General features: G+C 43.7%; 10 protein-coding genes across 11 annotated transcripts in view; 7 read left to right on the forward strand and 3 right to left on the reverse strand.

Annotated features, from left to right (window-relative positions):
* Nucleotides 1-25613: 25613 nt before the first annotated feature.
* Nucleotides 25614-27213, forward strand: LOC112343676 (pentatricopeptide repeat-containing protein At4g02750-like). The gene is made up of 2 exons (XM_024667537.1): nt 25614-26418; nt 26510-27213. The coding sequence occupies exons 1-2, from the start codon at nt 25614-25616 to the stop codon at nt 27211-27213; spliced, it is 1509 nt and encodes a 502-aa protein (XP_024523305.1).
* A 1354-nt stretch (nt 27214-28567) lies between these two features.
* Nucleotides 28568-33880, reverse strand: LOC9636602 (pentatricopeptide repeat-containing protein At4g02750). Its single transcript, XM_024667538.1, has 4 exons — nt 32362-33880; nt 32042-32175; nt 30244-30536; nt 28568-28808 (listed from the first exon to the last, which is right to left on the reverse strand). The coding sequence occupies exons 1-4, from the start codon at nt 33878-33880 to the stop codon at nt 28568-28570; spliced, it is 2187 nt and encodes a 728-aa protein (XP_024523306.1).
* A 5845-nt stretch (nt 33881-39725) lies between these two features.
* LOC9636597 lies at nt 39726-40628 on the reverse strand. Its single transcript, XM_024667536.1, has 3 exons — nt 40434-40628; nt 39941-40382; nt 39726-39883 (listed from the first exon to the last, which is right to left on the reverse strand). The coding sequence occupies exons 1-3, from the start codon at nt 40610-40612 to the stop codon at nt 39761-39763; spliced, it is 744 nt and encodes a 247-aa protein (XP_024523304.1). The 5' UTR covers nt 40613-40628; the 3' UTR covers nt 39726-39760.
* Nucleotides 40629-52293: 11665 nt separating this feature from the next.
* On the reverse strand, nt 52294-53361 carry LOC9636599 (U3 small nucleolar ribonucleoprotein protein IMP3). Its single transcript, XM_002993933.2, has 5 exons — nt 53196-53361; nt 53032-53139; nt 52903-52977; nt 52760-52839; nt 52294-52694 (listed from the first exon to the last, which is right to left on the reverse strand). The coding sequence occupies exons 1-5, from the start codon at nt 53327-53329 to the stop codon at nt 52543-52545; spliced, it is 549 nt and encodes a 182-aa protein (XP_002993979.1). The 5' UTR covers nt 53330-53361; the 3' UTR covers nt 52294-52542.
* Nucleotides 53356-55224, forward strand: LOC9636600 (5-methylcytosine rRNA methyltransferase NSUN4). Its single transcript, XM_002993924.2, has 5 exons — nt 53356-54104; nt 54179-54274; nt 54339-54548; nt 54615-54935; nt 54996-55224. The coding sequence occupies exons 1-4, from the start codon at nt 53400-53402 to the stop codon at nt 54855-54857; spliced, it is 1254 nt and encodes a 417-aa protein (XP_002993970.2). The 5' UTR covers nt 53356-53399; the 3' UTR covers nt 54858-54935; nt 54996-55224.
* On the forward strand, nt 55031-58832 carry LOC9636591 (phosphatidylinositol 4-phosphate 5-kinase 9). Its single transcript, XM_002993925.2, has 10 exons — nt 55031-55182; nt 55249-55751; nt 55904-57211; nt 57274-57441; nt 57499-57664; nt 57718-57828; nt 57882-58069; nt 58131-58255; nt 58302-58461; nt 58524-58832. Exons 3-10 carry the CDS (start codon nt 55956-55958, stop codon nt 58813-58815), a joined length of 2466 nt encoding a protein of 821 aa, XP_002993971.1. The 5' UTR covers nt 55031-55182; nt 55249-55751; nt 55904-55955; the 3' UTR covers nt 58816-58832.
* Nucleotides 58833-58844: 12 nt separating this feature from the next.
* Nucleotides 58845-62013, forward strand: LOC112343672. Its single transcript, XM_024667533.1, has 7 exons — nt 58845-58906; nt 59540-60030; nt 60104-60173; nt 60271-60377; nt 60452-61232; nt 61295-61621; nt 61690-62013. Exons 2-7 carry the CDS (start codon nt 59916-59918, stop codon nt 61763-61765), a joined length of 1476 nt encoding a protein of 491 aa, XP_024523301.1. The 5' UTR covers nt 58845-58906; nt 59540-59915; the 3' UTR covers nt 61766-62013.
* Nucleotides 62014-62024: 11 nt separating this feature from the next.
* On the forward strand, nt 62025-63932 carry LOC9636592. Its single transcript, XM_002993926.2, has 13 exons — nt 62025-62167; nt 62222-62289; nt 62344-62406; nt 62467-62592; nt 62638-62718; nt 62794-62847; nt 62900-62990; nt 63064-63134; nt 63226-63295; nt 63386-63438; nt 63497-63590; nt 63649-63746; nt 63808-63932. Exons 1-13 carry the CDS (start codon nt 62080-62082, stop codon nt 63904-63906), a joined length of 1056 nt encoding a protein of 351 aa, XP_002993972.2. The 5' UTR covers nt 62025-62079; the 3' UTR covers nt 63907-63932.
* Nucleotides 63933-63986: 54 nt separating this feature from the next.
* Nucleotides 63987-64812, forward strand: LOC9636593 (TLC domain-containing protein At5g14285). The gene has a single exon (XM_002993927.2). It carries the CDS (start codon nt 64009-64011, stop codon nt 64810-64812), a length of 804 nt encoding a protein of 267 aa, XP_002993973.2. The 5' UTR covers nt 63987-64008.
* A 2212-nt stretch (nt 64813-67024) lies between these two features.
* The window catches only part of LOC9636594 (bark storage protein A), a 1357-nt gene continuing 686 nt past the window's right edge, over nt 67025-67695 (forward strand). For both annotated transcript variants that reach the window (XM_002993928.2, XM_024667541.1), the window contains exons 1-4: nt 67025-67259; nt 67316-67383; nt 67442-67597; nt 67661-67695. The exon at nt 67661-67695 is cut by the window's right edge and continues 214 nt beyond it. In XM_002993928.2, coding sequence (XP_002993974.1) covers nt 67037-67259; nt 67316-67383; nt 67442-67597; nt 67661-67695 — 482 coding nt within the window. In that variant the 5' untranslated portion in view covers nt 67025-67036. The remainder of the gene's footprint in view (nt 67260-67315; nt 67384-67441; nt 67598-67660) is intronic.

The following is a 67695-nucleotide window of genomic DNA, read 5'->3' on the forward strand; positions in this document are numbered from 1 at the left end:
CATAGATGTCACACACAACTTTGTTTCAAAGTTGTTTTCTTTTGGGAACACCCTTCCCACGACTTTAGCATGGCACATTTTGCCATCGATGAGATACCCTCTGTTCTCATCCTTGGATCCTATGATCCCCCCCATCCTTCGTGGGGTACCACACACCTCAGTCCAAATGCTTCCATCAATCCTTTAGGATTATTCCTTGACTCTATTGGAGTCATCCAGCTTTTTGGACTTTGTCATCCGACGACCCATGAGGTCTTACCTTTGAGGTGCCAGCTCACTAGAATACAACTTCTTGTATTCAGGTCCTACTCACAAGGACCATCTTTGCAAGTGTTACTCCAACACTTGATTTGTTCTCTTGGGGCAACCTTTTGCCTCTTAGGACCACTTGTCCATGTGATGAGAATACCAACTCATCCTCTAAGTACATCCCCAACTCCTTGGGTTGTTCCAGCATTTATCAAGGGTAACCTTAGCTACTATTTCGAGAACTTGTGTCCTCTCCTATATTTGACCTCCCATGGTCATCAATTCCGGTCTCAAAGTTATGAGCACTGGCCTCAACTATATGAGGGTAATCTTGTGACTCCTTTATTATTTTGGAGTCTACATCTTTCCCGTGATCCCAATTATAGTTGTTTACCACAACTACGTTAGCCCGTTTGCTGCATCAAACACTCATCTGGATCACATCCTCAGCTCTCTGAGGAAACCTTATACTGTTCCCAAGATCCCAAAGTCGTTCTATTATTGGCCCTTTTCTATCCACCACATCTTGCCCAAGTTCACGCATGAACTTGAGTGGAGAGCCATGTCCTCTCGACATGCTACTCCTCAAGGATAGGCCCACTCCTAGGACCTTCCAATGCCAACATCAATGGTGATATACTTGAGCACCAATAAAAGTCGGACTAAGGAACAGCTTCGATACCAGTTGTAAGCGACTAAATTTTCCATTCTACTTTAGTCACTTAACCACACCTCCGACCACTTGGAGGAGTCTCATTCACAACCTCCATCAGTCCAATTCAGGACTTGGGACTTGCTAGCCCCAAGAATGGCATCCATGCCACTCAACACGTGCACCTGGTCCAGGTGCTCCACGTGTCCGGTCCCAAGACCGACACCCAAAGGTGCCACTAACATCTCAGCCCGTTACGCTAAGGCCATGCACATTCAGCTTTGCTGCACTAGTGGTCCAATACCACTTGCATCACCATCCCGTCTCTCCAAGACTGGGCCATCTGTCCACGAGTGGTCATCCTAGATCCACATCTTAGCATCCTTAGGATGCTCACAGACCTGGGGAATCGCGTTCCCCAAAGTCCCTTTGTTAGTTCCTACCAAGTCCCTTCCTGCCCCTGGCCGTGTTTGCTAACACTGCCACTGGATCGAGGCCCACAGGCCCGACCACTAAGTCCCACGGTCCTCTGGGACTTCCTCACCACACGATGGTGTCCTTGGTCACTACCCCAGGGGACTGCTCCTCTTCCTTTCCACAGTCTGGGCCTTTGGGACAACATTTCGGAACACCGTGGCCTTACGCGAGCCACCTGGGTACTCTCCCCGCCTTTCACCTTTAGGTGCTCTAGCCATGGGCTTAGAGCGAGGTTCCGTTGAGCCACGCCTAGTATCCAAGTAGGTAGTGCCACCCACACTTGGACTGGGAGCATCGGCCAGTCGATCTCCCGGGGGAACTAGAGCCGGCTCTTGAACACTTCACCAAGCTACCCCGCTTGTCGGTCCGTATTCACTCTAGTCTTGGACTTCCCAGTGGTCAGTTCATCACCCAACACTGGGTCTAGCCTTCCTGGGCCAAACTGGCCTTTCCTGGCCAAACTGGCTCCACTGCAGTCCTCCCCCTTACTATACTTTTGGAGCTCACCAAACCCCCCAGGGTTTGGGAGATGAACGCTTTGGGCTTTCACCCTCTCAGACTCAAACTCGGACTCGAACTCGGACTTGGACTCGGGCTCGGGCTCGGTCTCAGCCTTGGCCTCGGTCTCGGTCTCGATCCCGGTCTTGGTCCCGGTCTCGGTCTTGGTCCCGGTCTCGGTCCCGGTCTCGGTCTCGACCTCGGACTCCATCTCGGGTCCTTCTCGGACTCCATCTCGGACTCCATCTCGGTCCATCTCGGACTCCATCTCGGACTCCATCTCGGACTCCGTCTCGGTCCATCTCGGACTCCATCTCGGGTCCATCTCGGACTCCGTCTCGGTCCATCTCGGACTCCATCTCGGGTCCATCTCGGACTCTGTCTCGGTCCACCTCGGACTCCACCTCGGACTCCATCTCGGGTCCATCTCGGACTCCATATCGGACTCCATCTCGGACTCCACTTCGGACTCCATATTAGACTCCACTTCGGGTCCATCTCGGACTCCAACTAGGGTCTGTCTTGGACTCCATCTCGGACACTTCCACATGTCATGTGTTGGTCCTTTTTGGGTCCCTTTTTGGAGCCTTGCTTATTGCTCGCTTTGTGCTCGCTCCTTGAGCACTTTATTGGGAGTTCCACTCCCGCTCTCGACCTTTCAAGTCGAAGCTTTTAGTCCAAACGTGTTACACTCGTTTGGCTTTCACTTCGGCCACTACCACGTGGCACCCTTTCCAGCTCCACTTTGGGGCCTAGGGATTTTGTGTCTCACAATCCTCTCATAGACACTAAGTTCAAGTATGAGTCTTTAACTTTACATTGCCCTACCTTTAAATCTTAGGCTTCCACCCTAGATCATTCTCCTCAAGCATTTGCCAATATCACTAGGTTTCTACCTTGTTTATGCAAGGCTACTACAAACTGGTTGAATTAATCCATCCTAAAGATCACGTCAAATCTCGCCATATCTAAAACAGTGAGATCCATGTTCACTTTCTATATCCCTACTTTGACTCTTGCTTGTTGAAGTACCTATTAGTGATTTATCTACCTTGAACAAACTCTATAGTCCTTGGTTCTTGCAACCACTACACTGTTAGTTTAACTTTTCAGACTATGTTTGTAGTCACAAATTATCTAAAGCATCCGTGTCAATAAGGATCTTAACAATGCTACTTCCGAGATTCCCTCATAAGGTTAATAAATGTCGCAAACGACTCTCTACCAAAGTTTCTCATATAATGAATAACTTTGAGCTAAGGACTAGATCACATATATCAATTTGAACTTCACCCAACTTAATGGCTATATTGACTTTAGCTTTCTTTGGATAGAGGCATTCTCTTGAGAAGTGTCCTACTTCATTACAATTGAAATATATATTATTCCTCATGCTGCTAGTAAACTTGGTTTTCTTAATGTTGCATTTGTCTCTTTTCGTTTGACTCCCCTACGTATTTACTCTCTAGCCACCGAATCTAACTTTCTAAAATCCTAAAGACCCATTCTTAAAAAAATTCTTCATGAATTTTCCTTTTCCATATGTCCCTTTTGGTTTGGATCCCTTGCTAAACATAGACCCAAACTCATTTTTGTTCCCTTTTGCAAGTTATAATTGAAATGCATTTTAACAGCCACATCCAATTTTTTCTTATAGTTGGTTGGGTTCTAGTGCATCACCTTGCCCCAATCCTAAGTCTACAATTCTATGTGAATGTGTTCATGACCAAGAGGATCCTTATCACTGATATGGGTGATATGGATGCATTCAATGCATTTATCTACTCTTGAATGGCTTTTGTCTACTTTAACCTATTCAGCTCATCCTTTAGGTGTAAAGTAACATTTGGGGTAACATAAGTTACACGGATTCTCACCTTCATCACTTCCTAAGTGGTCACCAATCCTTTCCTTAGTTTCTATCATTTTCCACCAAGATTTAACATTATTTGCTAAGTATGGTTTGGCATATAAAACCTTTTCCAAGCTTGGTAATTGCAACATTTGGAAGTAATCTTCTATATCATAAAACCAATCCTTTACCACTTTATAATCATTCACTCCCTTGAAGATTAGTGGGGCTTTTGGTTTATATTTGGGAACTACTTGGGGGATTCACTCCACTTTGGTTTGCTTGACCTTATCTAGTCCTGTCTTAATGCCCGCACACTGGGAAGTTTAGATTCAAGAGTTTACATTTGATATCAAAGTGGTCTCGGGTTTGACTCTGTTAATTGAATAAAAGAATTATACCACATGTTAAAATTAACATTTGGCATGTCTAGTTTGTCTCCAGTTGAACTCAATTTAAGGGGTAGGGTGTCAAAAGAGTGGAGCTCTCGAGAAAGCTATGCCTCTCAGCTTTCGTTTACGAGGGTGTGAACTTTTTAAAAAGTGTGATGGATTGTAAACAACCAAAAAGAACAACTTAAAAAATGATCTATAAAGGTTTAAATATAGAGGAAAAAAGCTTATAAATAGAAAAGCATCTCTTTTTCTAATTGGTTAAGTGTCTTGGGATACTTAAGGTAAGTGTCCTTAGGTTTGAATAGTGTTAAATTGGATAACCTCTCAAGAAGTCTAAATTTCTAAGTTTAAGTTTACACTATATTAAAGCTCTATTTCGTTAAAGTGGGATTTATTCAGTAAAATGGGACTAGGTACAAATTTTCAAGTATTTGAAAATGACGTGAAATTATATGTTTTTTGTCCAGGGGCTAGACATATCTGGGGCATGGTGACTAACGCGGTGACTTTGTGTCCAAACTGAGTCCATCTGGTTGTATAATAAATCTCATTGTCAAGGTGAACAAGCCGAATCTGAAGCTAAAGAAGAGCGATGGCATGCGCGCACACACTATTTGTTTGTTCATTGAGCGTGTGGTGAGCTTTCCAAGATGAACGTCATTCCTATTAGCCAGACATATAACTTAATGGTGAGAACATTTAGATATTATTCAATGTTATCTTTTTCTAACGAATCTAATTGTGAAGGTGTAGCAAGAGGCATTGCTAGTCTGGAGAAGTCATTTAACTCATTTGACCCTTAGTGTATTTTCATGAAACTAAATAACATTCATATTATTAAGGAATTTCTCTAGTACCTTTTTTTTACGACATAGAGGCTTGCATTTCTTTCAAAGGTGATTTAGTAAAAGGCCTGAGGGCACATGCCATTCTATTTCTCAGACCAGTATTAAGATATACTAGTGCAAAGGGCCACATGCCATCACGCCTCCTCTGATTCAGATTCGGATTGTTCACCTTGAAATAAAATACATTAGAAACTTAGTAAAGGAATATTAAATCTCACCTTGAACCCGGGTTATGAATGCTCTTGCTGCATCTCTTGCATGGTCTGGCAAGGTGATGGTGGCACTCTGCTTCCGCATCCAACCATGCACAACATTATCCACCGATATGCTCATGCTGGGATCCCTTGGATTCAGCACCCATCTCTTTTCTAGGCAATCCTTCGTATATCCGGAACTTGGCTTGAACCACTCCACAGTTACATTGAAGGAGTTAGTTTCCGCGTCCTCCTTTGCATCAGTGATGCAGCGCCCCACCCATATCATTTGTTTTTTATTACTGGGTCTAACAAGCACGACCATTCCTTTGCAGACTTGTACTGGATTGAATGCTGAATCCGGCTTCTTGTTCCTCGGCCCACAATAGTGATCCTCAACATCGTTATCTGTCACTGCATTTCCAGAGGACATTGTTTCGCTACTATCTGGTGCTCTGGGTTCTGGCCAAAAGGACTCTTCCAATTCTTCATATACAACCGGCCCATTTTGGATAGCAGATATAATCTTCTCCCAGTATTCGAGCAAAGGCTTGCACCTCTTAAAATAGGATTCTCCACCAAACACCAACCCCCTCTTCCAGAAGGCAATATGCTGTCTAATCCCGGCCACTATACTTTCCTGGTCTTTGAGTCCATCCGGGTGCATTGGCCGTGGGGAACCCTGAGGAATCATAGGTTCCCCAGTTATGGGATCTCTCTTGAAGAGTTCAATGCCGTCCACTGGCAGCCACACTGTGTCCCATTCTCTCATCTTGTACCTCATCACTGGAGCACCGTCACACATGCTGAAATGAAACTGAAGAGGCTTGGAGTGGCCAATCAGCGTTTCGGATCCGTCCCTGATGTAGCCTCTTACAAACCCCTTAAAGTCTGGAACCTCTGTCATAAGTGCAGCTTCAACAGTGCCTTTGATGCAATTTTGGAATTCATCGTAGAGTTGTGGGAGGGTGAGGACATTGGATCGCCGGAGGGACTCTGCCAGGTGACTGAACATGGCATCGACGTCTTCATGAGTGTGCCCAACCATGAGAAAGCCAAGTGTAACAGTTTCAAATATGCCTTTGGCAACAAGCATCGCCAAGTACGCGAAGACGTACATGTTTTTGTTCTCACTGCCAGCATTGTCTGTTTGGAGCAGAAGATGGGGTGGAAGGCCACATCGGCCGCAAGAACTTCCTTGAGATTCTGCTTCGTTTGGATGAGGCTGTCCATTCACCGGGCGACCAGCCTCGTCGGAATGGCATGAGGCCTCACGTGATAACCCTACAATCTGACGGCCAACATATTCACTGGGATGGCATGGGGCCCCACGCGATACTGCAAGCCTTTGCTCCTCCTCCAGCTGAACCCTGTATGGGGTTCGATCGACAAGGGCCTTATGCAAGGGTTGGCCGTTCAGCTCAGTCTGCGCACTTTGCAGAGACCTTAAGTGTTTTGCTAGGGACGCAATCATCATGTTTGCACCCCCGCCACCCCATAGAGGTACAAAGAAGTTCCCATAGTTCTGGGCACCATGCCCATGAGCGATTATGCCAAACAGAGACACAGGCAGCTGCATGGATGAAGAGATTGCCTTGGGGGCAGGATTGAGTCCAGGTAAGCACGTCTTTTTCTGGTCCATTTTGTCGTGGATGATGCAGAGGTAAGAGTCAGGTCTCTCCATGGAAAGAATCCTGTTATGATAATATGCAGTCCTGCAGCTTCTCTGCTCGATGTTGTGGTCGAGCCGCCTTCTAACCAACGTCTCTCGCTCTTGAGCACTGCAAGAATTCTTCGACAAAGCCATTTTGATAGCAGTGCACTTGTCACACTTTGAAAAGCTGGAGTACTTTCCTATACTCACATCCCTGAACCTGTTGCTCCACAATCTACTAAATCTAGATTGGCTCAGCTTCCTGTAGCCATTACTCTGGAGTTCCCAATTCACATCTTCCAATATGGCCCCCTTGGTATACATGGAAGGGAGAACTCGTTGGGTGTCTCGTGTTCCATCTTCCAAGAGGCGGGTTTTATGTGGTTGCTGCTCGCTATATGTCTCGACAAACCTCTTGAAGATTGCCTCTCCATATACAACATGACCCCTGGTTTTGTGCGTACCGTCGTTCCCATGGACTGCCTGTTGAACCCTTTGTTCCTCGAACTCAGTTTTGATTCTGTAGAATGTGGTTCGAGGGACTCCATAAATGATTCTCCATGCCTTCATGCAGACCAAACCCCTCTGGAAGACCATGCCCCCCACCTGATGTTCTGAAGCATCAACAGATGACCGTAATGCCTCATACACAAAATTGCGAGCTGCCTTCCAGGACAATGTCTTGTATCTTGCTCTCTCCTCTTCAATAGCATCCCAATCAGCATGTTGACAGCACCTCCTCTTGCAACAAGCAACTGTCGAGACCATTCGAACCTCCATCGCCATTTTCTGCCTTTTCGGTTCGTTGCTCAGATCCCTTTGGCTGCGCTGTAGGAAGGTGTACTTTCTTTTCCCATGAAGAGATGTTCTGTCATCAGTTGTAGTGGTGTTTGATTGTGAATCCTTCACATTCTCAAACACTAAATGCCTCAATTTCCACCGCACAATGCTTCCAATAGTCAGACTGTTTTCTTCTGTGTCAACAACCTCTAAAATTGCAACTCCAATATCATCCCAGCCCAATTCTTGATTAGCAACCGCATCTCTTGGATCGACAACTGTGGCTAAGCCCTCAGCTACCACCTCCCTCTCGGGGTTGTTTAGAAACACCTTTGCCTGAATCCATGTAGCACGGTTCTTAAGATCCACGGAGGGAACATGCGTCGCACTTGTGCTGTCCCCAACATCTGCTTTCTTCTGCAGATTTTTCAAGGCAACAACAACATTTACCCCGACGACCATCTCTCCTCGTTCAATAGCGACCACATTCCCATCGAAGACAGTCTCTACTGATACAGCAGCATTGCCTTCCCCAAGCCTTTGACAGTGTATAACAAAGTTCCGATCCATAGACACAAGGGTCCCTTTTGCAACTCTCTTCCCACCATTCAAAATGTAAACCTTTTCCCCAACCCTGAAGGCCATTCTGAAAGTGCAGAAAAGAAGTTAAGACCATACAAAAAATGATTGGAGAATGGCCTAAATCATAACATACCAAATAGCATGAGGCCACATGCCATTATTCAAACATGCTATTGACACCCACGTGAAATTTCGCATTCACAAAATTGGCATGAGGCCTCATGCCATCTTGATATACACACAGCTGCAGGCAAGTAAAAACATACATGACAATACGCTAGCCATGAAATTGCAAGGGCCCAAGATGGCATGTGGCCTCATGCCATTTGTAAATGTGGTCCTAAACCATTCCATGGTGAACATACCAGGAAGCACAAGTGCCGAATATCAAGAGGAAGCGGTAGCCACACCAAAGACAGTGCCGCTCGCAACACCGCAACTACTCGTAGCGCCGCTCGCAACACCGCAACTGCTCGTAGTGCCGCTCGCACAAACTGCCACTCGCATAAACTGCCGCTCGCAATGGCGCTCGCAATGCCGCAACCGCTTGTAGACGCATAAACCACAGCTCACAACGCCGCTTACACAAGCAGCGCTCACTACGCTCAGCGGAACCAAGAACACGGCGCACAAAAATGATAGACCTAGGAATGAGTTCGAGAATTCAAAAATAACACACGCTTGAACGTCACATCAAATCTTCTGACAAACCAGATCTTATGATTCCTCTGACAAATTTCAAACTGAGTAGCTTCTAGACTTTGCTGTCGGAGGTTGAACTTTGTCACATCATGTCCTTGCCTCGATCCAGCTGTGCCATGTCAGTGATTCGAACTTTGCCATGCCATGTCAGCGATCCGCGCCAAGATTATTCGCCGTGTAAAGGAATAATTATGCTGTGTGTGTACGTCCATTTATGGCAATATAAGGCCACATGCCATTCAAAGAATAATGCTAGTCGAGCATCTTTTGGTGCATTTTTGGGTTCAAAATTGCATGAGCCCACACGCTATAAAGTTTACCTGTACCAAAAATAGAAACAGCTTTATTTACTTGGGAATTTATATGGCTGAGGCATTTTTAAATTTACAAACACATGCCCTACTTACATTCCTTTGGTTGCTTAAAATTCAAAAATATTATAAACCTTTCTTTTTGCATTTTCAATGTTTTCAATTATGGTTTTTGATTTTCGCAGGACCAGCCTAGTAATCTATTTGCATCCCGTCATGTTTATAGCTAGCTTTCGTTTGTCCCCTTCGCTAGTCTGAGATACATCTGCTCGGCATCTGCCTCTTACAGCATTTGCCCAGAAAGGGCATCTTTCTTCACGCAGCATTTGCCACATGTTTAGGGTTAGGGTTTAGGGTTTAGGGTTTAGCAATTCAGTAGCTTGATAAACATGCAAATACAAAACTTGATGCAAAATCCTTTGATATGTCACAATGCCCCTAGGACCATAAATACATTTCAATAGAGAGGGTCCTTTCATTTCATAACTCCTTACGTAGATCTTGGTGAAACCAGAGTTAGTGAAGTTGGTTTCTTGTGATCCCGCATCTAATTGTGATGTCCCTTTGCAGTGTCGATGGAAAGGTCAATGCACACCAAACTGTAGAATCTTGGAGCAAAATAACGGTCGGATCTATGGCAAATGCCCCTGAAACATTGTAAGGCTCGTGTGGTCTCATGTGGTGTCCGATCGAGATGCTTCTTTGCAGGGTCATCAAGAAGGACATTGTATACCATTCTGTAAAATCTGGTTGCGATCTAACGGTTGGATCTCCAGGAAACTCAAAACAATCTCGCGCGTGTCAGAATATTCTAGGAATATACTCCTATGTGCTCCAAGATTATTCGCCGTGTAAAGGAATAATTATGCTGTGTCATTTATGGCAATATAAGGCCACACGCCATTCAAAGAATAATGCTAGTCGAGCATTTTTTGGTGCATTTTTGGGTTCAAAATTGCATGAGCCCACACGCTATAAAGTTTACCTGTACCAAAAATAGAAACAGCTTTATTTACTTGGGAATTTAAGTGGTTGAGGCATTTTTAAACTTACAAACACATGCCCTACTTACATTCCTTTGGTTGCTTACATTCCTTTGGTTGCTAGCTTTCGTTTGTCCCCTTCACTAGCCTGAGATACATCTGCTCGGCATCTGCCTCTTACAGCATTTGCCCAGAAAGGGCATCTTTCTTCACGCAGCATTTGCCACATGTTTAGGGTTTAGGGTTTAGGGTTTAGCAATTCAGTAGCTTGATAAACATGCAAATACAGAACTTGATGCAAAATCCTTGGATATGTCACAATGCCCCTAGGACCATAAACACATTTCAATAGAGAGGGTCCTTTCATTTCATAACTCCTTACGTAGATCTTGGTGAAACCAGAGTTAGTGAAGTTGGTTTCTTGTGATCCCGCATCTGATTGTGATGTCCCTTTGCAGTGTCGATGGAAAGGTCAATGCACACCAAACTGTAGAATCTTGGAGCAAAATAACGGTCGGATCTATGGCAAATGCCCCTGAAACATTGTAAGGCTCGTATGGTCTCATGTGGTGTCTGATCGAGATGCTTCTTTGCACGGTCATCAAGAAGGACATTGTATACCATTCTGTAAAATCTGGTTGCGATCTAACGGTTGGATCTCCAGAAAACACAAAACAATCTCGCGCATGTCAGAATATTCTAGGAATATACTCCTATGTGCTCCTGAAAATGGCATGCGGCCCCACGCCATTCAAGAGATAACGCCAGATGACGCCGAGCATTTTTTGGTGCATTTTTTGGGATCAAAATTGCATGAGCCCACATGCTTGAACGTCAAAACTACTCCTTTGACAATTTATTTAGCTGAATATCTGGCATTTTTGGAAATACAAGATGCTTTGGAATATCCAATCATGCATGGTATAAATATAGCGAGGGTATTAAATGATATCCCAATCATGATCTTTCTTTTGGATTTCGCGTGCATGCAGTCCGAGGAATGATGACGTTGCGGATTTCTTTTGGATTTCACGCATGCGCGCGCCGATCCAGAAATTAATGGTGGCGCCCAAGTCCGAGAAATGATGACATGGCGGGATTACCAACCGTCGTGACATTTCACGCGTGTGAGGTTAGGTTTTGCATTTTGCTTCGTACTCGCGCTCGCACACTCGCGCTCGCATCGCGCTCCCACTCGCGCTCGCATCGCGCTCCCACTCGCGCTCGCATCGCACTCCCACTCGCGCTCCCACTTCTCTACAGGTTTCTTGTGTGCATCGGCGTCCACTCGCGCTTGCATCACACTCGCGCTCGCATCACGCTCGCATCGCGCTCGTGTGCATCGGCGTTTACTTCAAGACACACCCAGTTTGTAACTTTGCCGCCAACTCCGCCGCCCACTCCGCCACCCACACGCAGCCCACTTGGCGTCCCGGGAGATTTCAGCGCCACTCTCCAACTGTAAGTGGCAGAGTAGCCTTGCTGCTACGATCCGCTGCACACATAGTGCACATTCGCCAGCGAGTCCGGTTGTCACGCCTCCATTCGGCTTCAAATGGTAAGTCTTTTAGGCCAAGTAGAAAATGGCATGAGGCCACATGCCATTCAGTAGCAACATTGGCATGCACCGATTGGGCTCTCGAGTGCAGTCCGGTTACAGATGGCGTGTAGCCTCACGCCATCTTAGGATGCAGCCTCAAGACATCTGATGCAGTGGTGAATGGCGTGTGGCCTCACGTTATTTCCAGCTACTAGCTTTTCATCTGTCAGCTCTAATTGTTGTGCATTTCTGAACAGGCGAGGAATTGCGTTCTTCTTCCAGCCACTGTCAATGTGGATGCAGAGAAGGGGGAGGAGCTCACCAGTTGGACTTTCGGGATGGAAGGCAAGGATCTGAGGCTGTACAACACAGATGGTGGGAGAAAAGAATGCATGGGGATCCTCATCCAAGTGACAGACACTCCATGCAGTTCCATGCAAGAATATGGACTGGCACTTGTGGTAGAGACAGTGTCTGCCTTCAAGATCCACCTTGCACATCCTAGCGGCTTCCCGGAGGGGGGCAGTGGCTATGAGGAATTCCTAGAGGGAGCTAGGGAGAGGTTGTCCAGGAGGCCCACAATTTCAAAGACGCTGCGGGTCTATGAAGATCACATGGAATCCACGGACCTCACCTACGGCGATGTTCAAAAACTATATTCCAACATTGAGCCGTTGAGAGTGACTCCAGTTCGCAAAGCAAAGGGGAAGGGGGTTGATCTGGAAACTACCTCGAAGCAGAAAAGGGTGGTCAAGCTCAAGCCGACGTCCGACTCTCCTGCTCCAAAAAAGAAGCTACTCAGTGATGCCATTGCCTCGGGTTCGAACACTACACCCACCAAAAAGAAGAGCCGCAAAGAGCAGAAAGAGCAAGAAGAGGCAGCAAAAATCGTCGCAGATAATAGTACTTGTTACTATTCCAACAAAGTATATACAATCGACGTGAGCCGTATCGACATCCAAAGCAAATACAACCACAGGCTAGTATCTGATGAGTGGGTGGAGAAATTGAAGCAGAAGATGCTGGCAAGTCCAGTAACACCCGACATCGCAGACGTGATCCCCTACTACCAAAAAATGAAGGGCGAGATGAGGTTTCCAGACTTGATCAATAGGAAGGTGTTGGACGATCAGAACATCCGGTTCTATGCCGTCTCCGGGCAGCATTCTAGCTTGGCGATGCAAGAGATAGTTGTGGATATTATGGTGGGCGAGGAGGTGAAGAAAGTCTTCAAGACAAGAGTTGTCCGCCTGATAAAAGGCAACTCGCCCCTCCGATCTATCATATACATCTCCCACGCGCAGAATGTCAAGCAAGAAACGTGCTACAAATCGGGTCTGCACGAGACATTGGCACGAACACGGAAGCTCTGGGTTCAACTGAAGAAGCCACAAAAACCAGGACAAGGACGTGCACTAGCAACTAGCGCCTGGCAGGTTGTCCGATCGAGATGCTTCTTTGCAGGGTCATCAAGAAGGACATTATATACCATTCTGTAAAATCTGGTTGCGATCTAACGGTTGGATCTCCAGGAAACTCAAAACAATCTCGCGCGTGTCAGAATATTCTAGGAATATACTCCTATGTGCTCCAAGATTATTCGCCGTGTAAAGGAATAATTATGCTGTGTCATTTATGGAAATATAAGGCCACACGCCATTCAAAGAATAATGCTAGTCGTGCATTTTTTGGTGCATTTTTGGGTTCAAAATTACATGAGCCCACACGCTATAAAGTTTACCTGTACCAAAAATAGAAACAGCTTTATTTATTTGGGAATTTAAGTGGTTGAGGCATTTTTAAACTTACAAACACATGCCCTACTTACATTCCTTTGGTTGCTTACATTCCTTTGGTTGCTAGCTTTCGTTTGTCCCCTTCACTAGCCTGAGATACATCTGCTCGGCATCTGCCTCTTACAGCATTTGCCCAGAAAGGGCATCTTTCTTCACGCAGCATTTGCCACATGTTTAGGGTTTAGGGTTTAGGGTTTAGCAATTCAATAGCTTGATAAACATGCAAATACAGAACTTGATGCAAAATCCTTGGATATGTCACAATGCCCCTAGGACCATAAACACATTTCAATAGAGAGGGTCCTTTCATTTCATAACTCCTTACGTAGATCTTGGTGAAACCAGAGTTAGTGAAGTTGGTTTCTTGTGATCCCGCATCTGATTGTGATGTCCCTTTGCAGTGTCGATGGAAAGGTCAATGCACACCAAACTGTAGAATCTTGGAGCAAAATAACGGTCGGATCTATGGCAAATGCCCCTGAAACATTGTAAGGCTCGTGTGGTCGCATGTGGTGTCCGATCGAGATGCTTCTTTGCAGGGTCATCAAGAAGGACATTGTATACCATTCTGTAAAATCTAGTTGCGATCTAACGGTTGGATCTCCAGAAAACTCAAAACAATCTCGCGCGTGTCAGAATATTCTAGGAATATACTCCTATGTGCTCCTGAAAATGGCATGCGGCCCCACGCCATTCAAGAGATAACGCCAAATGACGCCGAGCATTTTTTGGTGCATTTTTTGGGATCAAAATTGCATGAGCCCACATGCTTGAACGTCATCCTCTGACAATTTATTTAGCTGAACATCTGGCATTTTTGGAAATATAAGATGCTTTGGAATATCCAATCATGCATGGTATAAATATAGCGAGGGTATTAAATGATATCCCAATCATGATCTTTCTTTTGGATTTCGCGTGCATGCAGTCCGAGGAATGATGACGTTGCGGATTTCTTTTGGATTTCACGCATGCGCGCGCTGATCCAGAAATTAATGGTGGCGCCCAAGTCCGAGAAATGATGACGTGGCGGGATTACCAACCGTCGTGACATTTCGCGCGTGTGAGGTTAGGTTTTGCATTTTGCTTCGTACTCGCGCTCGCACACTCGCGCTCGCATCGCGCTCCCACTCGCGCTCCCACTTCTCTACAGGTTTCTCGTGTGCATCGGCGTCCACTCGCGCTTGCATCACACTCGCGCTCGCATCGCGCTCGTGTGCATCGGCGTCCACTTCAAGACACACCCAGTTTGTAACTTCGCCGCCAACTCCGCCGCCAACTCCGCCGCCCACTCCGCCACCCACACGCAGCCCACTTGGCGTCTCGGGAGATTTCAGCGCCACTCTCCAACTGTAAGTGGCAGAGTAGCCTTGCTGCTACGATCCGCTGCACACACAGTGCACATTCGCCAGCGAGTCCGGTTGTCACGCCTCCATTCGGCTTCAAATGGTAAGTCTTTTAGGCCAAGTAGAAAATGGCATGAGGCCACATGCCATTCAGTAGCAACATTGGCATGCACCGATTGGGCTCTCGAGTGCAGTCCGGTTACAGATGGCGTGTAGCCTCACGCCATCTTAGGATGCAGCCTCAAGACATCTGATGCAGTGGTGAATGGCGTGTGGCCTCACGTTATTTCCAGCTACTAGCTTTTCATCTGTCAGCTCTAATTGTTGTGCATTTCTGAACAGGCGAGGAATTGCGTTCTTCTTCCAGCCACTGTCAATGTGGATGCAGAGAAGGGGGAGGAGCTCACCAGTTGGACTTTCGGGATGGAAGGCGAGGATCTGAGGCTATACAACACAGATGGTGGGAGAAAAGAATGCATGGGGATCCTCATCCAAGTGACAGACACTCCATGCAGTTCCATGCAAGAATATGGACTGGCACTTGTGGTAGAGACAGCGTCTGCCTTCAAGATCCACCTTGCACATCCTAGCGGCTTCCCGGAGGGGGGCAGCGGCTATGAGGAATTCCTAGAGGGAGCTAGGGAGAGGTTGTCCAGGAGGCCCACAATTTCAAAGACGCTGCGGGTCTATGAAGATCACATGGAATCCACGGACCTCACCTACGGCGATGTTCAAAAACTATATTCCAACATTGAGCCGTTGAGAGTGACTCCAGTTCGCGAAGCAAAGGGGAAGGGGTCAATCTGGAAACTACCTCGAAGCAGAAAAGGGTGGTCAAGCTCAAGCCGACGTCTGACTCTCCTGCTCCAAAAAAGAAGCTACTCAGTGATGCCATTACCTCGGGTTCGAACACTACACCCACCAAAAAGAAGAACCGCAAAGAGCAGAAAGAGCAAGAAGAGGCAGCAAAAATCGTCGCAGATAATAGTACTTGTTACTATTCCAACAAAGTATATACAATCGACGTGAGCCGTATCGACATCCAAAGCAAATACAACCACAGGCTAGTATCTGATGAGTGGGTGGAGAAATTGAAGCAGAAGATGCTGGCAAGTCCAGTAACACCCGACATCGCAGACGTGATCCCCTACTACCAAAAAATGAAGGGCGAGATGAGGTTTCCAGACTTGATCAATAGGAAGGTGTTGGACGATCAGAACATCCGGTTCTATGCCGTCTCCGGGCAGCATTCTAGCTTGGCGATGCAAGAGATAGTTGTGGATATTATGGTGGGCGAGGAGGTGAAGAAAGTCTTCAAGACAAGAGTTGTCCGCCTGATAAAAGGCAACTCGCCCCTCCGATCTATCATATACATCTCCCACGCGCAGAATGTCAAGCAAGAAACGTGCTACAAATCGGGTCTGCACGAGACATTGGCACGAACACGGAAGCTCTGGGTTCAACTGAAGAAGCCACAAAAACCAGGACAAGGACGTGCACTAGCAACTAGCGCCTGGCAGGTAAGCCTCGTTGTATGTGGCATAGCATGTGGCCTCACGCCATTTCCATTGCAGGAATTCTCGAGTCTTCTCTCGAAACCACTGGGGGTCAATGACACACTCAGCATCCATAACATTCTACTCGCGACAAAAGTTGTTTTTGACAAATGGGTAGATGTGCTGAGGAGGTACCATGACGGGGAGTTGCCAAACTCAATGGGTGTGGAGGACGGCCGGAAGCCCAATGATTTGAAGCTCAACGCCTTGCGTTTCTCGTGGTCTCTAGACGACGACGACCTTCTGACAGTGGCTAATGCTCTTCTACGTGGTGAGGTTGTCTTCAACAAGACCAAAATGACTCCCGGCCATATTGTGACATACGAGGACTTGTGCACGACTCTGAGAGCTCGTGCGCTATTGAAGGATTGGATCTTCGAGCAAGTGGCCGTGGAGAGGGTGAGCATCGACACCACGCAAGAGATGATGGAAGCGCTGGAGTTGTCAAATGAAGACATCGACGAGTACGTGAAGGGGGCCCCCAAGTTCATCGATCTGCTGCGGGATGCCATGAAAAGTAAAGCTGAGAAGTTGGATCAGTATCCAAATTTCATTAAGATTGATGTCGACCGCCGGCTTCAGAAACAGCTCGACCCCACAGCAGAGGCCTATCGAGAACCTTACCGGGTATACTTGAATTCGGATGAGGATCAAAGGTGGAGGAGCATCGTTTCCCGCGGAGATGAGCAGGTCAAGAACATCTTTTGTGTGATGGACTTCACAAACGAGGAGATCACTCATGCAGACGAAGTCAGCTCCATCATTGACTTAATGGTGGGACTTGCGGAGGTGGAATCTTCAGTCCACTATATGATCTACGACTCCGAATCCTATCACAAGTTCTGGAAGGCCTTGAATGAGGTGAAGGCTCGGTTGAAAGGCAAGGAGATGCGGGAGATCCATGGGATAATGGCTAAGAAGAAGATACCGACGAATGTCCGCATCTTCACACTCGCCCTTGTTATTGGTCCTGCAGCAGAGTGGGACTGGAGTGACTTCCCAGCTTCGTTCGACAAGGCCAATCGAATTGATCTGAGGGAGGTCAATTTACCCGTGCCTGAGGAACTGAAGACGGCTATGGAGCTTTCGAATCCAAAGAAAGCTCCAGGTGCAGCATGGGAAATGCTCAGCTAGGTCTTCAACGCAATAGCGGGTGGGTCACCTGCTTCCGACTCCAAGGGCAAATGCGTTGTCGAGTACAACTGCGGCGGACTATTCTTTCGAGCCGCACTACTCAAGGGTGTCCCGTGTGTTGCGGTGACAAACTCCATTGAAGAGGTGACTTCAATGGAGCATATAATTACAGTTGCCAAAGAAAAATAGTATCTTCTCTGCGAACCTGGTGAGTACGCACTTTAAGTTTAAATGTTATCTCACAAGCTCTGTATGCAGGAGCGTGGCCACCCCCAGATGCTGAAACGGCGTTAACAGCTACTGTTGAAGATACCCATGTTGGGCCGAGCTCACAACCTGCACAAGGTAAGGTCACGTGAGGCCTCACGCCATTTTGATTATAGATCGTTGTGAATATTCAGACACGAGGACTGAAAAGCGCACTGGTGGCGCATCGAAGAAGGACAAACAGAAAAGCAATAGGAAAAAAGGAGGTACAAATTATATTTGCAATGGCGTGTGGTCTCATGCCATTCCTTGCAGGAGAAACTTCTTCAAAGGCAAAACAAGCAAGCACCAGCCAAGCTCAAACTGACAGTGGTCATAAAAAGCGAAAGCACGTTGGACAGTCGTCGAGATCAGAGGCGTTTGATTCGAAAAGGAAGAAGGGCAACGAAAAGATGATAGGTAATGCCTCGCGGTTATGGCGTGTGTGCTCATGCCATTCATTGCAGATCAAGGGCTGAGTGAAAGCAGGCAATCACCACCTCATGACTCAGATTCCTATGGCGGACTCCCCTTCCCCAATCTCAATGGAGAGGTACAATGGATGAGGGAAGCTTTTCAAGGCAGGGCCACGTTTTTCTCATCTCGTCGTCTTCGAAGGGTGCAAGAACGTGCAGAAACCATGTTAAGACAGTCGGGTGAGGATACGGTCCTAGGTCACGCACTAAAACAGGCTATGGATGTCTTGTATTTTGAGATGGAGACTCGGCCAGATGATTTTCCCAAGATGGTCCTGGAAGAACAAGCCATCCAGCCTGAGCAGCCTATGGAAGAAATGCAGGAGGGGGATGAGGAGCCAGAGAAAGATAATGAGCAGGAAGAGCAGAAGGACGAAGAGGAGGACAAAGAAGAGGAGGACGAAGAAGAGGAGGACGAAGAGGACTTGGATGGTCCTCACAATGGTGACGATCACAATAACGACGACGACGATGATGACGACGATGGCCAGCCTGAGGTGGCCAAAGAGCGGCGGAGGAAGGTCATACAAGACAAACCATCAGGTAAATAATAATACATCCATTCCTAACCTTTTACCATATCTAACATTGTCCATGTAGGTCGCAGAGCAAATGGTAAGTAGAGATTATTCAGTTGAATTTACAAACTCTAGCCTTTAGTGTCGAGGAAGGATAGTGCCAAGCAAGGGTCGAAACGTATGTCCAATCCTTCAGAATCAACAGTGCGCTCAAGTGATATCGGTCCTAGTTCCTCAATAGCAGTTGATGGTAAATACAGTATAGTCGATTCAATGTGCTAATGAGTTTGTTTTTAGTAGCACGGGAGGATACCATCTCAATCGAAGGGAGATATTTGGACATGCATATGGATCCGCCAGTGGACTCTACTTGGCTGCAAGAGTCATCAGAGCTGGTGGAGGCTACTATCCATATCAACGCCAAGCAAGCTGACCACGCTCCACTTGATGCTGCCCATACCACTGAGTCAATCTTGTCCACGTATCCAACTGACGGTGACCAAGCGCCATTGGACCCACATGAGGCCGCCCCAGCCGCCAAGCCGGTCGTATCCTCATTTCCAACGGACTCAATGTGTGCCCAATCGTCTGACTACGCGCCGTTGGAACCTCCCTACACCGCCCCTGCTGCCTGTTCGGTCATGTCCACTTTGGCAACGGAGGCACCAGCTGAAATGGCGTGTGATCACACGCCATCGGAACCACCCCATGCCACTGTTGAGCCAGTTGTACCAGAGTCTACAGCTGAAATGGCATGTGCCCACACGCCATCGGATGCGATTGACCCCACATTGCAGAGGAGAGTATTTCCGCCCTTCACGTTTCCTCGACCAAAACCCTCTCAACGACCATCGGGAGCAACATTCGCTAATATTGTAGATGGTAAAATTGACTTGTACCATTTTTTATGCTGACGCATTTCATTTCAGAGTCACGGCGAAGGTACTGTATCGTTTTTGATCTGAACGGTGTCCTTTTCTCCCATGAGCGTGGCTCGTCCTCGAATGTCATTGCACCCTCCAAAGCCTGCGGTCGCAAGTTGGTCAAAAGAGACAGATTCACATTAATCACATGGGAGAAACTGCGGGATCTAATAATGACCATGCGACACTTAAAACAGAGGGCCGGGTTCAATTTGCAATTGGGAGTTTGGACATCCATGATGCGCCACAATGCATTAACGTTGCTACAGATGATGCACGATCAGACGCGAGTAATATTACCATTTGACTTTCTCCTAACGCAGGAGGATTGCTTGACTATGGTCCATGTGAGGGGTAGCAAGCCCATCTTCGTCAAGCCAGAGGCTGTAGTGATGAACCGGACTGCTAGCTCAAGTGAAATCCTCATCATCGATGACTCGCCGATTAAAACTGCAGCGAACACGCACACATATGCAGTGCACCCCATCTCTTGCAGTATGGAAACTAGGGAGAAGAAACCGTATGTTCTGGGGGACCTTGCAAAACGGCTTGGAGCGATGGTGATAGAGAACCGGCCAGTCCAGGAGGTGGCTGCAGAAATCAACCAAATGGCAGATGGAACGGTATATCAGAAGCCATTTGATCGGACAGACACCAGTCATCATTTATGGCATGTATATTGTCTAGCCAAGCACTATCCGCATCTCCATAATCTGCTCAATCGGATGGGTTCTTCGACCACTGAACATGAGCGTGGACGTATTAGAGAAGAGATGGCATTACTATTGGGTTTAAATCCTGATAGTGTGGAGAGTGATGAAATTCCAAGATTATTGTATAGGCGTTGGAGGCAAAAAATAACAGTCTGAGATGGCATGTATTTATTTAAAAATGTAACTTATTATGGCATGGGGTTCCATGCCATTGTCTAATATTAAAAGACAATTCTTTGAGAGGATTTGCATTATACTAGAAGTGTTACAGCATGTTATGGAAGTCTACGAAGTTGTTTTATTAATAATGGGAAAGTAAAGATTGAATGGGGACTTGGGCTCCACCTAGACTCGGAGCAACTGAGCCAATATTAAAAGGATGGAAAGAAATTGGACGACGATGACAAGGAGAAGAGAGAGGTGAAGCAGTGGCAGAGGGAGGAGAAGTGATTGAGTAGACATTTCCTTGTTTAAAATAAAATGGCATGTGCCTCAATGCAGTTGAATTTTGTTATATTTATATACTATATAAAGGTTTGGAAACCTTATTTTACAAGTGGGATAATGACAATTCCCACTTTAACGAAATAGAGCTTATTAGCATTCAAATAAATTGAGTGGCAAGTTGAGTTAGTTGTATTTGAGATGAAATTTTTTAATAGGGCTTGAGTTTTAGTTATTTCTTGAAAAGTGACTTTGTCATAGACTATACTAGCTTTGCAAAAGGAAAAATTAGTGATTAATTGGATTTGTTGAATCTTTAGGGTTTGAATTGAGGTATAATAATCATTAATGATTTTTATTACTCTTGCTATAAAGTGAGTTATGTCTTGCTATGGATAAGGGGATTTAAAAAAGATTTTTTGATAATCACTTGTTAGGCATAGTTTCATTATGCTTAATTTTTGGATTAATGTAAACATACTTTTCATTAGCTTTTGCATTATAAAATTTAGCATATAGATGTATTAAAAAGGATATTGTGGGTTGTACCATGATTTCTTCTATAGCATTAAAGTTAATTTATGTGAGATTTGTGATCATTATTATGTGAGACTTGGTTATATGATTCTTCAAGCTTTTGGTTCTTTAAATTCTTATGCTCATTGTTTCATTTACTAGGAGTTGTTAGAAAGGCATTTTGGCTTATTAGATTTGATATTAGAGTTAATGTTTGCATCTAGCAATCATTAGTAATGATTGATGTGGATTATATATTTGATGATGATTATGCATCTCTTTATTGATGAGATGATTAATGATCTTTAATGATGGTTAGATATTTTTTTAATGGTTTTTGGCTTTCTGCATTACTATAGAGAAAATCTTTGGATGAAATCACCTAAAATCACCATCCAAAAAATATCACCAATTGATAGATTAGGATGTTATTTCTTTCAGGTGATATATTTGTCAACATTTTACTTATTTATCAATTATACTTTATATTCTTTTAGTTTTTTTTCATAAGTTTGGCATACCATCTACAATCTTTGATAGTTAAGTTTTATCATTAAGTGTTCTTGATGGTACACTTGCTATTGAATTTTTTTGGATGGTTAATCATATGTCTTCTAATTATGATGATCTTGGTGGTTCCTCTACTATATTAGTTTATCAGATAATAACTTGATTGGAATACTCTTGTGTTTAAGATATCATTATCTATGACTTTGATATTGTTTATCTCTTGATCTTTAGGTTTGGGCTAGTAAAGGCAGACTAGCTTTAGTACTTCATGTGCATTGTGAAATTTCTAATCATGGGATACATATAACCCACCTCTCTTTTGATGTTCCTTATTTTGTTAAAAGGGTGTGATTGTGTAAACAAGCCTAACTATCTACTTATAATAATCTATCTAAACCTTATCAACAGGTTTAGTTTGTTCTCTCAGAAGGGTTGGGGCCTCTAAATTTTCTCTCTATATCCCCTATAGGCAACTGGGTGACACCCAAAGTAGCAAAGATGGCTAACTCCATTTGTTATTTCGTTGTCAATGACAATCGAAACATGTCTAAGTTGTAGCACATTTTCATTTGAAAGAAAGGTTGCCCCTAACTCATTTAAATTGGTGCATTTTTCACAAATTGTGAACACTATAAAATTTTTCTAAAGTTGTTTCCTTGACAATAATCTAGACTAGAGTATGCATTGACAAAGACATTAATCTTCCCTAAGGAGGGGAGAGTGTTATGAATGTAATTGCAAGTATCAAAAGTTACATGTCAATGAGTCCTTTCAGATATTTTTTCTTTATTATTACAATGGCAAGAGATCAGTATTGCTAGACCCTTTATTAGTCTCGACCTAAATTAATTAAGAAACTAATAATCACATATGCACTTAGACCAAAAAGGTACTAAAGGAGGAAATCCTAAGTTGTTATTTAGTCAAACATATTTGACATGGATAGGTAAGTAACCAAAGGAAACAACTCAAAGAGACAATTTATAAAATTTAAATATAAAGGGAAAGGGCTTATGAATAAAAATACAACCTCTTTTTCAATTGATTAAAGGTCTTAGGATATTTGGAGTTAAGTGTCTTTGAGTTTGAGTAGTACCCAAGAAGTCTAGATTTAAAAACTTATAGCTTATACCATATGTAATCATGGGATGAGATTTGGACTTTAAAGGATAAATGGGGAAATGGGGATAAAATTGCCACTAAAAACTCTCTCATCAAGCAATTTCCCATTTTCCAGTTGGCTTAAAAGGAGAGAGATAAAGTGTGTTACATATGATATTGAAATAAATAGTACAAATTTGATTCTCATTGATTACTGGCTATCTAAAATATAATACATTCTTAAGTAAGGTATATTCCTTAAAATTGAAATCATATATATTAGGCATTCATGAGTATTTTTATGTATTTTTTGTTCCCCTTAGTTTAGTAAGGGTTGTTAATTAATTGTTAACAAGGACATTAAAATCTCTAGATAGGGGGCAGGGGGGGGGGAGGGGGTGGGCGGGAGGCAATGAGTATAATACATGTAATCATGGGATGATATTTCAATATATTGTTATCGTGAATCCTTGGAGGGGTGAGTGTAACACATATATAATCATATTACCATAGATCTGTAGAACTTTGGGGGATAAATGAAAATAAAATAGCTATTAATGGCTCTCTTTTCTAATTGACTTAAGAGGAAAGAAATAGAATGCAATACAATGATGATGAAAAATTTATATTATTGACTTGTACTTCTTAGTGTTAGGAACCTTTGTGATATTAAGTTTAGTCCCTCAATACTTGCCATATAGTAACTTACTATATTCACCAAAACACTCTAGTTATTATACCCTATATGTTAGTTCCTTTTAGCCCCTCTTGCTATTTTTGGATAGTGTTTAGATATGCTAGTGAGGCATATCTATGGAATGTAAAAATTATCTTAAATATAATGGTGTTATTCTTGCATCAAATTCTTGCATCAAAATTCATAATTTAACAACATCTAACACCATTCCATATTTAATAAGTTTTTATAGTTGTCCTAGAGACTAACTCTAAAGACTAGAGTGAAAGCCCAAAGGATTTGTGTTTTTTTAGGGGGGGGAGGGGGGGGGGCAATTGTGTAGGGGTTCCAAATGTATAGTAGGGATAGTGGGTTGGCTATGGTAAACCAATTTTAGGTATAGTTTAACTTTTGTTTGCATGCTTATCCTTCTTTTATATTCAGCTTGGGTATAAACCCCAAACTCCATATTATGTTAGCTAGTGGAGTATTCATATCCTCACATTACGCCATTGGTATATTGAAATTGTACCAAACTTCATTTGGCTCTATTTTGTATATTGGTTTTGGCATTGGAATGCTAAATGCTTTAAAATTATTCTAATATCATTTTATGCTCTTGTCCCTTTGCTTCTTGGGTTATATGCTTGAGAGTTGCTCTATACTCTTATCTCTTTGCTCCTTAGCTTTAGATTTATGAGTCACTCTGTGTTCCTATCCCTTTACTCTTTAGGGTATACACTCAAAAATTGTACTATGTTTTGCTTCTTTTACTCCTTGGCTATATGCTTAGGAGTTTAACTCTATCCTTTTGTTGTGGCCCAAAGACCTTAAAACTCAAGTTCTACTCTATTACATTTTGACACATGGCTAAAGGTTTGGGTTTTGCTTCATGGTTATCTTATAGTAAATTATTATAGAGTAAAGGGTGAAAATTATGTGTGCTACATCAACTTATGCATATATTTAATGAGTTGACAATAATTTGACATATAAATCTTTATTTTAACTATAGCTGTAACTTCAAGAGACAACTCTCTATGAAATTCCATCTTCTATATTGCAATTTGACATACTCTCAAAGGCTGCCCTTGGCTAGTTGAATTTTAATTAATGCTGCTATATGATTTAAAGAATTTTTCGTGACTAACACAAAAGCCATAATTTTGGCGCATATGATTATAAAATGAAATTTAGATTTATTGTCACTGTGAATTCTTAAAACATCAAGGGATAAATAGCTACTAACAACCCTCTCATCAAACAATTGATTTTCAAGTTGGTTTAAAATAGTCTGTAAGCTTTAGATCAAATGGATTTATTCACTTTTGTAAATGTCTCCAACTTGAAAAACCTTTATACAATTACAATGCCATTAAAAGGATCTTTCTCTTTCTACCTTCAACTACTCAATCTTAATTGGCACTTGGTGGCAAATTTCCTGCATAATCCTAGGGGTTGTTCTTTTTTGCCAGGGACAAGCTTCAAGGTTGCAGGTGTTGGGGATTCCAGCTTCAGAGAGCAAAGCATGATCCATGAAGACAGTAAATGTGAACCAAGAGAGAATACTGACAACTGCAATAGAATCAAAGATGAACTTCGCAGAGTTAAAGATACCTGTCTTGGGCAATAGCCGAGAGCATGATATTCCTGGATATGAGTGTGTCTATCCAGTCTGGTCAAGAAGGCCGAAGCAGTTATCCTTCACGCCCATGGGTTCTCAGGATCGAGGCATGCATGTCGCTGTATCTAGCTCGAGAGATCGATCATGGCGTGCGGCGCGCAATCGCAATCAGGCACGGTGGCGATGAATCTTCCTCCCACTCAACAAGCTGATCGAGATGTTTGGCAATCCGGCAGCCCACAGCTCGCAAGAGAGGTGTTTGACACGGCGATGCGGGACTCTTTCTCCATGCCAGCAAAGAACCCACCAATGCATTCATGGATAGCTGGCTTGACCGCATTCGCTCTTGCAAAAATCTCTGCGATGCCCGGAGGATTCACGCGGAGATCGCTCTAGATCGAAACCAGGAACACGGAGTCTATCTCTCCAACAAGCTAATCGAAATGTATGGCAAGTGTGGAAGCGCAAGGGACGCCAAGGGGATTTTCGACGCCATTCCTGCCGGGGATAGAGATTCTTTCTCTGCTGTCCTGATGCTCTCGGCTTTCTGCAAGAACGGGCGGATTGACGAGGCTACGAAGCTATTTAATGAGCTCGTCGGTAACCACCGCGTCCTCATCGCATGGAATACTATGCTCTCTTCATATGCCCATGTTGGGCATATGGAAGAAGCAAAGAGACTGTTTGATGAGATGCCGCAGAGAAGCTTGGTTTCCTGGAACGCTATGCTGACTGCTTATGCACAAAATGGTTACTTGGATAAAGCCCAAGAGATGTTCCATTCCATGCCCGAACTAAGTCTTCTTGCCTGGACAGCAATGCTTTCGGCTTTTACCGCGAAAGGGCATTTTGCTTCTGCTAAGAAAACGTTTGACTCGATGCCAGAGAGAAGCTTTGTGAGTTACAATGCAATGTTGGCATCGTTTGTAAAATTTCGAAAATACGATTCAGCTTTAAATTTGTTTCAAGTGATGCCGGAGAGGAACTTAATATCTTCGACGACTATTCTTACAGCATTAGCTAATGGCAAGCATTTGGAAAAGGCAAAGGAAGTGTTTGATGGAATGGAGGAGCGTGACATTGTGTCATGGAACGCAATGCTAACCGCGTACGCCCTGTGCAGTGGGCTTGAGGAAGGAAGGATTTTGTTTGATGGAATGCCAAAGAGAAACCTGATATCCTGGAACGCTATGCTGACTGCATATGCTCAAAGCGGGCATCTTGAAGAGTCAAAATTTCTTTTTGACACCATGGCCTTTCCAAGACTTGGTAGCTTCGAACACAATGCTGGCTGCGTATGCCGATAATGGAGAGCTTGAGAAGGCTAAATCCATATTTGATGACATCCAGAGTGGAGATAAATTTTCATGGACAACCCTCTTGGTCGCTAACGTTAACAGAGGCGAGCTAGAGCAAGCAAATGCGATCTTTGTAATGACACCAGAGCATGATATTGTTTCGTGGACTACAATGCTTGGTGCTTATGCAAACCTGGGAAGGTTTCAAGAGGCCATCGAGATCTTTAGCATGATCAAGTTGGTCGATTCACCGGACGCTCCATGCTTCTTGCTTGTGCTTCTAGTGTGTAGCCACGCCGGGAAAGCAAGCATTGGTCGAGGCTACTTCTTTTCAATGAGAGTCGACTATGGCATCAAGTCGACCAAGGAGCACTTCAGCTGCATGGTCGATCTTCTCGGCCGAGGTGGAAGCTTGGGTGACGCTCGAGATCTCATCTCTAGCATGCCTTATGTTCCTGAGAGCCTTGACTATAGAAGCTTTCTGAGGAGCCAGAGGGATGGAACAACCACACCAATTCAAAGAGAAGCTCGTGATCAATTCAGAGTGGATCTCGACGTGAGAGAATGCGATGAGAGCTCCTCTTCGTATGTTCTTCTCTCAAGCAGCTTGCTTCCTTGAAATCAAACATCAAGTGTCCATGAAAGGCTGCTCGAGAGAAATTTAGCTGCGGATTTCACTCATTATACCAGCACGCTTCTTCTCCAGAGAAGAGATTTGGACATAAGCTGATGAGTTCTTCACGGCTCCAGATTCCAGAGCACGGCTTGCGACGATAGGCCATACCAGGAAGGAGAGGCAGTAGCTCTTGAGAAAACTCCAAGCATCTCGCCTTCCCGAGCACGTTGATGACACACGAATAGTGTTGCTTGAGTGTGATGGAGCTAGCTAGTGTCCCCATTGGGTCTTCTATACATGAGTTTCAACGCTCTGATCCATCTTAAAGATCTAAATTAGATCAGATCTTCCATTGCTTACACCTGGCCCCGCCCCAGGTTACAATAGCTTGTGGTTTGAGTTTCCTTCAACTGCTGTGTCCAAACAGTAGTCTTCGTAAGCATGTCTGCTTTGCAATCACATCTCCTCATGCCTGATATCTTCTCAAAGTATGTCGAAGTGTTTGTTCCCCTCAGAGAGTTGTTCATATTCAGCGGGTGTCCGCAGCTAGAAAAACTGATGTCGTCTCCTTGCAATGTGATGCTACCATTCTCTACTTCTAATCACTGCATTAGTGAATTGAAAAACTGTACCCAATTGCAGAAAATGATCGCTTGTTCGGGATTTCATCGCGCCATGCCGCGAAATTTGTTGCCTGGATCACTGGCGGTTCTCTAGATTTCTAAAAAGAACTAGCTGCAAGCCGGGGTTGCAGAAAGGCTTCAGTTTCGCGCACTGCACGACGTGTAAGTCCTGGCACCGGCTGATAGGAAATGGAGGCAGCCGGGTTTCGATTCTTTGTGACTAGAGACATTCTCTACATTTTTTGCTGCCAAGTTTCTTCTTGCTTTCATTTCGACCTTGGCGTACATGGGTTTTTTTTTTAGATCATTCGTGGTATTTTGATCTACAAGTTCTACTATATATGCGATTTTTTTCATCTATTCAACGGAGCGGGAGAAGCCGGAGCCCTGGTGCTGCGCCTTGCAGTCCTGGCGCTCTTTGCAATCGACGGGATCTTCTGGCCTTCATGGATGGGTCGTCCTGGATGTACAGCGCGACGAGCACGAATCTCTCCACCTCGCCCATGCCATTTAACGAAAGCACTTGTCAACTCGTCAAGGACCATTAAAGGTCATGTTGCATTCCATGCCGTTCCATGGACAGGATTGGAAATACTTGGATAGCACCTTGATGAGCTGCTGGAGAGGATGAAGATCGCAACTTATTAGGGTGTACTACTCATGAATTTCTCTCTCATTTTTTTTGTTCCCATCAAGGTACAGCTCTCCAAACACTCTTGAAGCACTTTCATTGTCTATAATAATGGTTCCACTGTCCAAAACGCAGCAGGCCAGTGCCCTCGATTTTGTGGACTTACATAGAGCAAATGCAGCTGCATAGCAGGGATCCAGTGTTCTAGAGCGGGATCCTTGACGCCCGACTTTAGCATAACATCTTTCATTTCCTCATTAGTCCCTGAGTTTGACATCACTGCCTTCACAAACGAAGGCAGCCGATCCTTGCTCAGATCGGAGAGGAACATTGGCAAGGTATACCTGTTTGAATGCACATAGACATTGTAAATCCCCTCCTTCAACTTGCCATTTAAGTTTGCTACCTCACCAAACCAATCCTACCGCCTGGGACAAGTCATTGAATCCTTCATTTTGAGTAGACATGACAAAGTAGAGGCCATACTCCTAAAACAGAAAAGACTAACAATTCAGCAGCAGCATTACTAGTGGTGTATATACTAGTGGTGCTCATTTTGGAAGACTACTACTGTGTTTGAAATTTCACATCATATGTTCCAAAATGTCCAGGCTGTAGAAAGCTCTTATTTGATCACAATTATTAACCATCTAGTGCTCTTGGATCATAGTGTCAACCCCTGCGAAGGTGCATAATCCCACCTTGTGTAGGTCTTTGTAAGTTTGGTCCAAGCCTAGTTCTTCCATTTTGCCGAGCATTTTCCCGTTGACCTGGAACTCATGGTTGTGGAAAGATGAGATCAGTGTACGATCTATTAAGTCTGGAAGGCTACTCCCCATTGACATCCCTGAATACAAGGAAGTCATGCCAAGTCAGTCTATGTTATCCAAATGGAAAAAAAAACAGCATATATAGACTTGGTGGTACCATAAAGACAATATGCCCAACTTTACTGGTACTAATAGACATTAAAATAACTCCAAATGGGATCTAGTGGAATGGCAATGGAGGGACATATATAAAAAATTATTTCAATATGAGACCAAACTCAGCCAGAGAGTGGTTTATACCCTGGTACAGGCCACATTCATCGAGAAAGCAAGAGCATAATAAATTCACTCCCGAAACTATCTATAGTGCATGAATAGGTCGCTGCCTGATACTTCATATGGCTTGCCCAGCAGAAGTGCCCACCCTCACTTGTGGTAATTAGCTTGCAGACTCTATGGAGCAATAGAGATATAATGCCATATCCTATGGGAATGTTCAGCAACACAGAAAGTGGGAAGGTTCCATGGCAATTCTCAAAAGAACCTCTCAAAATGGCATATCCATAACTTATGAATCAATACTTTGGGGTTGTTTCCTCTAGGGAAAGGCTAAACACCTGAACACTTAGAAGTGAGAACCCTTACCTCAACCAACTTAACCAAACATAAGCCTTTTGATGTCCTTAAGGGATATACTCTTGTGGAGATTTGGAAGGCCTACTGTGCCAAGACTTTGGCTCATGCAACAATCTCAAAAGTTTGGTTGCAACTGATTATTGCACTAGCGTCCCAACTTGATACACTGAAGAAAGGAGACAAAGGAAAGATTGTTAAAGAATGAGCTCTTAAGCCCTTCTTTAGACATGAAAGTGAAGTTGGCAAAAACAAATGATCATGGAAATCACTATTATGGTTTTGGCAGCATTTATCTAGGAATAACAGAATATATACCTCCCCAAATCCATTAGATCCTTCTTCAAAGACTTCGACCACCTAGACTACAACAGACATGGACTCAAGCTCCAATTTGGCTTTATTCCCCGAGCATGGTATTCCAGGCGATGAGTCGACGAGCTCATTCCTAGCCACCTCGTTTCGTCTGTTCTTGCAGAAAGCCGAGCGCACCAGGACAGCACTTGCTCCTCGGCTGGCAATGGCGTTGAAAATCCCCTTCGCGTACCTCGTGCTTCCACACTTGCCATACATTTCGATTAGCTTGGAGAGATGGACTCCGTGTTCCTGGCGTCGATTTAGAGCAATCAGCGATGGTCTATCGGATTCGCAGGATCGTCCAGCTTGCAGCTGCGCAATCGCGATCAGGCACGGTGGTGACGAATCAACCTCTCATCAAGCTGTGATCGAGATGTTTGGTAATTAGTGTTACGGGGGCAGCTAGATGGACTGCAATTCTTATTGTCTTCATGGTCATGGTTTGCTCTCTGAAGCCACAGAACCCTTCGTGTCTATGCCTGAAACTAACATTGTTTCTTGGGCTGCTGCTCGCTTGCTTCAAAGAGATCTTCGAAGACATGATTGCCAGGATGCACACTTGCTCAAAATGGTGACTCGCACCTCTTATGGAGTACCTGGGAAATCCTCATAAAAAATGCTACATTCTTGAGGCGTAGGAAACGTGACTTGGATGGAAGCTACTCACCGGAGATCTCTCGATAGTGCCAAGAGTGGCTGCTCACACACAAGTACTATACATCATTTTTCGCTGGGTTGTTTTCTCTTTCTAATCCTCATTGATGTTTTGAAGGTAGCCCCACTATGCTGGGCTAATGTCTTTTTAAGCTATCCAAGTTCCTAGATGGGTTTGCCACTGGGTTAAAGTGCCTGGGTTCACAGATTTAACTCATGCCCCAGACATGAAGAAGAAGATTTCAAAAGTTGAAACAAACTTCTAAGCAATCATAGTTGTAACAGGGTTTTATCATAGATTTCAGTTTTTACAGCCCTATGATCAAAGTCTTTAATGAAGAGTTTAATGGACTTAGGGAGGTATATGTCCCATTGTTTTTGGATAAGTGCTACAAAAGCCATAATAGTGGTTTTCATGTCCATTCATCTTTGTTAACCTCACTTTCATGTTTACAAAAAGGCCACAAAACTTTTCTTTGGTGATCTTTCCTTCATTTCCTCTCTTTGTAAATGTGTTTAGTCTAGACACTAGCAAGACAATTAATTGCAACCAAACTTTTGAGATTGTTGCTTGAGCCAAGGGGTTCTTGTTATCAAACAACTTGGTGCATACTACTAAACATTCTTAATAGTACATGGCATTGTAAAGAGGCAAAGAAACTGTCTGATGAAATGACACAAACAATCATGGCGCCTGGAATGCATGCTCGCTGCATATGCACACAAATGGTAATTTTGGATAAGGCCTAAAGTTTTCACTTCAGGCCCGAGCTTAGGCCCTTCTTGCCTAGAAGGCAGTTTTTTAACTGAAAAGAAAACTTTTGACGAGAGAAGCTTTGTGAGCTACAATGCAATGTTGTCGGCGTTTATAAGAGGTGGAAAGCATGACTCAGCATTACAATTGTTTGAAGCAATGCCAGAGAGAAACTTGGTCTCGACAACTACTCTATCCTTTGGCGTTAGCCAATTCCGGGCATTTGAAACAGGCAAAAGGAGGTGTTCGATGGGATGGAGGAGCGACATTGTGTCGTGTGTATGCTCAATGCGTTGAGATAGAGGAGGCAAGGTGTCTGTTACATGATATCAAAAACAGACAATGCCTCCATGGTACCCTCTAACACAATGCTGGCTGGTTATGCAGATAATGGAAAATTTGAACAAACCAAGTCCATGTTTAAGTTCTCGTGGTTAATCACAAACATCAACTGAGGAGAGCTAGAACGATCATACTTTAGCTGCGTGGTCGATCTTTTCGGTCGGGGTGGAAGTTTGAGCTCATCTCTATGTGCCGGAAAGCCTAGGAGCCAGAGAGATGGATCATCAACACAAAGAGATTCTGACTTGGGAGGTTGCAATGAGAGCTCTTCTTCATATGTTCTGAAGAACATATGGCTGAAATCTCTCAGCCAGCCTTGAATCAAAGATTACATCACCAATACCAGGATGAATGGCTTCTCGAGAGAGATTTAGCTCCTCATTGTACCGACACACTTCTTCTCCATGCAGAAGAGACTTGCAAGAAGGACATAACCTGACGAGTCCTTCACGGCTCCAGAGTCAAGAGCACTGCCTGCGACAAAAGCGCCATAGCCAAGAGCTTTGTAACTTCGACACGAGCCCAGGAAGGAGAGCCAGTCCACGGCTTCCGGCACAAAAGGCATACAACTCATGAGCTCGTGAGCAAACTCCAAGTATCCCGCCTTTCCAAGCAAGTCAATCACACACGAGTAGTGCTGCTTGAGTGGAGGGAGGCCAAAATCTTCGACCATGGACACAAAGTGGCATCGTCCTTGGTAAACTTTGCCTTGATGCGCACAAGCTATCATTCCAGAGACGAAAGATACATGATCCGGGGAGTAAACCATCTTGAGCTCGTGGAAAATCTCCTCGGCAATCTCTGGCTTTCCATTTTGCGTGTAGGCAGCGAGCATAGCACTCCATGAGATGGAATCTCGCTGTGGCATTCCTCTAAAAGTTTTTGCAGCGTCTCCAAGATGGCCTCTCTGTGCTTGAGCAGCGAGAATGATCGTCCAGGAGAACACATTCTTCTCCGGCATAACATCAAAGACTTGCTTCGTCGACTCCAAATCCCCATTCCACACATAAGCACTGGCAAGGCAGTTCCAAGAGACGAGATCACAAACTGGCATGTTATCAAAAATCTTCTTGGCTTCGTCAAGGTGCCCGTTTTGGGCATACGCCCCCAGCATGGTAGAACACGACGCCATGTCTTGGTGCTGGATTCCATCAAAAACCAGCCGCGTTTCTTCAATATGCCCAGCCTGGGCATACACTGCGAGCAGTGATGTTAATGCAACTTGGTCTCTTTCAGGCATTAAATCAAAGACTCTCCTAGACTCTAAAACTAAATGCTTTTGGCCATAAGCAACTAGCAAGTTCGTCCACGAAATTACATTTCTTAGCGGCATAGTTTCAAAGAGAGATTTAGATTTCTCTAAACACCCACAACGGGCATTTGCGGACAATATAGCGTTCCATGATACAAGATCTTTGTCAGGCATGTTATCAAAAAACCAAGTTGCATCGCCAGCTAGGTGGTTTCGTGCATACAGATCAAGCATTGTGACCCACGAGACGAGATTTCTCGCTGGCATTGTGTCAAAGATTTGTCTCGCTCCCTGCAATTGCCCGTTCTTGGCAAATGCCGCAAGCATCGCGTTCCAGGCCACCATGTTGGGCTGGGGCATCGCGTCAAAGGTGGATTTGGCCTCTCTCAAGTAGCCATTGCGGGAGTACGCGTGTAGCAGCAACACCCACGAGAAGTTATCCTTGGCGGCGATTCGATCGAAGGCTTGTTGCGCGTGGAGGACGCTCCCACACCGCCCATACATTTCGATGAGCTTGTTGGAGAAGAAGATATCGCGGCTGGAAGAGAAATCCCTGCAATTCACAATGGCTGCGTGTAGATCCTTGGCAGCTGCGAGGGTTTGGACGCTCTGGACGAGCTCGAGGCATTTTCTCCGATCCCAAGCATCTCCCATCATAGACCCTCATACTTTTCTGCTGAATTATTCTACTCGTTTTGAATCCCAAAGTGCGGCGCTCATAAAAAATATCAATCATAGGTTATGTTAATAAGGTGATTTACTATTTGCATTTCTTGGGGATCCTGGAGGTGCATAAGCGACCGGACATCGCAGGAAGGCTGCGCCTCCACGACGAGATCGCCTTCGAGGAGCTTGGTCGTGACGGCGATGAACGAGCAAGGGCGCTTCTTAAAACTGTTTACGAGTAGAGAGCTCTTCTTTGTTCTTCGTGGACCGGGACCCGAGCTTGAGCAGTGTCTCCTCCCAGCTCGGGGCATTCAATTCCTCCATACCTGTGGATGAGAGCTTTCGGAGCTCTGTGTTGGTGTCACGGACCGGCGGGCATGTCCGATGGCCACATGAAGACGTGCGCGAGTTTGAATCCCTTCAGCGATGGAAACGGTCGGATGGGGAGGATACTCCTGGCAGCCATTTTGATGCACGCCCTTCCCAAACGTACTGTTCGTGGAGAGCATGAAGCAGGAGCCGCCGTTCGTGAACAGGGACGACTACCGGGAGTGCTTTGAGAAGGCGCAGGCTGAGCAAGAGTTTGATGCGAGTTATGGCGAACGAGTGCTGAGCTTCACGAAAGAGGGGGCGGTGTGCCGGGTTGATCCGCCACGGGAGCTGGCGGCGCTGGCGATTGAAGGCGTTTACGTGGGGTGGAAGCGCTTTTGTTTCGAGCTCTGGACCAAGCGTTCCAGCTGAAGCAAGCAACAGCATGGAAACCGAGGTGGTGGCAGCCGCGACAAGCTGTCGAGGCTTAGGCTCTATGTAATTTCTCTCATTGTACATAAGCTGACGACTCCTCCACGGCTCCAGATGCAACAGCACGGCCTGCGACGAAAGAGCCATAGCCAAGGGCTTTGTAGTCCACGGCTTCCGGCACAAAAAGCATGCAACTCATGAGCTCTTGAGCAAGCTCCAAGTCTTTCCAAGCAAGTCGATCACACACAAGTAGTGGTGTTTGAGCCGAAATCTTCGACCATTGGACACAAAGTGGCATAGATGGTTTACTCCCCGGATCACGTATGTTTCGTCTCCAAGATCATAGATTGCACACATCGAGGCAAAGTTTATCAAGGAAGTGATCTCGTCAAACATGTCCTCTGGCAATCTTTGGCTTTGTGTAGGCAGTAAGCATAGCGCTCCATGAGATGGTGGCATTCTTCCAAAAGTGTCTCCGAGATGGCCTTTCTGCCTGAGCAGCGAGAATGATCGTCCAGGAGAACACATTCTTCTCCGGCATAACATCAAAGACTTGCTTCGTCGCATGTTATCAAAGATCTTCCGGGATTCGTCGTCAGGAAAACGTTTTGGGCATACACTCCCATGTCTTGGTGCTGGATTCCATCGAAACCAGCCCCGTTACTTCTGCATACACTGTGAGCAGTGACATGGTCTATCTCGAAATCGAAGATTTTAAAACTAAATGCCTTTTTCCATAGCAAGTTCTTCCACGAAATCACATTCATTAGCTGGTTTACCCTGAATGGCATCTGCGGACAATATTGAGTTCCATGATACAAGATCTTTGTCGGGCATATTGTCAAAGAAGAAAGTTTCACCATCAGGAAAGTGATTTTGTGCATCTACCGAGGCATTATGCCGCCGTCATCGCGTTCCAGGTCACCATATTAGGCTGTGGCATCGCGTCAAAGGTGGATTTGGTCTCTCTCAAGTATCCATTGCGAGAGTACGCGTGCAGCAGCAAGACCCACGAGAACTTATCCTTGACAGGGATTCGATCGAAGGCTTGTTGCGCGTGGAGGACACACCTATATATTTCGATGAGCTTGTTGGAGAGGAAGATTGCTGATTGCAATTCACAATGCATGCGTGTAGATCCTTGGCAGCTCTCTGGACGAGCTCGAGGCATTTTCTCCGATCCCAAGCATCTCCCATAAAAAAAGCCAAGCTTAGCATATTCTGAGTCTAACTATTTAAGCAAAGTGTCGATAAATTTTTGTTTTTAATGATGGTTGTGATAGCAAAAACATTTTACGAGCGAGATTGATTGTAATCCATCATTCATTAAATTTATTTACAGTTTTTCTTTTTATTTTGTTCCAAGCAAAATAAAAGTGATGCACTACTAAACTGTATCCATTAAATACTAACATTTAGTTGTCTTGGTTAATTATTTTTTAATATTTATTTACATTCAAATCACATTGATCCCAATCCATGCATCAATAGTTGATATTTTTTTATATGGTTATTATTAATTTTTAAAAAAAATCAACACTTTTAAGCTTGTTAATATATATAGAATAAAGAACATAGACGTGATGTTGCCAGGACCCGAGCAATATCTTCTGGAATGGGTATATAACTTACCTTTGTCAAAAACGTTATCCTCAAGTAAACTTTTTCTCTTTCCACAGGCTTGGCAGCTTCTCCAAATTTTAATTTCAATTTAAATTTTCTTCCAAATTTATGGCACTTCTTTGTCTTCATATTTTAATCCCACATACATTTGTAGTGGTTCATTTTCATAATTATTAATTACCATTATGGCAACTTTAGATTTCATAAAGCTAATTAAAGCTGTGATTCATACTTATTTTTTATACTTTAATATTTTTATTTAAAACTGATTTAATATTATTTTCATCAATTTAAATATAATGGAATAACTAATATTGAAAAAGCTAAAACTTGTATGAAATAATAAAATAGTAACTTTTACACTTTTTTATTTATTAGTATACATTCAACATATTGCATAATTACATGATTAAACTAAATCACTTGGTGAAATAGTTATAGAAAATAAAAGAAAGAAATATTTTCCACCATATGTTTTACTATATTATTCATAATTATGGTTTAGATTTAAAATTGAATATACAAAACAAGTATGGATCTGGATTTTTATTAAAATAATTAATTAATTATAATGTAAAATTATATACATAATTATCATATATAAACCATATGCTCTACAATTAAAATAACCTTTATAAATAATAGTAAAAATGATGTTCTATAACTAAATAGGCATTTAATATAGAAAACATAACTATTTACAAAAATATTATAAATTGTATATACATCTCATAAATCTCATGAGAAAATTTAATACATATTACCATAAAAACTATATAATACATATTTTACATTTTAACTTTATTTTACATTTACTATAAACCATAAATACTTCGTTTATATCAAGTCAAGATATAATATTTTGAGAAGTATAATTAAAAATTTCAACAATAACACATATTTCTTTGTAAAGAAATTAAATTTAAAATAATTATTTAAATTTAGTTACTTTTTATATGAACATTTTGAGGGTATTATAATTTATTACTTTTAATAATACTTCCTTCTATATTATTTAATATACTTAAATATAATTTCATAAATACTTAAAAAATTAAAAATTATCTTTCACTGTAATTGTATATTTTTCTAAAATAATATAAAATGTAGTAAAATATTTACAATAAATTATAATTGATAATAACATAAAATTGTTTTTGGTGAATCTTAACTGTGGTGCTATAACTTTACATTCTAAACCTTTAATTTTATATTTTTGATATCATCAAAAATGTTTAAATAAGAATATAAATTTCTTATAGTCACTTATTTGTTTTTTAAATTTTTTTAAGTAATTGGAATACTTCTAAACTTTAAAATTCCTAAATTATTCTGTAATAAATTAAATTTTGTTTGTATTATTTTCTCCAAAGAATCTTAATTTGTTTAAATATTGTAATATACAGTATTTTTAATATAATATTTATGTTATATCATATTATTTTTTAATTACATTTTAAAGATGATTTTTGTTATAAATATGAAATAATATACTTTTAATGGGAGAAAACTCTAAAATGATTTACAAATTAGTCTTTAAAGAATATTAAAACTCTAAAAATTCTGTATGCTTTGATTATTTGATATAATTGTTTATCTGTTACCAAATTTGTTTATTAGTAGGATTATAATAATATAAGCTTATTAAATTGGGTAATATTTAGTATAAATTACCAATTACTAATTTCTATTAGTCAAAGAGATTATTTGAGAGATTACCTTTTTTTCTAGAACTGAATTGCTTTAAGAGTTTACTACCCTTTTAAGCACTAACCAGAATATAAACCTAATATAATACATTTGTCTTGATTAACTTTTATTAAATATATATTATTACTATTTGCTGCAATGAGTGGAAGCTAACAAGATCTTTGTCAGGCATTTTTGCAAAACATTAACTTGCACCGCATACTGACAAGCATTGTGACCCACAAGACTAGATTTTTTGCCAGCATTTTGTTAAAGATTTGTCTCTCTCCCTGCGATTGCCCTTTCATGGCAAATGCCAAAGGCATCGCGTTCCAGGCCACCATGTTGGGCTGCGGCATTGGGTCGAAGGTGGATTTGGCCTCTCTCAAGTAGCCTTTGCGGGAGTACGCGTGTAGCAGCAACACCCACGCGAACCTATCCTTGGCGGCAATTCGATCGAAGGGTGGTGGACACTCCCCACGTCGCCCAAACATTTCGATGAGCTTGTTGGAGAGGAAGATATCGCTGCAATTCACAATGCCTGAGTGTAGATCCAGTGTTTGGACGCTCTGGACGAGCTCGAGGCATTTTCTACGATCCCCATTCCGGACTTGGCATATTGTCTCAGTGAAGTCTAGCAATATTTTTGTGTGTATTACTCTGTTTTCTTACTGGAGTTCGTCTTACATTTTCCTTGAATTCATGGGTGAAAACTTCAAGGTTTTGAGATTCCTATGATTACCGTATATGCACAGGAGGAGAAAACTTAAAACCTTGGAGATTTGTGACTGCTCGATCCAGGCCCAAACGGCATGTGGAGGAGAAGATCTTCGGCTATTCCGTGCGAGAAAAGAGATCGACGATACAGGTGTACTCGGGCAGCAAATTACAGCCATCCGTCATTCGCTGAATCCACGGCATCTCGTACGACCATGGCTGCAAGCAAAGAGAATGCTGTTAAACGCCACACGGTCCGGGGATATGCCTCGAGATCCATCCATTGCCAGATTCGCAATGTGATTATCTAGGTTAGATTCTCTCTTTGTGCATTGTTTTTTGGTCTGGACCATACGTTTATTAAGGAGACGAGTTTTGGAGTATTTTTCCAAGCAGATCAATATGGAAGATGGACAGCGAACAATAGCTTCAAAAGTTTAGATTTAAATACTAGAAGCATGTTCACGTCTTCAAAATATCATTTTCGTTGATTTTTCCAAATCTCCACGTCACCTTTCCATTATTTTTACTTTCCAAAGCTTTTCAATTTCCTAGATGTTTGTCGAGATTTCTTCTGGACGCCACTCGAGGAGGAGATCCCGCTGCTCGAGCTAAGGCTTGGTCTTTCGATTCTTCATCCGAATGCTGTGAAACGAGGACGATCTCCTTAAGATATGGCCATTGGAAATCTGGAGGAAAAGAGTTTCCTGAGCACCACTGGAACTTCGCAAAGAGAGGCTTACCATTGTTGTCGTAGGATAGATAAACAAGAGCTCCTGGAACTAAGCCAGAATCGTACATGGTAAGCTTGGGAGGTGTTGTGTCTGATGACAGAAAATTGGGTTTTGCTCTATGTTGGTTGCCAACGAGAGCAGTGGAGAACCAATCAAGTTATCCATACTGAATATATCCTTGCAGAGAAATCACTTCAATCACACAACAACCATCTCCGGAAACTAGAATCAATTGAACTGAATCAATTGTTCTTTGTGTTATAAATTTTCTAGCAAACTTCCAACCTCTGCCACAAACTAAATTTTTGCTAGATACTGAAACCAATTGATAACTTGCACAGAATATTATTAAATTTCTAAATCGTTAAACCTTAGAAGAGACAGAGGACAAGAGCATTTTTATCTCAGTCAAATCCTGCTGGAGCTTCTCAAAATATCCCTTCACCACTTCTTCCACCACCCTGCGAGTGGCTGGCTCATCCCGCTCCTGTTTACAATGCTACATAAGGTGACATTGACACACACATCTAAAACAGACAATCACCTTTTCCTCCAAAGCGTTTGCCACCCCGGGCTGGCGCGATCCCAATGCTTTGACCCCCGGAACGAGCCCCGGATACAAGCTCCAGTCGCGCTCAACTGGTTCAGCAGCGGTACCAACATCGATGATCTTGACGGCGGAATTTCCAGTTTGCTTGAACATGCCACAGATGGCTGGGCCAATCGTGCTACACAGATATTGGTTGTTGCAGTTGTACATGCTGTCGCAGCCCAGCTTCTCCACGCTCCCGTCTGCGAATCGTTCCCACCTGTAGAAGTGCATGTAATACCCGCACCGAAACAAAAGTCCGTAGCAGACATAAGGCCCGTCCGTTGCACCGAGTGCCTCGTCCAACGGATCTACGTGAGAATACAGCGAGACGCTGGAGATGACAGCGATGATCTCGCCCCTCTTGGCCACTCCCTCACGTTGCTGCTCAACACCGCTAAGAAAACAAATAAGGATTCTCTGAAAGCAAATCAGAGAGCTCACTCACCTGTACTCCCTGACTTTGGATAAGTAGCGCTCCAGAAATGTTCTTGGCTCCTTCTGGCTGTTAAGGTAAACGTCCTCGAGGCCCATTCCTTTGATGCTCCATTTCTCCTTCTCAACACCGCATCGCCGCCTCTTGACTATCTCATCGATATCTAGCAGCGCTACACGAACTGACCCCATCCCTCACAAGCCCTTACCCTAGGATTTTGCGGACTCAAAATATTAAAAAAGCAATCGTGAGTCCAGAAGATATAATTGTGGTAAAATGCACACATATATTTTTCAATTTTTCAACTGCAGAAAAAATGAAATATTTTTATGAAGATATGTTTAACCCAATGAGGTTTTGCACAAGCATTACCCCCCTTATCCGGATTGGCATGATCATTTAAACAACAATCCACACTGCATTATAATGGGTATACAAGCATTATTATTTTAAGATTTTTTTCAGACTAAGAGTTACGCTAAAAATGTGTAAATATTGGGAAAAAAAATAATTGAAGTTATGTCAAAACCATTACATTTACATGAGAACAAGCTACAAGAAACATATAGGAATAAAGAAATGATTATTTGACTGAATTAATATCTTCTTTGCCTAGATCTAGAATTTGCATTTCAACTCAATTAACACTAGTGGTGGTATTACAATTTTATTGCAAAACTAAATTAGTAGATTACAAATCCAAGGTAAATGGTATAATGTAAGATATAACCCAAATGCATTTATTGTTAATATAATTGAGGTAAATAATATATATATATATATATATATATATATATATATATATATATATATATATATATATATATATATATATATATAAAGTTTAATGTTTGGAGAGATTATGACAAATGGAGTTTTATTCATAGAGCTATTATGAATTCTAATTTATATATAATGTCAATAGTATTATTTTTTAATTCTTGTCCTCACACAACAATTACCCCTATCTAAGAGCTTTTAAATAAAATATAAAGTTTGGTTATCAAAAGATTATATTGGAGATGTGAGGGCCAAGTGTACGGCTACGATGCCGTATACTAATATTAGCGTAGTGGATTTTGGTAGCCGTCGGATTGGTTTCAATCCGGACCACTCGCTCCTGTATATAAGCTAGGGTTTTTGGGTTAATTGATATGCACATTTCTATATTCCCTTTCCATATTCCATGCACTCACATTGGTGGAGGTGAGGGGCACCTTTGATTGTCCCTGGGGAGTGCTTGGATGTGGGATTTCGGTTTAGATCTAGCTTTTGCATTGTCTAGATCTAGCTTTTTCCATTTCCTTTCTTTTGTTCTTTCCTTTCAGGATTTTGGTTTAGATCTAGCTTTTTGCATTGTCTAGATCTACCATTTCTTTCCAGCTTTTTGTCATTTCTCTTCTTTTGCTCTTTCTTTCTCATTCATTTTCATGGCCGATCCGCAATCTCCTCCTTTGACTCTAGAGCAGCAGTTGGTTCAATTGCTTGATGCTATGCGTCTGCAATTGAACAACCAAACTCAGTTGATGGCAGCGTTCATGGCACATGGTACAACTCCTCCTGCTTTTGGTGCCAATCCTCGCGTTCGGCTGGAGTTCTTTCGTGGGAATCCTGGGGATGATGTGTACCATTGGTTCGATCACTTCACGGTGATTGCCACATATCATTCTTGGGATGATGCTCGACGTTTGCGTGAGTTCCCCACATGTCTTCAAGGGACGGCATTGCAGTGGTACAATGGATTGAGCGCAGCTACTCGTGGCGATTGGAGTGTTCTTCCGGACGTCTTCAAACGCGCCTTTGGACACGCCGACGATTGTGATGATGCCTTCCAACAATTGCATCATCTTCGCCAAGGGCCATCTGAGTCGGTGATGCAATTTGGCGTTTGTTTCCGAAGTCTTTTGCTTCGTGCGGAGCCAAATATGTCGGAGCGGATCAAGCTAGGAATGCTGTGGCCAGCACTTCGTCAAGATCTTGTTGGACTTGTGCATGCACTTGCTCCTGCCACTCTTGACGATGCTCTTCGCTTGGCACAACGTTATGAGACGTCGCCTCTTCCACTTCTTGCTACACGTCCTTCAGCTCCACTTCCTATGAGTGATGGTCTTGTTCCCATGGAGGTTGATGCTGCTGCTACTCGAGTCCAAGGACAAGGGCGAGGACGTGGTCGTGGCCGTGACATTCGTTGCTGGGCGTGTGATGAAGTTGGTCATACTTATCGGCGTTGTCGGCGCTTTCCGGATTGGCGACCTCCATTTCCTGGGTGGAGACCTTGGCGTCAGCAACGTCCCGTTGGTGCTGCTGCGGTGGAAGGTTTGGATACCGAGATGCATTCGGGAAATGAGGAGTCGCGCGAGTAATGGAGGGACCTTGCGCGAATAAGTTAGTGACCCCTCCATCTTTCTTTCGGGAGTTTCATCAAGGGGTTCACTCGGCACCGGTTCATCCAGTGTTTACTTTCCAAGCTCGTTTTTATAACAAGAGGTCTCCTATTCTTCTCTCCGTGTTGGTTGATACAGGTTCGAGTTTATCTTCTATTGCTCGACCTGTTGCCACACGTTGTCGTCTACACTTGCGTCGTGCGGCGGATCCAGTTTTCATTCTTTATGGCAACGGCCGTACACATGCATGTGCACGAGATGAGGTGGACCTGGTTGTGCGTGTGGGCGATCTCGAGCTTGAGTTGCAGTTGTTGCGGGTGGTGCCGAGTCAAGCTTTTGACCTCATTCTTGGTATGGATTGGTTGCAGCACAATCATGCCAAGTGTGACTTTGAGGCTTTTCCCCCTTGTCTCATACTTCCTTATGTTTCATCCATTCCTCTTACTTCTGTACCTCTTCGTCCCTCTACTTCTACCTCTGCTTCCATTACTTTTGTTCCCCCATTATTTCCTCTTGTGTTTCCATCTTGTTCTGCTCTTCCCTTTTCCGATCCCTTCGATGATCTTTGTGTTGCAGCTGTTGACCAGCTCATGAAGGAGTATTCTGATCTCTTTGAATTTGACCTATCGTCTGGGGCCAAGATTGCCACACGTCATCCCATTCCAACCGGGGATGCTCGTCCAATCAAGGTTCCTGTTCGTCGTCGGTCACCCATGGAGATCAAGATTTTACGTGCAAACGTCAAGGAGATGTTGGAGAAGGGTGTTATTCGGAAGTCGCGGAGTCCTTGGGCATGTGAACCTCATCTTGTGATGAAGCCTGATGGGAGTATTCGTTTCTGCATCGACTATCGTCCGTTAAATGAAGTGACGATCCCGGACGTGTACCCTCTTCCTCACACTGCTGATCTCTTGGATCGTCTGAGGCGAAGTCGTTGGTTCACCAAGCTAGATCTTGCTTCTGGGTATTGGCAAGTACCGATAGCTGAAGACGATATTCCTAAGACTGCTTTTCGTACACCATTTGGTTTGTACGAGTTTTTGGTGATGCCGTTTGGTTTGAACAATGCTCCAGCAACTTTTCAGCGAATGATGGACGAGGTTCTTTGCGATATGCCGGAGGTGACGGCTGACTTCATTGATGATGTCTTGATCCACTCGGAGGGGACGTGGGAGGAGCATGTTCGTGATGTTTGTAAAGTGTTGGATCGGCTACGCGACGTTGGTTTAAAGCTAAAGCGGTCGAAGTGCGTGTTTGGGTCCAAGGACACAACTTATCTTGGGTACCGTATTTCTCGTGAGGGTTTGCAAGTTGATCCTGACAAACTTGTGGCTGTTCTAAAGTTCCCTACTCCGAAGTGTGTGAATGATGTGCAGCGCTTTTTGGGTAAGGTGCAGTATCTCGGTCGTTTTGTGGATCATCTTTCCGATCGCACTTTACCATTGTGAGCATTGCTGAAGTCATCAACGTCATCTTTCATCTGGTCTCCCGATTGTGAGCGGGCGTTCGTGAATCTCAAAGAGCTATTGACAACTCCTCCGGTTTTGGCATATCCTGACTACACTCGACCTTTTATTTTGCGCGTGGATGCTTCTGACATTGGTCTTGGAGGTGTGTTGATGCAAGAGAGCTCGAGTGTGCCTGGTCAGCGCCATCCCATTGCATACATAAGCCGTACATTACAACCAGCGGAGATGAACTACTCCACGACGGAGAAGGAGTGTTTAGCAGCAGTCTGGGGTTTCGAGAAACTTCATGCCTATCTACATGGTTCTCGGACGTTACTTGAAGGTGACCATGCTGCGTTACTTCATTATTGAAGCGGAAGAACCTGGTTGGTCGTACGGCTCGATGGGCTTTGAAGCTTCAGATATATGATTTTGATGTTGTTCATCGCCCAGGGAGTTCTATGGCTGATGCTGATGCCCTTTCTCGAGCTCCTCTTCCTTCTCCACTCACTTCTCATGTTTCTGACGAACCTGTTGTTCCAGCATCTGTGGATTTTCTAGATGAGGATTCTGTGCCGTCGGCGGTTGTTGTCCTTGACGTTCAGTGTCCACAGGGCGTAGAGCAAGATCTACCTTCTCTGGATGAGGTTCGCGAGGCTCAAAAGATTGAGCCGTGGATTCGAAGGCTTCGAGATGGGTTTGAGAATCCTGCATCACTTGCTGATGACTTGCCTTTTCGGCATTTACATTCTCAATATCGCCTTGAAGATGGCCTTCTTTATTTTGTGGGGACGGATCCTGATGCTCATTTACGGCTGGTGGTGCCTTCGGTGTTTATTCCACGGTTTCTCCATGCCTACCATGATTCTCCTATTCTAGGTGGGCATATGGGACACCGTCGTGTCACCGAGAAGTTGCGCAGATCTTTCTATTGGCCAGAGATGCGACGTGATATTATCCGGTATGTGCGTAGCTGCGTTTGGTGCCAAGCTCGTAATACTCCCCCTTGTGCTGCGGAAGGACGGTTGGAGTCAATTGCAGTTTCTCGTCCGTTTGAGTTGGTGGCGTTTGATCTTATGGGACCTTTTCCGCGATCGACTGCTGGCAATGAGTATGTTATTATTGCTTCTGACTACTTGACTCGTTGGGTGGAAGTTGGTGCTCTTGCTAGTGCCTCTGCAACTGCTGTTGGATACTTCCTCCTCAATCGAGTGGTGTTCCAGCATTCTTGTCCAGAACGGATTCTTTCGGATAATGGTTCTGCATTTATGGCTGAGGTATTTCATGTTTTGACATCTCGGTTGGGGATACGCCACACTTTTACGAGTGCTTATCATCCACAATCAGACGGTCTGGTGGAACGGCTCGTTCAGACATTCAAAGGGATGATTGCGAAGTATGTGAACTTTCAACATTCGGATTGGGATGGTTATTTGCCGTCTCTTCGGTATGCTTATGTCACAGGGGTGTAGAGTTCTGTTGGTGCTTCACCATATAAACTTCTATATGGTCATGATCCAATATTACCAACAGAGCTAGGTTTACCTTCGCGATTGCCACGAGCTCCTGATGCTAGGTCATGGGATCAATATTTGACAAGCATTCTTCCACTTGTCCGAGCAGAGTCTGCTGAACACTTAGGCCGCGTACAAGTGGGACAACAACGGCGCTACAATTCCCATCATCGTCCACCAGCGGAGTACAAAGTGGATGATTTGGTGTTAGTCCGTTTTCCCCATCTTACGGTACGTGGTTTATCTAAGGGGCTCCTTGCGCAGTGGAAAGGACCGTATCGGGTGTTGTGGCAAGTTGGACCACAAGTTTATGAGGTTCGGCATGACGTTCAGCAGGCCGATCCTCCAGAGATTGTGCATGTGCAGCGGTTAAAACGCTTCATACAGAGGGATCAGGAGCAGTTAATACCGTCTATAGATCCACCGATGCCTCCTCCTGACGTTCCTCCAGATCCCGGCCCATCTACAAGAGAACCCTGACGGCCTTCCATTATTCCGAGAGGAGGGGATGATGTGAGGGCCAAGTGTACGGCTACGATGCCGTATACTAATATTAGCGTAGTGGATTTTGGTAGCCGTCGGATTGGTTTCAATCCGGACCACTCGCTCCTGTATATAAGCTAGGGTTTTTGGGTTAATTGATATGCACATTTCTGTATTCCCTTTCCATATTCCATGCACTCACAGAGATATTTATAATAAATATATTAAAGGAAAGAATATGAAGAGAGAAGATTAAATATAATTGTAATTTACTAATTAATTAAGATATTTACATGTCATTTAACTATACAATAAAAGAAAATAAAATACTGTTAAACTTTTATAAAGCTTTATTTCCAGAGTGTAATTTTCATAAAATCAAATATGCAAATTACACTAATATATTTTTATACTTTAATAAAAATAATAAATGATTATAAAATTTAAATCTTATTATTAAAATTAAATTAAATTTCTCAAAAAACTAGAAATATTAAAATATAAGTAATAAAATATAAATATTTAAGAAAAAGATCTATTAGGGTTCAAAGATAAAATAAATGGCTCAGAAATAAGAGTTTTAAGTGCACCTTATTCTTAACTGGTTAATATTTTTTGGATATTAAGGTATAAGTGTCTTTAATTTTTAATAACACTAGCCTTGATCATTTGAGATGTTCAAATTATTGTTTTAAAGCTTCTATTTGATGGCTAGTGTAAATAATTTTTCAAGCACTTTGGATATACTTGGATGATTGGATAACATTATATATTTAGATTTGCATTTAGTAAACTAATTTATTTTAGAGTATTAACAGAGTGCTTTTGGGAGAGCTATAGCTCATAACTTTCATTCATGAAACAGTGAATTTGCAAGGAACTAAATAAAATAGCTTTAAAAGATACCTATTAGGGTTAAAAAATATAGAGTATCAATAAATTTCATATTAAATATTATGTATATATGTATATTATTTAAAAAGAAAAGTATAGGGATTACTTTGAAAAGGAAAAATCCTTTCAAAAAAGATTTTTGAGGCTAGAATTCATTAGTTTTTTTAGTTATATTAAGATTTTATTAATAAAAGTTTTAAATAAATATCCAGAAGATTGTAGCTATCATAAAAGAATCAAAATTATCAATTATACTTGTTCCAAGCTGTATAGTAATAAATAAATATTAATTGTTAAATTGTTGAAACTAATCTAATAGCAATCAAAAGCCCATTATGTTGATAATAATATACAACATCATAGCTATACAATTGGACCTCACATCATCCCCTCCTCTCAGAAGGATGGAAGACAATTAATATTCTTGTATTGATAAGCTAAGATTTAAGAGAAAATCATGAGGTGGAATTAGTAAATCTATAGATAATGCAATTTATTTATGAACCCTTTGTATGAAGCATTTCAATTGTTGCACATGCATAATTTCTAGAGGATTAGTTTGTTGAATGTTATACCAACTCTCATAAATTTACAATTCAATTTGCTAGAACACTTAATATGATGTATCATAAGATTGGGAAAATAAACAAACACCAAAGCCCCCACTTTATACTCTATAGGAAAGTTGTAATACCATTGTTATCATACTTGTATAGAGCCCAAATGTTCAACAAATTTTATTTGAGCCAGTAGAAGAATGTTTGTAAAATATTGATTCAGAATCTAGCATTAACAACGTGGGTGGAAATTATGAAGGCAAACTCAACTTTAAAAACAATATAAAATTATAATAATATAAGAGTTTTTATGGTAAAACACTAATGTAACTCCCTTTGATATATAGAAATAAGAAAAATATCAAATGACTATTTCAATTTGAATGTTGAATATTCATTTTGTGATCAACCCCTTGAAGGTCTATACAAACTATTCCACTAAACCATTTATCTGTAGATGAGATGCACTTGCAAAAGAGTGTAATGTATCCTTAATCAAAATGTCAAAATATGAAATGCCTTAATTATAAACACAAAACCATTATTTGAGAGAGTCTACTCCAAACATATCACATCTTTAATCAATATAAAAAGCTGTGCAACTTCTCAATTAAACAGTGATATCTCATATACACACTTAAAATAGGAAAGTTATGGTAAATATATTGAATAAAGATTGAAGGCACCAATTGCAAGTGAGTATTAGGAATAGTTTTCACAAAGTAAAGAAAAGAACTGTTCTTAAGATGATATAAAAAATGTAAATGCTAAAACAACAAATCATTAATATGTAATAAAAAATTCTCAAAATCATCATGAAATTTTCAAATCTGTGACTTAACCTTTTGAGTTTTATAAACCCTATCCATAAAAAGCAAATTTAGTTTTGCATCTTATAGATATTAAACATTAAGCACAACAACCATTGACATCATGAAATCCTTGTCTAGAAAGTCTAAAACTCATTGAGTGATGAATAATTTTGAAGCTATATATATCTAAAGCTTTAGGGACCATTTAGTAATATCATTAACTAAGTTCTTCTATTTCAATAATAAAGTGGTTGTAACATGATCACCCTTTAATAATGTTTGAGATGCAAGTACATACTAAGCTTCTTGAAACCTTAAATTACTAGAATACATTCTTACTCTATCATGAAGTAATTCAGCTTTATTGATTATAATACACAATTGATATATGTAATGGCATGACATTGATTAGGCACACTTATGCTCTTTTGCATTAACACACTTTTAAAACCCTTTAAAACTAATATTAAAAGCATCCATGCATAACATGAAGGTTCAAGTGTATTTAGTATACATTTAAACTCGAGGAATTATCAGCACTTCTTTAAAATTTGCAAATGCCTACTTGTAGTTCTCAAATGAAATGAAAAACAATATTGATAATTTCAACAATGCTTGTACAATCAAAAAGATATTTATATTTATAAACTAATTAATAAATAATACTAAACATAATAACACTCATGCAATCATGAAAATAAATTAAAACAAATGCTTAAAATCTCAGATGAGGTCAAGAGATGGTAGATCCTTGTTTTGATCTATCTTGTCTCCTTCATGGGATCACCCAATCATCCACTTTGTTCCTCCAATCCTTGAGTTGGATCTGGGCATGGCTTTGTTCGCCAGCAAGCATAGTAAATCCCAGCAAGTGCAACAACTAGAGAGAATGCTTTCCCAAAGAAGAAGTTGCAGTGACGTTATTGCTAGAACAATTTGCTCCGCAACATATAAAGTCAGAACTCTTGTCTTGGATAGATTGCAGTGACCCAGCAAAATCACACCCTGTGGTTGCCTCTAGAATCTGTGAAACAAAGGATTAATTAAAATCATTCTCTGGAAGATTGTCAAAGCTTACTGGGTGAGAGGTGAGAGGCTTTTGCTCTAGAGATGGACCCGGGCTTCTCTTAGACACAGCATCTTGAACGACTGCTAGACCCAAGCTGTTGAGGAGATTGTTGGTGACAATATCGACGCAGGCAACTCCGACCAATTGTTGGATGGCATCAAAAGCTTGAAATCAAAGTTATAAAACCTGGAAACACTGCTTTCTTGGTTTTCTTTTAACCTAGCAAGATCGAGCTTGTAACATTGCGACCACCTGAATCAGCATACAATAGCACCCACACTGGCTTTCTGTTAACACTAGCCAAGCTAAATAGTCCAAGTAGCTGCATATCTTCATGAGAGGATTGGTTCATCTTTTACTGCTTTAAAGCTTATGTTGAGGCTGAATTGCATTCTCTGGAAAGTTTCATCATTGGAAATGTCGAAACCAACCCTGTACACAAAAGTACCACAACATTTTTCTCGTTAAGCTGCTTGAAGATTGGATCCAAATCCGTCAGTTTGACATGGTTGGCAAATTGGCCATCTGTTAAGAGGGGAAAACTGGATTAACCAGCTATAAAATAAACAGGTTCATGATTAACATTTACTTATAAAGATCATATATAATTACCTACAAAAATCCCCATTCTTCATATCTTCTACTGTGGTCTTACTTTGTAAATCAACATCTGGAAGATTCCTTCAAAAACTTTTTGTGGATTATTGTCACTTTTTCAATGGTTTTATAGAGAGATAAAACATTATGATCAACTAACTCTCTTACACCTTTGAATGGATAAGTTGGATCACAGGTGTCATGACAAATCCTTAAAATGTACGCAAAACATAAAAAATTTATAAAGATATTGTGAACTTCTATCTCTTGCTCCCCTCTCTTGCTCTTTAAGTATATTTGTGAAAGACCTAGCCCATTCTTATCTAGAAGCCACTGCACTTTCCCTAAAACCTCTCTATTCATCTATGAAACTTACTCTTGTTTTTGGAATCATTGTAAAAAAGAAATATAAAACTTTTCATTTTCAAAGACAATCTTCAATAAAACAGAACATTTTTTTCAAATGTTGCTGCCTGCAACACAACTTGACAACTTCACTCCAGTCCAATTTAAAATCAATCTACCAAGCGTTATTAGATTTTAACTTCAGGACCTCCATACTACGTGTAGTTTCTTTGTAGGCTGGATGGAAGCATCACAACTTAGCCGTGTCAAGGATAGATAGCTCGACCAAACCGATATTTCTTCAATCTACGTCTAGGAATTCCAAAGTAATCTCGAAAAGTATACGAGCCACCAGGAAGGCGCGAAGAGAATCTTCTCGTCATAGCTGAAATTAGGGTTTACATGAAAGCCGGACTCCATGATGCGGTTGTGGCCGGCGCAGTGAGTTTTCAAATCAATCGATTCACTGAAAACTCTTCTGTTGATCAACCAAACTGATGAAGCGCGCCACCCCAATCTCCAATGCAGCATGGAGATTGCAAGTCAGGGGATTGCAATAGCCTTGCGCTTCGGCCTATGGATATAGAATTGTTTTGCTTAGATCGAGAGGGTTGCAATTCAATATCCAGATATGGTCACTGGATCACCGCATAGCCTCCTCTTTGTTTCGATGCCTCTGGCCAGTTCTATGGCTGCGCTGCAAGCCCCTGAGCAAAGGAGAGAACGTCAGGGTGATCTTGGGTTTCGCTGAGCATCGCATTTGCTAGCAAGTTCGATGGTGATAAAGGCATCACTTTCCTGGGGGATTTGATGGCTTTCCTGGCGGCTGTTGCGTTTATGGGCTACATGTTTGCTGGGAACAATCTGATAAGTGAAGCTCTAGACTTATCGTTCTCTTTTTCTTTGCAAACTTGGATGAAATGTTGGATTTCATTGTTTATGTGGGTATTGTTTGTTATCTCTATGCCTTCCCAGTAACGGCTGGAGGAGCTCTCATTCTGGGTCGCTTGTGACTTTATGGAGAACTACCATTCCAGATCCTGGAAGATTGGTGGACCTTTTGCATGGACAAAGCGAGGTTAAAGGATATAGTTGCTTAAAATTGACAAAGGAGTTACTTGCAGATTTTTGGGCTCCAAGTTGTCAAGTACAAGGGGTCTTTGATCATTTCTATGGTTGTCACACTAGAACCTGTGATCAGATCTCTCATCGGCTGGGCGATTCACGCCTGGTACAAGCAAAGTAATTGCATAATCTATAAAGCAACTAAGACAGGTTTATTGCTTTCCTCTGCTGCAACTTGAAAGATCTTCATCTGGATAAATGCAAACTTATCAATGACGATGCTATTACAGCTCCGCGATCGATGAGCTCCCTTCGAGTGCTCAACCTGCCGGCTGTCCAATCTCTGGCGCAACACTAGAGACGATCTAGCGAGTACGTTTTTGGGGTTTTCTCGTACCTATACCAAACGGTTTCTTCTTTCCAGGAACAAGTATCAAGGTGATGTGTGTTAGTGGTTCCAGAAACACTGCACAATAATCACAAAGTCTGTCAAGCAGACTTATCCAAGGCTTCCACATATACGATTGGTAAATTACATCTACCGAGGTATGGCTACAATAACATTTTTATTTCTATAGTATTTCTTTGCCCGGAGTATTAGTTGGGAGCATTCGTTTACTACCGCCTGTACTCAGATTTTGCATTTGCGCTTACAGCCATGTTGATTGATAAGCAAGTACAATAACTATCGACTTTGGTTCGCAAGCACTGGAAAATCGTCGTAAAGATTCTTCTCTCAAGCTACAACGCTTCTTTCATATCGCTTTTAGCGCTCTGAAATGGATTTGTTTCTCTTTTACCAGCTTACTCAACGGCTCACGAGTCTTTACCATAGCCTCTTCTATTAGTTGGTGTGATCTCTCGAGAATTCCATAGCTTCACCATTGGAAACGGTGGCGAAAGCTTGACAACCGTATACTCTTTCGACTTGGCAGTAGAGAAAGAAAGAAGATCTAGCTCAAGAGGTCGTAGTCATCCAGGCGATCGTTGTACTGGAGCACCTTCCTCTTGATCTTGGAAGTGTCAACCCATGTCACAAAGTCTTCCATGTTTCTCGTCACCAGGAACGCTGGATCTGTGATTGTGTCTGGTCCTACTCTAATGTCTGTGAGATCATCACTGTCAAGGGAAAAAAAAGTTTGATTTTGCTCGTAAAGAAGAAAAGGATACGCCCTTGCTCCACGAACGTCACAGCGTCCTTGAGATTCTCGGCAAAGTGGAGCTTCATTAGCACCACTGCCAATCTCCTCCTGAGAGAAAACGAGAGGATCAAAAAGTTCTATCTCAGTCCGGATGGAAGATGGATTTTTTACCTGCAAATCGCTGAAGCAGCGAGACTCTCGCACTGAGCCAAGCTCTTTTTGGTCGGGATGATTCCCATGTTATACCTGGAAGAGCTCTACTCTAAGCAGCGAGAAAAAAAGAAAGAGAAATTTCCTTACAATTTGTCTAGCAGCTGATCGGTCATTTGTATCCGGAATGGATCTTTGGGATCGAGCTTCTTGAGAATGCTGGTGAGCTTGGAAACCATTCCACAGATCCTGTTATAGCTGGAAAACCAGGGAAATCGAATCAGCGCTCGCGAGAAAACTATGGTGTTACTCACTGCTTGTAATCGTCGCGGCCGGTGACTCGGTAGCGCTGCATCACCTGGACCTCCCGCGAGTTCCTCTCGCGCTTCCATTCCAAGAAATTCACCTTCTTGAGCAGCCGCTGCTCGTGAAATTTGAGCTTCCTCATCGCGCTCTCAAGAACCCTAACAAAACCCTAGCCCTAATTCTTGGAGGGGATGCGATCGAGGTGAGAGTGGATGATATCTCCTGTCTCTAGCTTGCGAGTCTCTCGATTCACAGGCGCTGGCTCCTTTCTCGGCCGCTTGCGCGGCATTAGAAAGACACATTCCTGGGGCTCCGACGAGGAACTGGCAATGGAGGTCGATGTGGACGATGAATCCCTGGAAATGCCGGAGCTAGATTTTCCACCTCCGGGGCGCAGGAATCCAAGGAAGCAATCCGGGAAGAAGTCTCTCTCCAAATCCAAGATGAAGAAGCTGCTCAAGCAAGAGCTCGAGAAGGAGAGAAAGTCCAACGTTTTCCACTCTTTCTCGGCCTTCTACGAAGAACAGTATGGAAGCGCGCGGTGGAGCTCTCTGATGGCGTGCCTCCTGTCAAAGCCCCGTGTTGCATGCCTCGTCAACAAGTACTGCAACGAGTCCAGCGTTCCTCCATCGCCAAATTCCACTCGAGTTCCATTCCTCAGGCTTCCGGTCTACGAATCCAGCGCGCTCTTCCCTCATCCCGAGCGTGACACCCACAACGTCTTCGACTACTACCTCATGGATGCCGCGTCTGTGCTCGTCACCGAGGCTCTGGATCTCGAGGTGGGCGACAAAGTCTTGGATTTGTGTGCTGCTCCCGGAGGAAAAACTCTGGGAATTCTGCAGCAGCTGGATCTCCTCCAAGGCTCGCTGGTAGCAAACGAGCCATCGCCAACAAGGAGCAAGCGACTGTCGAAGGTACACACTGCATGTTTTTGTTTTTGTTCTTCCACTTTGTTTGCTTTGAACTGATCAAAGTTTCAGCTTTGCAGGTCATCTCCGAGTACGTGCCGGCAAATCTACGGACTTCCATTCGCGTCACCCGTCGCAATGGTATCAAATGGATGGAGCATGATCTCTATGACAAGGTGCACCGTTTTCTCACGCTAGCTGGGAATATGATCAACGTGTTCACGGGGTATTTGTTTGTAGGTGCTGGTGGACGCACCTTGTTCCTCCGAGCGACACTTGCTACACGACCCAAAGGAGCTCGGGACATGGACGCCCCGACGCACGGAGAATTGCGCAAAGCGGCAGCTCGCGCTCTTGTTTGCGGCTCTACGAGCTGCCAAGCTCTATGGTAGGATTGTCTACTCGACGTGCTCCCTAAGTCAGCTAGAGAATGACTGTGTGATCTCAAAGGTGAGCACTGAGGCCATTGTTTATACTTTTTTCTCGTTGTTCCAGCTTTAACCTTTGGCTTGACAGGCACTAGAGAAAGGCAAGCTTGACTTCGAGATCATCCAAAAGCAGTGGCCGGTGGGAGAAAGGACGGAGCACGGCTGGATCATTCTCCCTGACGTTTCTCAAGGATGGGGTCCAATCTACATTGCGGTGCTCAAGAAGCTTAGCACGAAGCTGGAACTTTTCGAGGAGTGTGTCGAGGATCTAGAAGAGCTCCAAGACACCGACGGGGAGCCACTGCTGCTATTGCCAGGACCAGAGAGCTAGCTAGCTAGCTCATCACAAGCCGTAAGTAGAGTTCCACAAAACTTCTGCTTCTTGTCAACGGAACACTCTCGAACTTTGGTGAGCAAAGCTTGATTTGATAGCAGCGAAGACTTTAAGATTCTTAACTTCGCTCTCAAGTTCCAGGATCTTTCTGCTCCCCCGCCGGCTTTCGATTCCATCAGGAATCATCAGAGTTCGCTGTGCAACAATCACGCGCTCAAAAGCGTCAAACCCGTGACAAAGGGAAGACAAAGAGGAGAGAAAACTGTTGTTTGGAGCTCTCCTCTTCGCTGAAAAGGAGATCAAACGACCTCTCTTTGTCAAAGTAAGTCGGGAATAATCTTCCATCACATCATCTTGCTGACCACTAAACTTTAGAACATTTTTGTAGCTTTGCGCCATAGCCACAGCGATTTGCAAGCACACAGCGCTCGAAAGGCCAAGAGGAAAAAAAAATTAACGTGGCTACAAAGTGGAAGAAAGAGGGGAGGGTCTCCATCTCCATTTGCTGATCGCCCACTATTGGCGACTGTGCCACGCGTCAGCCCAGCAAGGGTGTGCTCACATGGGCCAACCACATGGCTCCACGTAGTCCCTTGGACGGCCGGCAGTGGGCCAGCAAGCGCCGACATGTCATGCAGCGGTCCGGTAGCCAGGACCTCGTCCGGCGAATAATCCGGGCAAGTGACGTGGCGGGCTGTGGGCCGCAGGATTAGATTCGAGCCCTCTCTGCCGTTAAGAGGATTAAAAGAAAGAGATTTGATGCTCCAGAGCATAGATTTTGAGGCTTGGGCGAGGTCCACTCTAGGGTTTTGGGATTCGAGCACGCGAATGGGGGCGAGCCAGGAGGCGCCTGGCGATGGAGCAGTGGAGATCGCGGTCAGGCTGATGCTGGTGAGAGAGAGATAATCTTCCCTTCGACAGCAGGCTTTCGTCGTTTCCATTGCGTGTCTGGGATTTGCCCCGAATTGCGGCTTGTTTGCTTGCGTCCATCGCTCGTAGCTTTCGTACTGATCGAAATATCGATGTGTGTGGTGTTGGCGCAGATGAGCAGTCCTAGTCCTAGTCCTACGTGAGCGGGCGTTGCGCCGAAAAACAATGTTTCTCTCCTCGTCGACGGATTTGCTGGAACGTAGATCGAAGAAGAGGCAAGATTTCAGCTTCTTGAAGGGATCGGCGGGGGGATCCGTCATGCCGGCTGATGACGAAGATGACAGTGGCAATGCGGCGAATGTGGGAAACGGTGACAGGCCAGAGCTTCTCCTGGACGGCACTAGCGACGAGAAAGCTCTTCCAAACGGGGATCGCTATGTAGGGGCTCTGGTAGGAAACCTTCCAGAGGGGAGAGGGAAGTACGTATGGGCGAACGGCTCCTGGTACGAGGGGCAGTGGGAGAAAGGGAAGAAGTCGGGTCGTGGGAAGTTCGTGTGGCCGTCCGGGGCGTTCTACGAGGGGGAGTTTGCCGGGGGATTCATGCAAGGACTCGGGAACTTTCGTGCTCCCAATGGTGCCGTCTACAAGGGGAACTGGAGCATGAACTTGAAGCACGGTCTCGGACGGCTCCGCTATGCCAACGGTGACAAGTATGAGGGCGCCTGGAAGCACGGCTTGCAAGATGGTTTCGGGAAGTACGTGTGGACGAACAAGAACGTCTACGTTGGGGACTGGAAGGCTGGTGTGATGACCGGAAAGGGAGTTCTAAGGTGGGGGATGGGCGATGCCTTCAATGGGGAGTGGCTGAATGGGATGGAGCATGGCCGTGGAGTTTACTACTGGGCGGATGGAAGTATTTTCGTGGGAACCTGGAGCCGGGGACTGAAAGACGGCAAGGGAGTTTTCTATCCCGCTGGGACGCTGCCGTTGGACATGAGCACGCGAGAGAACCTCATGCTCAACAAAGTGGAGGAGTATCTCGCAACCGGGATTGCCAAGGACTGGACGTCGGTGGGATCGTGGAAGAATGGGAGGAGGGAGCTGGATTCGAGGTTCATTACGAGCAGTGGCTCGGGAAATCTGGATCAGCAGATCAAGAAGAATGTGTGGCTGGGCAGACGGTGGAGTTTAGAAGGGCCTTTGGAAAGGGTGCTGGGCCTCGAGTCGTTCTTCATAGGCGGGGAAGCGATCTTAGAGGAAGAGAAAGATGACGTTCCGGAAGTTGCTCCCATTCTGGAGAGGGAGTACGCGCAAGGTGTTCTTATCAATGAGATTGTGAAGCAGCCGATAGGAAGTGTGTTGTCAAAGAGCTCCAGGAGAAAACGCCGACGCCAACCAAGGGAGCCGAAAAGACCGGGTGAAACGATCTTCAAAGGACACAGAAGTTATGATCTCATGCTTACTTTGCAAATAGGCATCAGGTAATGCGGCTGGATTTTCTGTGCTTGTTCATACGATCTTAAGTTTTAGTTTTGCTTGTCAGGTACACGGTTGGAAAGGTAACTCCAGAGCCATGTAACAACATCGGTCCTCTGGATTTTGGCTCAAAGGCTTCCGTGAGAATGAAGTTTCCAAAGATGGGATCACAAGTAACTCCTTGTCATAGAACGGTCGATTTCGCGTGGAAGGACTACTGTCCAAGAGTTTTCAAGTAAGCAGATGCATTGCTGATGTTTGATCTAGCCTGCTCTGTTTCTAAATTTTGCAGACGATTGCGGGAAATGTTTAAGATCGATGCAGCCGACTACATGCTCTCTATTTGCGGTAATTCTGCACTAAGAGAGCTTCCATCCCCGGGAAAGAGTGGCAGCGTGTTCTTTTTGTCCAACGACGATCGTTTTATGATCAAGACTATGCGCAAGTCAGAAGTGAAGGTACATACGTAGCTAGCTGGCTGCCTTTTATCAGTTTTTCATGTCTTCGACAGGTGTTGCTGAGAATGCTTCGAAGCTATTACAATCACGTAAGCTCGTACGACAATACATTGATTACAAAGTTTTTCGGCCTGCATCGTGTGAAGCCTCAGGGTGGGCAGAAGGTAGTTGTCAGAAAGTGATTTGACATGGAGCAATTTCAACGTATTTGTTACAGGTCCGGTTCGTAGTCATGGGAAACATGTTTTGCACGGACTTGAGGATACACCGCCGATATGATTTGAAAGGATCGCTTCAAGGACGTTGCACTGGCGAGGCCGACATCGATGAGAACACCACGTTGAAAGACTTGGATTTGGACTACGTCTTCCATCTGGAACCAAGTTGGCGCGACGCTTTGATAAAGTAAGTTTCCTTCTCATTCTTTATGGGAGTTCGTTCTGACATTTTCCTTAAACTGATGAAGGCAGATAGCCTCTGATTGCAAGTTCCTCGAGTCTCAACATATAATGGATTACAGCCTCCTGTTGGGGCTTCACTTTCGAGCGCCACACTTTTATCAACCTTCCAAAGGAACCATTCCCGATGGTGGTAAGAGCAAAGCTTGCTTTACGATAGTCTAAGCCTTGTTTTCCAGAGGAGGAGTGGACGCCTGCTAGGAGTCTAGTACTTGTTCCACGGGATCAAGGAAAGAGAACCATGAGCTCCCACATACGAGGAAAGCCTCTTACAGCCGCTGGAATCGCCGAAGCCGATGACAATGCAGAGGTTGATTTGCTTCTGCCAGGAACTGCTCGGTAAGAGTATCCCTGCAAGTTTGGATTTTGATCTTGACAACCATGGAGTTGATTCCTCACAGGCTGCAAATCCAGCTGGGAGTAAACATGCCCGCTCGAGCCGATCGAAAGCCTCGAAAAAAGGAGGAGAACAACGACGAGGAAGAATCGCTGGACGAGGTGCACGACGTGGTTCTCTACCTGGGCGTGATTGACATCCTCCAGGAATACGACGTGGGCAAGAGGATCGAGCACGCGTACAAATCGCTCCAGTTTGATCCAGTGTCGATATCAGCGATCGAGCCCGCTAGTTACTCACAGCGCTTCCAAGACTTTGTTTGTAAGATATTTCCAAGCAACGATTCGAATGGCTAGATAGGGTTCTCCGTTTACTGAGAATTAGGGTTCTTCGTTTGTAATAGGGGCGGGATGGGCGCGACAGAGCGATGGATGGCGCAAAAGAGATGTGAGTCGCTCCACAATCCTATTTTCTCTCTCGCTCTCGCACATTTCCATCGCAATCACGCCAGTTAGTGCTCTGCGCATCGAGCTTTGTTTCTTTCGCTTCCATTTTTATTTTATTTTTTTGCTTTCTTTTCATGTTGATGGAGGTCAGATCAAGATTGTAGGGCACAGCTGACAGAGGGAAATAAAAAAGAGAGAATGAACGCGCATGCTTCGTCTTCTACCACTTGCTCGATTCATCCATCCATCCATCCTCGTCCTTTTTTTTTCTTTCTTTTTTTTCTTCCTCTTTTTATTAGGCGCGTTCTTAAGCACATATGCCAACATTTCTCTTTTTACTTTGTAGCTAGTCTCTTTTGTTTCGCAAATATCTTCCCTCTGCGGCCTCTGGCACAAGTTATCCCAAAGGTTTTGAGTCGACTTTCTTTGCTTTGTTTCTTCTTTTTTTTTCTTTCTTGTTCCTGGCTGGCCGCTGGCATGAACTGTGAATCGGTGGATTCTTGCTTTAAAGCTCATTGCCAAGTGCCAGAGACGCCACCCTCTCGAATCATATTAACCCAGATCCATGAGCACGAAGTAGCGAAGCATGATTTGGTTAACTTGGTGGAATTGATTACAATGGAGCCTTTTGCAGATTCCAGATGGCTACGCGTGAGCCTCCAAGTAGACAGTGAGACGGGACGCTGCAAGTTTGTCTCTTATATATCCAATGCGCGCCCTTTACAGTGGCTGACTTACAAACCATGCAACTTTGCGAATGGGAGGAGGGAAATATCATCAATGATCGCTCGAGCTTTTGAGCTCGGCGTCATGGTTAGCTGCCGTGTCACTTCACAGCGAGCTGTGCATACCGGAGTCCTCACTGTTGTTTGAGGTATCAAGGTTCAAGCATCCCCATCAGGAATGGCTGCTCGTGTCAATTCTTCTTAAGGCTGAGAGGAGAAGGACTTGGTTTCAAGCAGCGACTTCCATCGTTCAATGTTGTGAGGCTCTTCCTCCTCCTTTCAAGGATGAGCAACTCCAAGCAAGCACAGGTGATATACTATCTGTGCAGGAAGGGGTCTTTGGAGCAGCCACACTTGATAGATGTTGGATTCACGCAAGAGAATGAGCTGCTTCTCAGCGGTAAGTGCTTTCTTTACCATTCAAGATGCTCTGCGTGGTCTGAACTGAATGTGTTTCTATCTTTTCTCTTCAGATGTGAAGCGAAGTCTTGTTGCTATCCGCGGTAGGGGCATGCCGGATTTGTTCTCTTGGTCCTACAAAACGTACGGGTCTTATTCTCGGAGTTCCTGTTCTTGCATTTTTCTAATGCTCGCGCTCGTGTTTCATTTCTTTTCTTTTTTGTTCTTTGTCAAACAACAGGAAGTACAAGAATGACTTCATCTGGCACGATGTCTCCGATAATGATGTGGTTCTTCCTATGAACGATGCCGACTACATTTTGAAAGGATCTGAGATTGTTGATGGAGGTAAATAGAAAAAAGAATAGACTTTCATAGTCTCTTCTCTTCTTGATTTTTTATGACCCGATTTTTCAATGCAGAATGCGAGCATTGTCCACATGACTCTGATAGCGAGATTCAGTGCAAACTAATGCTCAAAGAACACGCCTGTCTCGCCAAGTCTCCTGTTCATCGAGCCTTTCCTTTGGAAGAATGTGTTATCCAGACCACAAATCATCCTACAGCCGACACCAGTGCCAGGAACAGCAACGAGCTCAAGCTGTGCAAGCAGAGGTCAAATTTGGATCATGGTAACAGTATTACAACTCAAACAGATGACGAAGAACTCCCAGTCCGAGCTCCAAAGCACGAATGCTGCCAATGCCGAGGAGAGAAACCTCTTCCAAATCCACCACCGCTTGTTTCAAGTAAGGAAGTACCTCCTGCGAGCTGTGCCGACAAGACCCCTCAACGAAAAGCAATCACTGTTTTTGGAGGGATTGAGTCGGGCTTTAAGGACGACAGTGGAAGAACAAAAAAGGTCGGTGGATCGTCGCTTATATTCAGGCAAATGCTCCCCTGTGCCGACATTGGGACCAGAGCTCAGCAAAATGGGTTTACCGGGCAGAAGCAGGATTTAGCTGCTGTTTCCAAGGAGAATGGGAGCTGGAAGCAAAGCTGTAAAGTCTGGAAGAAGAATGGAGGACGCTTGTCTCCACTTTTGGACAGGGGAACAAAGATAGTGTCGGACGGTCGGCACAGCTATGACTCCAAGCAACACTCTCTTCTTCCCGGCACACCGACAAGCAAGTATCAAGATTTCCAGAGCCAGCGCTACAGCACGCTTACTCGGTATAGACCTCGGCATTCTTTTTCTAACAGGTAAGTTGTGACTGGTGCTCTTTGTAACTTGAGATGGTCTAATCGCTTTTGGTTTCTTCCAGTGACTACTTTGATTCTTACGACTTGTTTACGAGGCCCGAGAAAGTTAAGGAGGTGGACGCGAGACCATCCAACGCATCCAGGATCAGCCTCGAGTCGCTCTACGAGGTTGATTGCAAGGCCAAGACTTTCGACTGTGTTGTGGATCAGCAAGCGAGAGGATCTCCGGCCGCTGGGAAATGCGGCGACGACAACTCCATCCCGTCGGTTGGCAACCATATCATCTCGAAGCTCGTCCTGGAGGCCAAAGCCAACGAGGAGAAGGATAAAGTCTGGTGGGAGGGGATTCGATCCACGCCGAGAAGAGAGAACAGGGCCAACGACGAAAGGTAAGATATTTCTTTCGGCTTTTTGGCTCTTTTGGTTTTTAGATCTTTGTTTCTTCTCTCTTTTCCAGGATGCGTAAGAACAAACTCGATTGGGAAAAGAACTTACAGGACGCAGTGAACATGATCATACGACCTCCACAATAACAGTGATAGGTGACCATCCTCCTCTCTTTTTTCCTTCTTCCACTCCATTCCAAAAGCTCTCGCTTCGTTTTGGTTTTGATACGTCTGGGTTCCCCTCTAGCACTCTAGAAGCTGAACTGGCAATTGAAAATACAGATGTTGGCTTCTAGACTGCTAGAGGAGCATCAGCGAGAACAAAAAAATAGCTTACTAGTTTAATGTATGATCTTCTATACAATTGAATCGTGCAAGAAGAACAAGACACGTAAGATACCCAGTCCAAGACATGACAAAGGAGTGGTGTTAGGCCGTGATGGTTTTGTGTTTTTCGAGAAATGGGATCTCTCTGGATCGATCACGATGCCGCCGAGAAAACTCGAAAGGATTTTGTCAATCTCTTGGCGAGCAGGCACAAGGATTCAGGTTTTTCCAAGAATCTCCTCTTTGGGTCTTTGATAGTACCTCTCTTTTCTCCAGGGCCGCTGGTGGCTAGATCATGCAAGATTGTTTCACAGGAAACTGTCCAGCAATTCGATATTCCTATGGTAGAGATCTCTTCTCGTTGGATCTTTCTCACATGAGCTTCGTATCTTTGATAGCTACGATTATCTCGGGAAGAACTCGACCAACTGGAAGAGGAGCGCCTTGTTCTTGTGACAGAGGTAAGGCATTGTACACGATTTTTCTTCCACCCCGATTCATCGATAGGAATTTTGGTGAAGGGTGGAGATCAAGGCCAGCTTCCAGTCTTGATCATCAGAAGGAAAAATGGAGCAACGCCAAGTCCTGCTCTTGTCATACTCCACAGCTCATACAGTTGCAAGGATTCCATAAGAAATGTGGTGGAGGTATGTGCTATTTTTCTTTGCTTCTCGAGAGATTTTTTTGGCCAGTATTTTGCTTCCCATGGTTTTACTGCCATCACCATCGATAATCGGTACCACGGAGAGCGAGCATCATCATCTTATCAAAATGTAAGTTTGTTTCTCCATAGTTTCTAAGCAAGTTTCATATCTTTCTCGTTTCTTCTTCGATCATATCCATCGCAGGCTATGATTTCCGCGTGGAAGACAGGCCGAGAGATGCCTTTCATCTTCGATACGGTATGTAAGATTGACTTCGCTATGAACATAGTTTTCTTGATCGATCACACAGGTCTGGGACGTGACCAAGCTGATGGACTACCTCATCCAAAGAAAGGACATCGATTCCACTCGCATAGGAATGACGGGGATTTCGCTCGGTGGTATTTATACAATCTTTTGGAAACCAGCTTCCAAGTTTTAATTCTCATGGGTTTTGTCTGATCACTTTCACAGGAATGATCACTCTGTACTCAATGGCTGCTGACGCTCGAATTGCTGCAGCCGTTCCTATGATTGGTGTTCAGGTTCCCGAAATCTTTGTGTTTCTAGTTTTTGTGTTCTTCTCTCTTTCGATTTGATTACCTTATCTCGTGACATGCTTTTGTGTTGTGCCAGAACTTTAGCTGGGCAGTAAAAAACAATAAGTGGCAAGCAAGAGTTGGCAGCATCCCGCACGCCTTTGAAGGTATTCGAGTAGCTTCACAGCAGAAAAGAAAAACGAAAAAAACTTTGCTGGTTATTCACAAAGGTTTAATTCCTTCTTACCTTTTTCCAGTTGCTGCTGGGGACCTCGGCAAAGCTTGCTGTGATTCAGAGACTGTCGCAGCTGTAAGTGCTTTCCCCTCTTTTTTTCTTCAAGGAAAACTCATTTGATCACGTAGAACAGGTTTGGCAACGAATAGCTCCCGGCCTGATGCACGAGTTTGATGTCCACCACATTCTCAAAGCGGTGTTTCCTCGCCCCTTGCTCATTCTCAATGGTACGCACTCACAAGTTTCTCAAGAAATCCATGAAGAGAGAATTTGTTTTCATCTCAGGAAAGAATGACCCAAGGTGTCCTGTCGAGGGGCTGGAATCTTGCATCCGTGAAACATCCGAGATTTACAAAGCAGCTGGGCATCCCGAAAAGTTTCAGGTTTTGATTGAAAATTCTTCTCCAAGATCAAACTGATAAAACGAGAGCATTGAGCTTGCAGTTCGTGGCGGAGGAGAATGTGGGACACGAGATCACGGAGTCGATGATGGAAGCCGCCATGCGCTGGTTTCGCAACTATCTCTGTATCTCAAAACTTTAGTTCTTGAACTTTCAGCTGACTGTCCACGTGTGCCCTTAACGGTCAACCGCATCCGATTCAGCTGAAAGGGCACACTTCATTCTAGCAACTGTAGAAAAGAAAATGGAGCTCGAGGCTGCAATGGAGCATCTCAAATCCCTCTCCCGCGGCGCAAAGCAGCAGCGAGAGATCGAAGCCAGAAAAGGCGGAGTGTTGATCATCTCCCTGCTCTTCTTCGCCACGCTCTATGCCACGGCCTGGTTCTTCATCTTCCGGAGCTGGAGCAAGCACAAGCGATGCCGTGCGGCGAGCAGCTCAATCTCCTTCGCCCATGCGCTGGTCGGAGCTTCCCTGGCAATGGCGGACATGGTATCGTCGCCCTGGACGCTCGACGCCCCAAACACGGCATTCCAGAACAGGATCATGGAGTGGAGCATGGCCTACTTCATCGTCGACCTCTTTCACTACTTCCTCGCGGTTCCCGAGGATCATCTCTTCATCGCTCACCACTTCGCGACGCTCACGTACATGATCTCTTGCCGCTACTACACTCTCCATGGCGCCAAGTCGGTGATGAGCTTGATCGCGGCGGGGGAGGCCACCACTCCACTCCAGGCGATCTGGATGCTGGCGAGGCTGGCCAAGGACGAGTTCCCAGTCGCGGAGAGGGTCTACACGGCATTGTCTCCGACGTTCACGCTGCTCTTCACGATCGTTCGAGGGATGCTGGGGCCGTTCTTGCTGGGAAAGCTGGCGAGTTTCTATCTCTGGGGTTGTGCCGACACTGTGATCCCTCGATGGCTGGCTTGGTTCTGGGTGTTTGAGGTGAGCTTTGCGGTGGTGGGCAGTATGATTTGGGTGTTTCGGCTGTGGCGAGGACTGTTCAAGCTCTACTCGCAACGCAGTGGATTCTGGAAGAGAGATTGATTAGATCTCGACTCGATAGTAGAAGAGAGTTTGAATAGAAAGGAGAGAACGCTCCTGGTATCTGAATGTGCGTCAACTTTGAAGAGATAACTAAGTTACTAGGAAGGAAGCTGGACTAAATAAAAGTAAGTCTTCAAAAATGTTTTATTGGGATAAAAAGTGTACCATCTAAAACACACATAAACATATGAGCTATAAGAGAATATGTTAGTTTTCATGAGCTGTGAGCACTCTAAAAGATACAAAAGTTTATTTACATCATGTGTGATGGATTTGTAGAATTAGCAGACTTAACTCAGAAGTTTGTGATGCCTTCTTTTTTCAGGATGAAGCTGCTAGAGTTCGGGCATGGTGATCCCAATATGAGAAATCAAGGCAAGTCTTTCACATTGTTTTTCATGACTCATAAGATTACTTTTATAAAAAATTTGTGATTCTTTCTTTTTCTATTCTCACAGAAACAAGAAAGAGTAGGGACTCAAGAACAAGTAAGCTCCTACTCTTTGTGAAACTAGAGATTTACCTCCTGATTTTGGATCTAAGTCACTATAAATAAAGAGTTATAATAAACTGGTCAATTATTATAAATCAGATGAGGTTATCTTAATTAAATAAAACAAGTTATTTGAATCTAATAGTGATAGATTTTATTTTCATTGAATATATCTTGACATGAAATAAAAATTGTATGAATATGAAGTTTTATTGGAATTTATAATAAATAAATTTAGTTTATAGAACTCCGAAATTATTTTAAAGATTAAAAGTTCAAGCTATTATATTATTATACTTTTCAAGAATTCATTTCGAGGAGAAATTTATATTTTATAGCTATCATAATATTTGGAACTGCTGCTTGTTATAGACCAATTAAGTGACATAACGTTTGATGTTTATCCATAAAAATTCCACACTTTTAAAATAAAAAAGTTTCTCCATTTTGAAAACAATTTGATTCTTTGCCATTTGAAAATCCTCAATACACACCAATTGTTCTTACAATAGAAACAGATAACCTGTTAGTCCCTTTGTTAGAAAGCTGGTTCTAACTAGAGCCTTGAGATATTCGACAACTGTTCACTAGAACATTTCCATCACAGACTGTTGCAAGAGTTGAGTTGAGTTGCAAGCAAACAAAAGGAATTGTGCTTATTGAGCTCAAGAGCAAGATAATTCCATGCCTGCAGTCCCTCCACGTCCATGCAGTAGGAATGTCATGATGGTGAAACTGCTTCTTAATATGCAATATAGAACACCCTATCAGTCAATATGGTTCCCGCGCATTGTCGTTCTTGTGACTCGGGCGCACTGTTGCTGGGGGTGGCGAAATAATGCTCCATCTCCTTCAGCCTCGCTACCAGCTTGAGCACACCTTACCGTGCAGCCGGATCATCTCCTGGTAGCTCAAGGATGGAGATCTTTGCCTTGTCATCCCACCCACTGCCGCCACCATTGCCACTGCCGCACCGCTTCCAATTTCCCTACCACAGCCACTTCCCAATCCTATCCCGAACAGCGATCTAGTTCGCCATTGCCAGGGCTTGCTCTATCACTCCCCGGCCGCCCCACGGCGCTGAAAACCATGGATGATCCCTTAAATCATCCTCACATTTCCACAGTTTAGCCAAGAACGCAGCCAGGTCTTTGCTCAAACACCATCGAGCAAGATCGATACCCAAGGGAGGGAAAATTGTTATCTCTTTGAAGGTTCCCAGAGCTCCCAAGGAACACGTTTTCATACTTGGAAATTTCTTTGGCTCAGCCATGCTGTCTCACCACATCATCAATTCCTTTTCGCCACGCGGGCCTCCTCCACGCCGCAAATCAGGAGGAGTTTTATTCAGGAGGCACAATTGGTTCTGCTCTCCCTCACGTCAACTATCTCCCTTGCATATAAGCAACTTGGCATGATCGTTTAGTTCACTCAAGCAAGACTTCTTCAAAATAGAACACTACTTTGAAGTGTTCAAGAGGATCTCTTTTTCGTTCTTTTCCTGGTGTTTTAATGTCCTTGAAGAACAGGGACTTTGAGTAGTTTAATGGTTTAGTTTAGCTCCAGTTTCTATGAAAACTGCCCCCGGCCCCCATCGAGCGCTTTTACTTTTACGAAAAACAACAGGCTTTTCTGCCCGTCCTATACCCACGTTTCACATGCACACGGGCATGTACGCGCAATATAACAACGTATAGACTGTATCATCTCACCATACGAGCAACTAAGAAGATGAGAACTTCATGGCTAGTAGTGTTCTTCGTAGCTTTGGCACTGGAGATCTTGTGGAGCTCGAGAGTGAGTGGATTCTATGGCGATAGCGCTGCGATTGAGTCTGTCAGTCGCCGTGGAGCTCATGTTGGAATTGTCGTTCCAAACATGTACGAGTTTACACCTCTGCTCGAACAAGGAAGATTTGTTGCTGATGCCACGATTCCCTTCATCGATATTGGAGGTTGTTTCATCACACTTTGAGATTTCTCGAGCTTGGAATCTCTTTGTCTCTTTCAGGAAGAAGGTTTCATATCGGAACAATCCATGGAAAGCGTTCCATTGTCGTCATCTCTGGTCTTTCCATGGTTTGCAAGAAGTTATTTCTCCACAGCTTTTCATATGAATTGATCGAATGTCTCGCAGCTCAATGCCGGGACCACGACGCAACAGCTGCTTGACCATTTCCGGATCGACGTTGTCCTTCATTACGGCATCGCAGGAAGCTCGAATCCTTCGCTTCACATCGCGGACGTGAGCATCGCTTCTTCGTGGATTCACACCGGCCTGTGGTACTGGCAGGTTTGTCTCAAATCCGAAACTTTAATAAGATATTCAATCTCAAGAAATCTTCTCATCTTGCAGCGGTATGGTCAAGGTCCCAATGACGAACTCTCTCT

Source organism: Selaginella moellendorffii, unplaced genomic scaffold (assembly GCF_000143415.4).
Source record: "Selaginella moellendorffii unplaced genomic scaffold, v1.0 SELMOscaffold_178, whole genome shotgun sequence".
Classification (NCBI taxonomy): Eukaryota; Viridiplantae; Streptophyta; class Lycopodiopsida; order Selaginellales; family Selaginellaceae; genus Selaginella; species Selaginella moellendorffii.

Coding starts and splice junctions, on each gene's coding strand:
- LOC9636600 (XM_002993924.2), top strand. CDS start 53,400: ATGATATCTCCTGTCTCTAGCTTGCGAGTCTCTCGATTCACAGGCGCT. Junction 54,105..54,178: donor GGAGCAAGCGACTGTCGAAG/GTACACACTGCA, acceptor TCAGCTTTGCAG/GTCATCTCCGAGTACGTGCC. Junction 54,275..54,338: donor AGCATGATCTCTATGACAAG/GTGCACCGTTTT, acceptor ATTTGTTTGTAG/GTGCTGGTGGACGCACCTTG.
- LOC9636602 (XM_024667538.1), bottom strand. CDS start 33,880: ATGGGAGATGCTTGGGATCGGAGAAAATGCCTCGAGCTCGTCCAGAGC. Junction 32,176..32,361: donor CATGGAGAAGAAGTGTGTCG/GTACAATGAGGA, acceptor TCTGGCTCCTAG/GCTTTCCGGCACATAGAGAT. Junction 30,537..32,041: donor AGAACTTAAACATGGACTTG/GTTTGTTCAAAT, acceptor GCGATTGCGCAG/CTGCAAGCTGGACGATCCTG.
- LOC9636599 (XM_002993933.2), bottom strand. CDS start 53,329: ATGAGGAAGCTCAAATTTCACGAGCAGCGGCTGCTCAAGAAGGTGAAT. Junction 52,978..53,031: donor GATCAGCTGCTAGACAAATT/GTAAGGAAATTT, acceptor GAGCTCTTCCAG/GTATAACATGGGAATCATCC. Junction 52,840..52,902: donor GCTGCTTCAGCGATTTGCAG/GTAAAAAATCCA, acceptor GTTTTCTCTCAG/GAGGAGATTGGCAGTGGTGC.
- LOC9636593 (XM_002993927.2), top strand. CDS start 64,009: ATGGAGCTCGAGGCTGCAATGGAGCATCTCAAATCCCTCTCCCGCGGC.
- LOC112343676 (XM_024667537.1), top strand. CDS start 25,614: ATGGATAGCTGGCTTGACCGCATTCGCTCTTGCAAAAATCTCTGCGAT. Junction 26,419..26,509: donor AACCGCGTACGCCCTGTGCA/GTGGGCTTGAGG, acceptor ATATGCTCAAAG/CGGGCATCTTGAAGAGTCAA.
- LOC9636591 (XM_002993925.2), top strand. CDS start 55,956: ATGTTTCTCTCCTCGTCGACGGATTTGCTGGAACGTAGATCGAAGAAG. Junction 57,665..57,717: donor TGCGCAAGTCAGAAGTGAAG/GTACATACGTAG, acceptor TGTCTTCGACAG/GTGTTGCTGAGAATGCTTCG. Junction 58,070..58,130: donor TGGCGCGACGCTTTGATAAA/GTAAGTTTCCTT, acceptor AAACTGATGAAG/GCAGATAGCCTCTGATTGCA.
- LOC9636592 (XM_002993926.2), top strand. CDS start 62,080: ATGGGATCTCTCTGGATCGATCACGATGCCGCCGAGAAAACTCGAAAG. Junction 62,290..62,343: donor AGCAATTCGATATTCCTATG/GTAGAGATCTCT, acceptor TATCTTTGATAG/CTACGATTATCTCGGGAAGA. Junction 63,439..63,496: donor ATTCAGAGACTGTCGCAGCT/GTAAGTGCTTTC, acceptor CACGTAGAACAG/GTTTGGCAACGAATAGCTCC.
- LOC112343672 (XM_024667533.1), top strand. CDS start 59,916: ATGAGCAACTCCAAGCAAGCACAGGTGATATACTATCTGTGCAGGAAG. Junction 60,378..60,451: donor ATCTGAGATTGTTGATGGAG/GTAAATAGAAAA, acceptor TTTTCAATGCAG/AATGCGAGCATTGTCCACAT. Junction 61,233..61,294: donor CGGCATTCTTTTTCTAACAG/GTAAGTTGTGAC, acceptor GGTTTCTTCCAG/TGACTACTTTGATTCTTACG.
- LOC9636597 (XM_024667536.1), bottom strand. CDS start 40,612: ATGGGGTCAGTTCGTGTAGCGCTGCTAGATATCGATGAGATAGTCAAG. Junction 40,383..40,433: donor TCCAAAGTCAGGGAGTACAG/GTGAGTGAGCTC, acceptor TTGTTTTCTTAG/CGGTGTTGAGCAGCAACGTG. Junction 39,884..39,940: donor CAAACGCTTTGGAGGAAAAG/GTGATTGTCTGT, acceptor CATTGTAAACAG/GAGCGGGATGAGCCAGCCAC.